We start from the raw sequence: 72089 nt of genomic DNA on the forward strand, positions 1-72089 counted from the left end.
AATCTAAACACCTAGATCCCTCTGTATATTGATGTTAGATCTATTACTTAGTTCCAGTCTGAATGAAAATAGAAGCTGTAATTTGGTAATGCACCATATGCATGCTTTGTTTGCAAGTTTGTTATAAATTGTCAATTGAGCAACAATGTAAAATATATTAATCACAACAACATATTTATGAGAAAAAGGATGATACTCATTTGTGCAGAATAATAATGCCTAAGATTTTAACCATACTGTACAAAACTGCTCAGTTTATTCTTCCCAGTTCAACTTTCTCCAACTCATCCCTCCCATTCCAACCCACACACAAAATTTACACATTGTTACAACCAGTGCCTGGTAAAGTTCACGTGGACATTTCCCTCGACTCCATCAATAAAACCTTTTCAGTTCCAACCAAGTCTCTTTAAATTCTTGACAGGGCAATCATATTTAATTTTCTGTCAATGTGAGTTATTTTTAAGTGACATAGCATCATTGAGTCATAGAGAACACAGCACACAAACAGACCCTTCGGTCTAACACGTCCATGCCGATTTCACAACCTAATCTAGTCCCACCTGTCAGCACCTTGCCATATCTCTCCAGACCCTTCCTATTCATGTACCTATCCAGATGCCTTCTAAATGTGGCAATTGTACCAGCCTCCAACACTTCTCTGGTAGGTCATTCCATACATGTACCACACTCTGAGTGAAAAGGTTGCCCCTTAGGTCTCTTTTACATCTTTCCCCTCTCACCCTAAATCTATGCCCACTAGTTCTGGACTCCACCAACCCAGGGAAAAAAAACTTTGTCTGTTTCTCCTATCCATGCCTCTCATGATTTTTTCAACCTCTATAAGGTCACCCCTCAGCCTCTGACACTCCAGGGAAAACAGCCCCAGCCTATTCAACCTCTCCCTATAGCTCAAATCCTCCAACCCTGGAAACATCCTTGTAATTCTTTTCTGAACCCTTTCAAGTTTCACAACATCCTTCCGATAGGAAAGAGACCAGAATTGCATGCAATACTTCAAAAGTGTCTGAACCAATGTCCTGTACAGCTGCAACATGACCTCTCAACCCCTGTACTCAATACTCTAACCAATAAAGGAAAGCATACCAAACTCCTTCTTCATTATCCTATCTACCTGCGACTCCACTTTCAAGGAGCTATGAACCTGCACACCAAGGTCTCTTTGTTCAGCAACACTCCCTATGACCTGACCATTAAGTGTATAAGTCCTGCTCTGATTTGCTTTCCCAAAATGCAGCACCTCACGTTTATCTAAATTAAACTCCATCTGCCACTCCTCAGCCCATTGGCCCATTTGATCAAGATCCCGTTGTAATCTGAGGTAACCTTCTTTGCTGTCCACTACACCTCCAATTTTGGTGTCATCTGCAAACTTATTAACTATACCGTTTATGCTCAAACCCAAATCATTTATATAAATACAAAAAGTAGTAGACCCAGCATCGATCTTTCTGGCACTCCATTGGGCACAGGTCTCCAGTCTGAAAAACTACCCTTCACCACCACCCTCTGTCTTCTACCTTCGAAACAGTACCATATCCAAATGGCTAGTTCTCCCTGTATTCCATGCGATCTAACCTTGCTAACCAGTTTCCCATGGGGAACCTTGTTGAACGCCTTACTGAAGTCCATATCGATCAAGTCTACCACTTTGCCCTCATCAATCCTCTTTGTTACTTCTTCAAAAAACTCAATCATGAGACATGATTTCCCACACACAAAGCCATATTAACTATCTCTAATCAGTCCTTGCCTTTCCAAATACATGCATCTCCTGTCCCTCAGGATTCCCTCCAACAACTTGCCCACCACTGACATCAGGGTCACTGGTCTATCGTTCCCTGGTTTGTCCTTAACACCTTTCTTAAAAAGTGGCACCACGTTAGCCAACCTCCAGTCTTCCAGTACCTCATCTGTGACTATCGACAACCAAATATCTCAGTAAGAGGCCCAGCAATCACTTCCCTAGCTTCCCATGGAGTTCGAGGGTAAACCTGATCAGGCCCTGGGGATTTATCCACTTTTATGCATTTCAAAATATCCACTCCCTCTTCTGTAATATGGACATTTTTCAAGATGTCACCTACATTCTCTACCTTCCATGTCCTTCTCCACAGTAAACACTGATGCAAAATGCTCGTTTAGTATCTCCCTCATCTTCTGCGGTTCCACACATAGGCTGCCTTGTTGATCTTTAAGGGGCCCTATTCTCTCCCTAGTTACCCTTTTGTCCCTAATGTATTTGTAAAAACTCTTTGGATTCTTCTGAACTTTATTTGCCAAAGTTATCTCATGTCCTTTTTGCTCTCCTGATTTCCCTCTTAAGTATACTCCTACTGCCTTTATACTCTTCTAAGGATTCACTCGATCTATCCTGTCTATATCTGACATAATTTAGAAATGCCGGTGTTGGACTGGGGTGTACAAAGTTGAAAATCACACAACACCAGGTTATAGTCCAACAGGTTTAATTGGAAGCACACAAAGCCTCACAATGCTACACTTGTCCAGCTTCCACCCAAAACATATTAGAACAGCCATTCCCTACGGACAAGCCCTATGCATACACCGGATCTGCTCAGATGAAGAGGAACGTGATGGACACCTGGAAGTACTCAAGGATGCCCTCACAAGAACGGGGTACGATGCTCAACTCATCGACCGCCAGTTCCGACATGCCACAGCAATGAACAGTAATGACCTCCTCAGGAGACAGACAAGTGCTGCAATTGACAGGGTACGCTTCGTTGTTCAGCACTTCCCAGGGGCTGAAAAATTACGCCATGTTCTTTGTGACCTGCGACAAATTATCAATGAGGATGAGCACCTCACCAAGACCTACCCCACAACTCCACTACTTGCCTTTAAACAACCGCCAAACCTCAAATAGATCATTGTTCGTAGCAAGCTGCCCGGCTCTCAGGACAACTCCATACAACCCTGTCACGGTGGACGCTGCAAGATGTGTCAGATTGTGGACATAGATACCACTATTACGCGTGGGAACTGGGTTCCCTACCAGTTGGGGAACACTTCAGTGGTCCAGGACATTCAGCCTCAGACCTTCGGGTGACCGTCCTCCAAGGTGGACTTCGAGACAGGCAGCAGAGGAAAGTGGCCGAGCAGAGGCTGATAGATTAGATTACTTACAGTGAGGAAACAGGCCCTTTGGCCCAACAAGTCCATACCGAGCCGCCGAAGCGCAACCCACCCATACCCCTACATTTACCCCTTACCTAACACTACGGGCAATTTAGCATGGCCAATTCACCTGACCCGCACATCTTTGGACTGTGGGAGGAAACCGGAGCACCCGGAGGAAACCCACGCAGACACGGGGAGAACATGCAAACTCCACACAGTCAGTCGCCTGAGGCGGGAACTGAACCTGGGTCTCTGGCGCTATGAGGCAGCAGTGCTAACCACTGTGCCACCGTGCCGCCATGCTAAGTTTGGTACCCAAAGGGAGGGCCTCAACTGGGACTTTGGGTTCATGTCACATTACAGGTGATCACCGTTGCACTACACACACACACACACAGATATTCTTACACACACACACTCTCACATACACATGGACACAGGTACACACAGACGCCCACACAGCCTTATAGACACACACACTCCCATGCAGACTTAAGACACTCTGCACCCACTACACACACACACACACACACACACACACACACACACACACAGACACAGACAGACAAAGACCCACATGCACACGTATATTTTGTGTGGTGAATTTGTATTGCAGAATTACACTGCACTTTGCTCAAAAACTGCATACATTCATGTAGAACTCTGAGCTCAAAAACTGCAGGAATTTATGTAAAACACTGTTATCTCACTTATTACATTAGAATCAATCTAAACATCAGGTCATAGACAGAGAACACAGGGGGCTAACACCTTCAACATATCGTCTAGCTATCACCATTGTTAACAGCTAACCCGAGAATGCAACTTTAAAAAGAAGGGTTTTGTGATTTACACGTGAAAGAAGTGAAACTATCACTGTATTCCAACAGATGAAAGGCTTAACAGACAATCCATTTTTCAATGTATAATTTCAGTTACATTACATTACTTACAGTGTGGAAACAGGCCCTTCGGCCCAACAAGTTCACACCGACCCGCTGAAGCGCAACCCACCCATACTCCTACATTAACCCCAGTTCACCTGACCCGCTCATCTTTGTGACTGTGGGAGGAAACCGGAGCACCCGGAGGAAACCCACGCAGACACGGGGAGAACATGCAAACTCCACACAGTCAGTCGCCTGAGGCGGGAATTGCACCCGGGTCTCTGGCGCTGTGAGGCAGCAGTGCTAACCACTGTGCCACCGTGCCGCCCACATCACACTGCAAATTTTTGCTATAAATTCTGTGTTACGATCGAGCCCTCCACAATCACCTGATGAAGGAGCGTCGCTCCAAAAGCTAAGTGTGCTTCCAATTAAACCTGTTGGACTATAACCTGGTGTTGTGTGATTTTTAACTTTGTATACCTGACATATGCTTCTGTCTTTTTCGTAACCAAACCCTCAATTTCTTCAGTCACCCAGCATTCCCTACACCTACCAGCCTTTACTCTCATCCTAACAGGAATATACTGTCTCTGGACTCTATTCATCTAACTTCTGAGGGATTCCCATTTTCCAGCCGTCCCTTTACCTGCGAACATCTGCCCCCAGTCAAGCTTTTGAAAGTTCTTGCCTAATACCATCAAAATTAGCCTTTCTCCAATTTTGAACTTCAACTTTTAGGTCTGGTCTATCTTTTGCCACCACTATTTTAAAACTAATAGAATTATGGTCATTGGCTCCAAGCCTCCTTCCCCCGCCCCCTACCCCCAACGACTGTGTTTGTAGGAAATGTAGAGTAACCCAATATTCTGAGTCTTTAGTTTTATCACAAAAGTTAGCATGTTGCGGTCATTATGAACTGTGGTCTGTCTATACATATATCTTTCAGTATCTGAGAGTCAATAATAAACAAAGGGAATCATTCTCTACCATAGAGTACTATTAGTACTATTTTGGATAGTTGTTCGGTTTTTCAGAAATACCCTGTTACACTCTCTATTCGGGATTTGTCATCTGGAGGAAGACAGGCACCTACCCCGACATCATTCTCATCAATGCCTCCTTTAAAGACCTCGTCAACATTTGCAGCTGCAAGCACATACTCACTGATTTAAGTCGCCTTAAGCATTTCAAAAGCAATTTGACATTTCTCAGTCTATCCTAGCTTTGTTTTATTTTCTGTCATAAGTCTGTCAGAACTGTAATGAATGTACTAATGATTAGGATGAACTTAATATTCCCAAGAACCTTGTGAATTCCCATTTTGTTGTGGAATAGGGAGCTGTGCTCTTGCTTCTACCTTTGTGACCCATGGAAATATTCATTCTTGACCCATTCTATTTCTGTGATAGATCACTTTGGTCTCAGCGAAACTCACTCTTTGAGAGAATAACTACGAGCTTAGCTGACTGTGTTTCCAGAGGGTGGTTTCCAGGTGCCTGGTAGGTAAATTTTCGGATGGGTAAGTTTATTGTGCCAAGTAAGTCAAGTGTGAGGTGGATAAGGTGCAAAATGGGAATATAGGTTGGAGGATGCTAGGAGTTAGGGTGACAAATGGGAATGGTGCCAGGCTGCAAGTTGGCAAAGTGGTCAGCTCAGTGTTGGAGTGTTTAAGTACATGGGAGTAGGTATAAAATATTGGGTTGGGGATGTGCTCTGGCAATGTTGGTTCCAGAGTGCAACAAGGAGGGAACAGTCTGGTTTTGGGCAACGGGTGAGGTCAGGCATTGGGAAAGGAAATGTTTGGAAATTGGATATGTAAGGAGTCTTGGAGAGGTATACTGTGTGGCATGTTGGGATGGTACAAAGTCTACTTCATAGCTACTCATTAATTAGACTAGTCATTTAATAGTCTAAATTTTCCTAAGTATGTATTTACTCCATAGCTCTATAATTCAACTATAACTGCAGCAGAATCCCCCAAATTCTCCAATTTAATTGGAGTTTTGCAGGGGGTACCAGGTATAGGGGCAATTGCTTGAAACAATCTTCAATTTCCCAAACAATTGTCTTACAGTCTGCTCGAAGGGAGATACCACAAGGTTGCCATGTGCTTTGATCTGTGCTTCAGAAAAAAGTATCTGGCCATCAAATATCAGGACCATTTTCTCTATGTCTACTCTAGCAAACCCCCTTGCATTCAAATGGAGACAATGTTGGGAGATGGTGGTGTTAGTGCAGTGATGACTACTAAAAGAATGTGGCACCGATAAAGGCCAGAACATGCTGGGGGAGGGGAATTGATATCATTCTATTCAGTTGTAACCAGGCATCTTCAGGATGTTTATTTACCTGCTCAGTGTCAGGTCTCTTAACATCTAATCATAACTGGAAATAAACTTGGAGTGGAAGGTAAAATGATCCTTTTTTATGTCTGTGGAGGAACCAATAACATAGGCAGCTAGGGACTAAGTTTAAATGCAGTACTTCAAAGATGGTTGCCACAAAATAACAGACTGAACTAATTACTAATTGGCACAGGAATATGGTGTGGGAAGGAAAGGTTTTGATTCATGATGCATTAGTACTGGTACCATACTTGGGAAAGAAAATGTTAGAGTTAACTCCAGTTAAATTCAGCATCCTGGATTTTCAAGTCAAAAGTAAGGATAGGGAGCAAAAGAGGTCAAGTGAAAGTCAGTTTCCAATCTACAAGTTGATTGAACTATGCAACAATTTGGGTGGAGATAATTAAACAGAGTGAGACCCCAAAGGACAGAGGGTTTAATACTGAAAATACACCAGCAAATAAAGTCCATGCAGTGAAAAATGGTTTAAATATTAAGGAGTTTAATGGATGCAGGAGGCATTCAAGATAGACAAATTAGCAGAGCAAATAGAAATAAGTGAGTTTGATTTAATTGCCTTTAGAAATGTAACAGCCTGAATCCTATCACAGTCAGATTATCATTCTATTCCTACATTTTAGCATTAGCACTGAACTCCACGTTTCTCACCAGCAATTCCAATCAAGTTCAGAAATGTGAGGTGTGCCTGAACCTAAACAATTTGCCTGCAGTGTCGGAAAGTCAGGGAAATCAAACCATGTCCTCTTTTTATTGGCAGTGGGTGCTGTGTTGTGTGATTAAATGTTTAACAACACAGCCACCCACCTTAGCAGCTCCTGAGAAGGGGTAAATCCCTGGCTAAGTGTGAAGGGGCCCTCTTGCGATTGTGTCCCTACCCTGGACCAAGAGGCACAGATTGAAGTCCTACCTGCTCCAGAGGTGTCTATTAGCATCTCTGAACAGGGTGATTAGGAAAATAGGTATAGCTAAGTGTGAAGCTAGGGTGGCAGCTGGTTAATGGATTAAGGCACCTGGTAGATAGAGTGCTTAGTGATGGAGCGTTTACGCTAGTTTGAGGAAGGGCTGTCAGGTTTGGTATGGGGGGAGGGGTGTTATGTATGTTTTTATGGGTCTAACAGTGTGGGAGTTGGTTCGGGGGTTGATGGTCAGTTCTGGCCAGTCAGTAAGGATGTTGTTGTCCATGATTTGTTAATTGTATCAAGCTGATGAATTAGTTGGATGGTGTGGTCGGATTCAACAGCAGGAATTGTCATCTGTGGTTCCATAATGGTGCCAGGGTGGAGAGTTGGGTTGCGGGGGGGAGGGGGTGGAGCTGATGGAGAATTGTGCTGGGCTTGAGGACGTTAGTTTGCTGACTGGTATGTGGAAGGCTGAGTGATGGGTTGAGGATTTGGTTTAATAGTTACCCAAGAGGTAAACAAGGTTTTTATTCTTCTGATGTTTCATGGGTTGCTATTAGCTGAAGTGAATTGGAACCCTTTGAATTCTCTAACTTTAATGGATTTTTCTGGAGGATTTGGGAAGCAGAAAATTACTCACTAGAATATTTAATTACTGAGTAGTTCTCATAAAGAATGCAACATCTAGGATTTTGCATGGTTCCGACACACAACCTAGAATTCCCTCCCTAAGGGCATTATGGACAGGTGGTTCAAAAAATGTGGCTCACTACCAGCTTCTCAAGGGCAACTAGGGATGGGCATTAAATGCTGGCCAACCAGTGATATCCCCATTGTACACATAAAAAAGTTGCTCCAAGTACATTTTCCAAGTGTCAGTGTACACTAGGATGTTGTTTATGTACGTTGCAAAATTAGATAAGCCTGTCTGATTCATTAGGCTTTGAGAGGTGGCTAGAGAATTTTGGAGTCTAAGTGGCATGATTTGACACTGGTTAAACCTGCCTGGAGTTACAAAGGCATTGAGTGGGCAGTCAACGGTAGTTATCAGTACTTCTTGAGCAAATCTATTTTGATGATATAGGCTGCTTTACGGACTTCATCTATGCAATCTTCGAGCCAGGGACATACTTAATAAAATGAAACAAAGAACTAGAGATATGAAACAAACAGAAACAGAAATTGTTAACCTTTAGAAGGGTCATCGGACATATTAACCCTGTTTTCTCTCCATAGATGCTGCCAAACCTGCTGAGTTTCTCCAGCAATTTCTGTTTTTGCTTATGTCTTTGTTAGAAATTGGCTCTGGTCAATGCATTAATGTTTCTCTGGCCAATGCAGAGCCAGAAGACTTGGACACAAGCACAACCGGGGAGCTCCAGCTACTGCTGCTAGGCTTCTGCATGGGAGGATTGATATTGGGAGCCAAACCATTTCCTGAGGGTATAGGATTTCACTATGTCTTGTCTGAGAAAAGTGTTATTGATTGCAAGTCAGCAGAAAAGGCTATCTTAAGTTCATACCTATTCGTGCTGAAGGCATTCCTTGTGGGCTTTTTGTGAGAGTTTACTCTGCAACAATAAGGACTGATGTTGGACTGGCCATTTTAATTGCCAATACTACTGAGTAAAGAAAGCTTCTATCTCTGTGCAATCAAATTGGGAATTAAATTATGAAATGGAGTGGTCTCCACTATTAAGTCTGAGCCAGCGGTCTTTTCATCAGAAAAAGTAGGTTGCATTGACATTGATTGAACAGTTGAATAGTTGATTTCAAGATTCTTGGCTTTGTAGATTGTTTACAGCACTTGTCCTGCACTTGGAATGATCAGATATCTCTTTCACTTTACTTTCACCTCCAGTGTAGGGGTGTTTAAATTGTTGTTCTCAAAGCCTTGGCCTTCTCAACATATTAGTCCACACATTGGGACATCAGATCACTAACACACACAGATTAGGGCTGGAAACCCTAACTAAGGGTAAGGCCAAAACGTACAAATCATGCAAGAAATGGCTTTCAGTTGAGAGAAAGGGAGACAGTCAGCCCCTGAGTTATGTTTCCTATTCTGTTTCTCTCCCTGTTTTGAACATAGAACATAGGAAATTACAGCGCAGTACAGGCCCTTTGGCCCTTGATGTTGCACCGACCTGTCATACCAATCTGAAACCCATCTAACCTACACTATTCCATGTGCGTCCATATGCTTGTCCAATGACGACTTAAATGTACTTAAGTTGGCGACTCTACTACTGTTGCTGGCAAAACATTCCATACCCTTACTACTCTCTGAGTAAAGAAACTACCTCTGACGTCTGTCCTATATCTATCACCCCTCAATTTAAAGCCATGCCCCCTTGTGCTCGCCATCACCATTCTTGGAAAAAGGGTCTCCCTGTCCATCCCATCTAACCCTCTGATTATCTTGTATGTCTCTATTAAGTCACCTCTCAACCTTATTCTCTCTAACAAAAACAACCTCAAGTCCCTCAGCCTTTCCTCGCATGACCTTCCCTCCATATCAGACAACATCCTAGTAAATTCCTCTGCACCCTTTCCAAAGCTTCCACATCCTTCTTATAATGCGGTGACCAGAACTGTACACAATACTCCAAGTGCAGCCGCACCAGAGTTTTGTACAGCTGCAGCATAATCTCATGGTTCTGGAACTCGATCCCTCTGTTAATAAAAGCTAAAACACTGTTTGCCTTCTTAACAACCCTGTCAACCTGGGTGGCAACTTTCAAGGATCTGTGTACCTGGACACTGAGATCTCTCTGCTCATCTATACTACCAAAAATCTTACCATTAGCCCAGTACTTTGCATTCCGGTTACTCCGACCAAAGAGAATCACCTCACACTTGTCCACATTCAACTCCATTTGCCACCTCTCAGCCCAGCTCTGCAGCTTATCTGTGTCTCTCTGTAACCTACTACATCCTTCATCACTATCCACAACTCCACTGATCTTAGTGTTGTCTGCAAATTTACTAACCCATCCTTCTACACCCTAATCCAGCTCATTTATAAGAATGACCAACAGCAGTGGACCCAACACCGACCCTTATGGTACACCACTAGTAACTGGATTCCAGGATGAACCACCCTCTGTCTTCTTTCAGCAAGCCAATTACGGATACAAACTGCTATACCTCCCACAATCCCGTTCCTCCGCATTTTGTACAATATCCTACTGTGGGGAAACTTATTGAACGTTTTGCTGAAATCCATATACACCATATCAACCAGTTTACTCTCATTTACCTGTTTGGTCACCTTCTCAAAGAACTCAATAAGGTTTGTGAGGCACGACCTTCACAAAACCATGCTGACTATCCCAAATCAAATTATTCTTTTTTAGATGACTATAAATCCTATCTCTTATAACCTTTTCCAACACTTTACCAACAACTGAAGTAAGGCTCACTGGTCTATAATTACCAGGATTGTCTCTACCCCCTTCTTGAATAGGGGAACCACATTTGCTCTCCTCCAGTCTTCTGGCACTATTCCTGTAGACAATGACGATTTAAAGATCAATGCCAAAGGCTCGGCAATCTTTTCCCTGGCTTCCCAGAGGATCCAAGGATAAATCCCATCCGGCCCAGGGGACTTATCTATTTAAACACTCTGCAGGATTTCTAATATCTCTTCTTGTGAACCTTAATCCCACCTAGTCTAGTAGCCTGTATCTCAGTATTCTCCTCGACAACATTGTCGTTTTCTAGAATGAAACTGCATTCATTTAGTGCTTCCCTATCTCCTCTGACTCCACACACAACTTCCTACTACTCAACTTGATTGGCCCTAATCTTACTCTCAGCATTCTTTTATTGCTTAAATATCTATAGAAAGCCTTAGGGTTTACCCTGATCCTATCCGCCAACAACTTTGCATGTCTCCTCCTGGCTCTTCTGACCTCTCTCTTTAGGTCTTTCCTGGCTATTTTGTAATCCTCAAGTGCCCTAACTGAGCCTTTACATCTCATCCTAACATAAGCCTTCTTCTTCCTCTTGACCAGATATTCTACTTCCTTCGTAAACCACGGCTCCCGCGCTCTACAGCTTCCTCCCTGCCTGACAGGTACATACTTATCTAGGACACACAGTAGCTTTTCCTTGAATAAGCTCCACATTTCTAATGTGCCTATCCCCTGCAGTTTCCTTCCCCATCCTATGCTTCCTAAATCTTGCCTAATCGCATCGTCATTGCCTTTCCCCCAGCTATAACTCTTGCCTGGTGATATACACCTATCCCTTTCTATCACTAAAGTAAACATAGCAGAATTGTGATCGCTATCATCAAAATGCTCACCTATTTCCAAGTCTAACACCTGGCCGGGCTCATTATCCAGTACCAAATCCAATGAGGCCTCGCCCCTTGTTTGCCTGTCTACATACTGTGTCAGGAAGCCCTCCTGCACACACACTGGACAAAAACTGACCCATCTATAGTACTATAATGTTCCCAGTCAATATTTCAAAAGTTGAAGTGCCCCATGACAACTACCCCGTCTCTCTCACTCCTATTGAGAATCATCTTTGCTTTCATTTCCTCTACATCTCTGGAACTATTCGGAGGCCTGTAGAAAACCCCCAAAAGGGTGACCTCTCCTCTCCTGTTTCTAACTTCAGCCCATACTACCTCAGTTGACAAGTCCCCAAACATCCTTTCTGCAACTGTAATACTGTCCTTGACCAACAATGCCACACCTCCCCCTCTTTTACCAACTTCTCTGACATTTGAAGTTTCCTTGACATTCCACATATGTGATATTCCATGGGTTCAATGTGGAACTTTGTCACTCACTGGCTGAATTTACATCTACATTCATGTTTTGGTTGCAACAATGTCCATGACAAGCTGTCAAATAATTTACCTGTCTATTGACATGTTGACATCCTTCAGTAGTCAATTAATGACCGCTATGGGGTTCATCCCACAAGTGGCCATAATATACATGTAACAGATGAGGCCCACACCATTCTAAGAGCCTTTAGATGCATACCAGCTGGTGTTGGACAGGAGGCTGGATCCACTTGATCCATTATGGGCAAACCTCTCAATATCTTCCTGCTCTTTAATCCTGCCCCGGACTCTTGAACCAGACCTCAAGCTCCTCCAACCTCATCACTGAGACTCCTGATCCAAACGTACCTAGACTCCTTGTGTGTTGGGACTGCCTGTAATCCAGCATAGCCACTATTCCAGGAGGATCTGGAGCTATAAACCAGCTGATAGGCTGTTAGCTGTCTAAGGTGGGACTTGCTCCTGACAAAAGTGCAGAGGTCTCCCTTTAAAGCAATTAACATTTCCATAGAATCATAGAATCAGTACAGTGTAGAAGTGGACTATTTGATCTATTAAGTCCACACCAACCCCCTGAAGAACATCCCATCCAGATCCAACCCTTGCCCTATCCCTGAAACTTTGCACTTCTCATGGCTAATCTACCTAGACTGTACATCCCTGGACACTATGGGCAATTTAGCATAGCCAATCCACCTAATCTTCCTCCAGAGTTATGTTCCAACAGGAAAGCAACTGGGATCATGGATGGACCCTCCACCCAACTTTACAGCTAGAAGGGACTGCAACACTTTGTAAAATCTAGCCCATTTGTGATGGACTTATCATTTGTCCCGTAAAGTTAGTAGACATTGCAAATGTTACTCACAGCAGCTCTTGCAACACTTATTGGAAGAAACTCTTGACATTTGTTAGAACAGCCCACAATTTATCTCCAAATTTGCATCACTCTTACATTCACAGGAAGCCTGCAATGTAATTATCAGTTGAGATGCCAAGCTCATTAGCTGGTAGTTCCTATGCACTGCCAACTCACTCACTCAGGGTACTTCCCACCTGCACAAAAAAATAATAGTCATACAATTCATCTTCTGTAAAAGCAGTCTCAGTGGCATTGAGGGGTGAAAACAGCCCCAGCGATGAAACTCAGGACGGGATGGTGGGAATTACAACTATGGTAAGCAAGGTGTTGGAAGGGATTCTGAGAGATAGGATTTATGACAATTTGGACAAGCATAGTTTGATTAAAGTTAGTCAGCATGGCTTTGTATGGGGCAGGGTCATGCCTCACAAGCCTTATTGAGTTTTTTGAGGGTATGATGAAGCAAGTTAATGAATGTTGAGCAGTGAATGTGGTGTATATGGATTTCAGTAAGGCATTTGATAAGGCTCCACATAGTAGGCTCACTCAGAAAGTTAGGAGGTATGGGATATAGGGAAATTTGGTTGTCTGAATACAGGATTAAGTAGCTGAAAGAAGACAATGAGTGTGAGTGGATAGAAAGTATTCCACCTGGAGATTGGTGACCAGTGGTGTCCTGAAAATGTGTTGCTGGTTAAAGCACAGCAGGTCAGGCAGCATCCAAGGAACAGGAAATTCGATGTTTCGGGCCAGAGCTCTTCATCAGGAATCAGTGGTGTCCTGCAGGGATCTGTTCTTGGGCCTCTGCTCTTTTTTATAAATTACTTGGATGAAGAACGGAAGGGTGGGTTAGTAGGTTTGCCGATGACACAAAGATCGGTGATGTTGTAGATCGTGTCGAGGGCTGTTGCAGGCTACAAGACATTGACAGTATGCAGAGCTGGGCTGAGAAGTGGCAGATGGAATTCAATCTGTCTGAATGCGAAGTGAATAATTTTGGAAGGTTGAAGTTGAATGCTGAATACAGGGTTAAAGACAGGATTCTTGGCAGTGTGGAGGAACAGTGGGATCTTGGAGTCCACATACATAGATGCCTCAAAGTTGCCACCCAAGTTGATAGGGTTGTTAAGAAGGTGCATAGTGCTTTGCCTTTATTAACAGGGGGATTGAGTTTAAGAGCCATGAGGTGTTGCTGCACGTTATAAAACCCTGGTGAGACCACACTCGGAATATTGTGTCCAGTTCAGGTTGCCTTATTGTAGAAAGGATATAGATGCTTGAGAGACAGTGCAGAGGAGATTTACCAGGATGCTTCTTCAATTGGAAAGCTTGTCTTAGGAAGAGAAGCCAATTGAGCTAGGGTTTTTCACACTGGAGAGACAAAGGAACAGAGGTGATTTGATAGAAGTGTACATGGCAATGAGAGGCATAGATGGAGTATATTGCCAGAGACTTTTCCTCAGGGCAGAAATGGCTGTCATGGCAGGTCATAATTTTAAAGTGTTTGGAGAAAGGGAGATGTCAGAGGTAGGTTCTTTATGCAGATAGTAGTGAGTGTGTGGAATGCACTGCTAGTGATGGCAGTAGACTCAGAGACATTAGGGACATTTAAATGTCAGCTGGACAAGCACATGAATGGCAGTAAAATAAGAGGTGTGTAGGTTGGATTGATTTTAGATTAAAATAAATGCTCAGTACTGCATTGTGGGCCGAAGGGCCTGTACTGTGCTGTAATGTTCTGTGTTCTATGTTCTAAGCCCCTGACTGGTATTGGAGGCTGCCCTTGTCTTACTGAGCCATGATCCCTCAAGCAAAGACCATCTCCCTTGACTTGACTGAGGATTGCTGACAACCATGACAAGCTTCCAGTTTTTGTGCTAGACAAAAGTAACTTGATCTTCATTTCGCTGGCTGAAGGGACAAAGAGCAAAAATGAAAAGCAAGGCAATCTGAGGCAGGGATGCTTTGAGTTGCCAGGTAGACTCAGAATGAGTGAGTACTATGACAGCTAGCAAGGAGTCTGGAGATGCAACCTGGTCCAGTCCATTAGCTGGTGGATGTCCCTATGTGCGCAGAGTCCTGCAAGATTGTCATGATAACTGTCATTGCAGAAGCATCCTTTAAGTGGATTACCTTGCTGTGAAGATTTTTGGAGACTGGCACTTTGTGGTTGCCAACGTCAGTGGCGAAGTAGTACATGTGGCCAGCAGTGAGGTGTTGCCACCCAGTAATCAGAGCAAGCAGTAGTTCCAGCTGAACTCACCAGTTACTCTCTCTGACTACCAGAATAAATAATCCCTCATTACTTGCACCTCACTGCTGCTTTGCAAGGAACTCGTCATACCACTTGTGGAAATCATAAAAGATGGAGCGAGATGTTCCTGATATGAGATGGGCCTCCTTAAATGTCTTGTCCAATTCTGCCATAAATCTCACCATAGCCCACTTTGCTCAGACCCATGTAAGATTATGTTAGATTCTCAGTACTGTAAGTGTAAAGAAACCATTATTAACCAATTAATTCAATTCAATGTACATATTTGCTTACAGTACCAGGTTAAAAATCACACACCAGGTTATAGTCCAACAGGTTTATTTGGAAACTCTAGCTTTCAGGGTGCTGCTCCGTCATCAGGTGGTTGTGGAGTACAAGATTGGAGGACACAGAATTGATAGCAAAAGTTTGCAGTGAGATGTAATTGAAATTATATATTGAAAAAGACCTGGATTGTTTGTTAAGTCTCTCATCTTTTAAAATAGGCATGTTGGTTTCAGTTCTTTCATATGTAAATTCCAGAAAGTTTATATTCTCAAGTGAACTTTAACAATAAGTGTCATGTTAGCCCAGATAATGCATTGAAGGTGTGAGGTGCCCTATGTCTGTGCCCCAATGATCAGACTGATTCTAACCTAAAAAAGGGATTTTGAAAATCTTACATGAATTCATGCAGTTTTTGAGCATAACAAAATGTAATTCTGCAAGTACAAATTCACCCCACAAACTTGTGTGTGTGTGTGTGTGTGTGTGTGTGTGTGTGTGTGTGTGTGTGTGTGTGTGTGTGTGTATGGTGCAATCGGGTCACCTGTAATGTGACATGGACCCAAGGTCCTGGTTGAGGCCATCTCTATGGGTACTGAACTTGGTTATCAGCCTCTGCTCAACCACTTTGTGTTGTTACCTGTCCCAAAGTCCGCCTTGGAGGATGGTCACCCAAAGGTCTGAGGCTGAATGACCTGGAATGCTGAAGTGTTCTCTGAATGGGAGGGAACACTTCTGTCTGTTGATTGTTGTGCAGTGTCCATTCATCCATTGCCGTAGCCTCTGCTCGGACTCACCAATGTACCATGCCTCAGGGTTTCCTTGCCTACAGCATATGAGATAGACAATGTTGGCTGAGTTACATGAATACCTGCCTTGAACATGGTGGGAGGTGTCCCCACGTGTAATGCTGGTATCCGTGTCGACATTCTGACATGTCTTGCTGCGTCTACCATGACAAGATTGTATGGTGTTGTCCTGAAAGCTGGGCAGTTTGCTGCAAAAAATGATCTGTTTGAGGTTTGGTGGTTGTTTAAAGGTGAGCAGTGGAGTGTGAGGAAGGTCTTGGTGAGGTGCTCATCCTCATTGATTATGTGTTGCAGGTCACGAAGATCATGGCGTAGTTTCTCAGCTCCTGGGAAGTACTGAACAAAGAAGGGTATCCTGTTGGTTTGCAGCACGTGTCTGTATCCTGAGGAGGTTGTTACGATTTCCTCCAAATCATGCTTCCAGTACCGATTGACAAAAATTACAATGTAATCATCAGCCAGTGTTTAAAGATTGTCATTTTAAAATGTTGGTTAGCATTGAACTCTGATCTCTTCGAAATCTGGTTCAGTTTACAAGAGGTATTTCAATGCACAATTCATTCCATCAACTGCTTTCAATGAGCTCTCTAAAGAACAAACACATTTTTTTCTCTCTAGATATATATTATCTTTTCTCATATAGGCTCTCTCATGTGTAAGTCTTTGATCAACTAGTAATTTTACTCAAAACCTTGTAGTCTCCTGCTGGTGACCAGTTCTTTATTTAGACTACATTTCCGACTGAATTAAAGAGATAGGACAGAAAATAATTAATAAAAAAGTGAGAAGTTCATCAGAATTTGACAGGAGAGGACAGAAGGAAGTATAAGTTAGATTGGAGTTGTGAAAGAAAATACTGAATCTAAACGAGAGAAGGGAAGAGATTATCTAAGCTAATACAGAATGATTAAAATGAAACAAACAATCAAAATTCAGTCAGGTTACAATGTAAGTCTCATTTTGGAAATTAAGTTGGCTGGAGTAGACTCAAAATAAATCAGATCTAACAGCAAAGAAAGAATGAATAAATTAAAGCAGTTCTTCAAAAAGTACTTTATTGTATAGAATAAATCAAAGCATTGACTAATTAGAGTTTTTTGAAAGGAAGGAAACTAATTTCAAGCCTTTCTGTTTGAATTATAGTTCTTAATAAGCAATGCTGCAGCAGACTGACTGACTCATTCAATCAGTACAAAACTGGTTCACTTTGAGACTCATTGTGACCTAGTCTCTTAGTCAGAACAACACTCCTGTCATGGAGAAGTGGGCAAGAGATGGGAATGTCCTCCACTCAGACTGTCCTGAAACACCTCAGCAGAGCTTCTTCAATGTCTTGATAAGCAGCCATTCTCATTTTCTTCCTTGCCTGAGTTAAAGCTTGCTTGCCAACTGTTTCAAGATGTTCGCCTTGCTGTTTCAGAATGGTTGACAAACCTGATGGTATAAACCCCAACTCCTTTGTGATGCCTGCTTGCTTCACACCATAGATTTCTCTGCTTATTGGATCAACTTTATCTTCTCTTCAGTCAACAACACTTCCAGCTTTCTCACAGGTGTAGCCACACTCTCAGGCTTTGTACCTCCATTCACAGGAAGATTTCAATGCCAAAATGTGGCTTACCATGGCTATTGGTTGATTGATTTTGTTATTTCACTGGTTGGAATGGCTGATGATTTTGACCTGGATTTGGCTCACCATGATTTCACATTATGTCTGCATTTTCTCAGATGGAACATTTGACTTTTCCTCTGGATTCCTTCCTATTATTTTTCTTCTCTCTATTCCTTGTTTACATCCATGATATATATAGGTATGCTCACAGTTTGCTCACATTGCCTGGTCTATATAACTTCGGTTTTCCCCATGTCCATTCAGGTAAGCATTTTGACTGCTGATCCAGCTCCACATCCATCACTGCTACTGCCACATTTTCCTCCACCTTTCTTGCTTCTTTTCCCTTTACATTTCCCAAAACTACTTCTTCTATCATCACGAGTCATTTCATTTCTCCCCCTCAGCCACTCTGGTATTCTAAATCCTAGCACTCATTTTCAGCACACCTTACAGTTCTGACTTGTCCGCCATCAGGTTTGACTTCCTGCTTGATAAGTCTGCAAATTTCCTTTGTCTGGAGGCAAAAACCCAATATCCTCATCCTAAACTCTCACTGAGCTTCCCGCCCACCATGCCTGCTGTGAACCTACCTTTCCTACCTCATTCCCGTTATTTGCTACATTTGGTCTTGACTATCCCATTGCACTTCTATCACCTTTGTATATTTTACCCCTCCTAAACCTGAGACCGTTCACCACACTATTGCCCATTTCCTGACTCGTACTGAGCCCCATAGTTCTATCACACCAATATGCAAGGGTCTCCATTGGATTTTGATAAAGCAACCATTTCATCTTACACTTTTTGTATTTCCTTCCAAATCCCTACCTAAACTCACCTCTCCCTTTCTGTATAGTCTCTTTCACTCCAACAATCCTTCATTATATCTGTGCTCCTATATTTCTAAAGTTTGAATTTCCTCACAACAATACCCCAATTTTAAATGTTCCTCCAACGGTGACTGTGCCTTCAGTTGACCTGAACCAAGCCTCGAGAATTCCTTTCTAAAAACCTCTGCCTCCTTAAAGTCACAACGTAAAATTTAGTACTTTGAGAGATCTGTGGTTTTAACTCTACCTGGAAGGATGACTTGCTTGAAACTCTGGTAGGATTGAATTTGAGGACACATTGTCCACAGATACAGGACTTCAACTTGTGTAGCCACACTAGCCTAATTTGGTGGTACATTACTGTTTCTTCACTGGGTCAATACTTGCAAGTGTATCTGCACCACAAGGACTGTATTAGTTCAAGATAGCATCTCACCATCATCTTCTGAAATGCAGGTAATAAATACTGGGCTCATCAGTGACAACTATATCCAATTAGTGAATTTTTAAAAAAGTGCTGTTCATCTGGCGAAACTTGGTGAAGATATTTTGGGAAGTTAAAGATACTACAAGTTACTGTTATTTTGGGTCTAGTTTTGGAATTCTGTTTATGATATATTCGAATTAAGCACTACAGAAGTATGTTTAAGAGGTGCTGCATGATGTTAAGTGAAATAAATATATTGGATTTAATGTAATTAAGGTGATGTAGATATTACCAAGAGGACTTTAATGTCAGTTCTCTTGCATTATACCCATTGATGGTTCTAAAATATATTTTGTAATCAAAGATTTAAAGAAGCCTTATAGCAAGGACACAATTGTATTTAGTTTGGAAGGCTATATGAGGCAATTGTTATACTTTCTGACTTCAGCTTAGATAGTCAAGTAGCATTATACCTTTTTCATTACCAACAGTGTGTTTATCCATATTATCTCTCATCTTGTTTCTTGTTTGAGATAATCTGTTGCAGAAACACTGATTTATGTTCTTATCATCTCCAAGCTTATGTTCCAATGCTTTGCTGGCTGGCCACACATCTTTCACTTGAACAAAATTTTAAACTCGTCCAAAATTCCATTGCCCAAATCCTGACTTGCACCAATTCCATTCATTTACATCTTTATTGGCTGATGCTGGCTCCTGTTTCATTAACACCAACGTTTTCAACTTCTTATCTTCTTGTTGAAATCCATCTGTCAACAGCCCTCCAACAGCAGATTTTCACAAAGTTTGGCTAACTTCAGAGGCCTTCAGAAATGATGACTGGCATCCAAACGCTGATAAGGGGAAATCCAAATGTGGTTTACTTGGATTTTCAAAAGGTTTTTGATAAGATCTGACATAAGGAATTAGAATGTAAAATTAAACTGTGTGTAGTTGGATGGAGTGTAAGGATATAGATAGTGAATTGGTTGGCAGACAGGAAACATAGGAATAACTAGGCCTTTTTCCAAGCGGCACAGGGCTCAATGCTAGGACCCCAGCTGTTCACAATATATCATGGAATTTACAGTACAGAAGGAGGCCATTGGACCAATTGTATCTGTACCAGCTGTTAAGAGAGCTGCCCAGATAGCGCAGGGGAATGAGACTATCTCTGAAGTCCTCTATATTCATCACTTTCAAATGTATATCCAGTTTTCTTTTGAAACCTCCTATGGAATCCACCTCCATCAGTCTCCCAGGAAGCACTTCCAAAACCTAACAGCTCTCTGAATAAACATCTCCTCAGCTTTCTTGCTGACAATCTTGAAATTGTGGGCCCGAGTTACTGACATACTAATTCATGGAAACAGAATATCTTTCTCTACTCTGTCAAAATTCTTCATGTACATAGCATGGAAACAGACCCTTTGGTCCAACTCATCCATGCTGACCAGATATGTTAACTTAGTTTAATCCCATTTGCCAGCAGTTGGCCCATATCCTTCTAAACCTTTCCTATTCATACACTCATCCAGATGCCTTTTAAACCTCTCCCTATTGCTCAGATCCTCCAACCTGGCAACATCCTTGTAAATCTTTTCTGAACCCTTTGAAATTCCACAAATCTTTCCTATAGCAGGGCGACCAGAATTGCACGCAATATTCCAAAAGTGGCCGAACCAATGTCCTGTACAGCCACAACATGACCTCCCACTTCTTTGCTTCTATATTCTATGCCTCTATTTATAAACTCCAGGATCTTGTAAACTTTCCTAACAACTGCTTCAACATATCTGGCCACCTTCAGAGAATCATGCACATGAATCCCAAGGGCCATCTGCTCCTGTAGTCCCCATTGAGCCTGTGTTATCACTCCACGTTTTTTCCATCAAAGTGCATAGCTTCACATTTCTCTACATTGAAATTCATCTGCCAGGTGTCTGCCCATTTAGCCAATGTATCATTGTCTCTCTGAAGTCTCTCAGCATCATTCTTACAATTCGTTATTCTCCTTAGCTTAGTATCATCTGCAAATTTAGAGATTTTGCCCTCAACGCCCATCTCTAAATTGTTTATATAAATCAGAAAAAGCAAGGTCCCAACACCAATCCCTGGGGAACATCACTTTCAAATTATCTTCAATCTAAGATATGGCCATCTATACCTAGCCTGTGTTTCCTATCTCTTAACTAAATTCTAATCCACGCTAGGAGAAAGTGAGGACTGCAGATGCTGGAGATCAGAGTTGAGAATGTATTACTGGAAAAGAACAGCAAGTCAGACAGCATCTGATGAACAGGAGAATCGATGTTTTGGGATAAGCCCTTCGTCAGGAAAGTCAGATTCGTAGACTGGTACTGAGGAAGGAGATGGAGCTGTCATAGCAAGTCTGCTTCAGGACATGGCCAAGAAGCTTCAGGGTGGAGGAGATGACCTGTGGGGAGGATTGGGGGAGGGGGGAGCTGGTGGTGGTGCAGTGAGAGAGAGACTCATTGAGATCCTTGTAGAGAGAGGAGGAGAACCTCTTCAAGGTAGACATCCTTGGAAGACGCTTCGCATTAGACTTAAAATCAACTAGGAGAAAGTGAGAACTGTAGATGCTGGAGGTCAGAGTGTGGTGCTGGAAAAGCACAGCAGGTCAGGTAGCATCCAAGGAGCAGGAGAATCAATATTTTGGGCATAAGTCCTTCATCAGGAAGCCCTTCTAATCCATGCTGCCAAGGACCCTTCAGTCCAAAGCATTCCTGATGTGCTATCCAACCTGCCATATGGCATCATATCAAATGCTTTATGAAAGTCCCAATGTACAGCATCCACAGCACTATTCATATCCACTGATTGTGCTGCCTTGTCGAAGAACTAAATTAAAATGGTCAGACATGACCTACCCTTGACAAAGCGATGTTGACTGTTTAGTGCTAAATACATATTTACCTTATCCTATATTATGGTCTTCATCAGTTTTCCCCTTATTGGTATCAAGCTGACAGATCTGTAATTTCCTGGGTTATCTTTTGCCTCTTTCTTAAAAAGAAATGTCACATTTGCAAACATCTAGTTCCCCAAGACTAATCTTCTGTTTGGAGTTACCTGGAAAATTTGTGCTGCTAGTTTTGCAGTTTGCTCCTTTGCCTCTCTCAGCAAGTTGGGATGTATTTATCCAGCCCTAGTGACTTCTCTGTTTGGAGTGCTGCCATGTTTGTAGCTGGGCCATTGGCACCATTTTCTAAATTGGTAAAGGTAGAAGCAAAACACTCATTTAGGACCTCTGCCATATCCTGTGCTTCAGTGAGCAGCTCACCTTGCTTATTCCTTATCAGCTCCACTCAATCCTCCAGTGACCATTATATTAATATGTTTGAAGAACATTTTGCTATTTATTTTAGCACAGCTTGCCATCCTTTCCTCAAACTTCTTCCTAGCCATCCTTATTCTAGCTTTAGCCTCTCTCCTGCATTTGAGCCACCTTTCCTGATTTTGATTGCTATTATTATTGCTATGTGCTTCATTTTTCTTCCTTCTTTCTTATGAATATTCTCAGTCATCCAGAGAATTCTAGCTTTGAATGCCTCATATATATAAATATATATTTCTCATAGATATATATCTAGCTTACACCTGATTCATATATTAATATATATATTAACAATTTAGATAACAGAACTAAACGCCGTATCTCCATGTTTGCAGATGACACAAAGCTGGGTGGGAAGACAATCTGTGAGGAGAATGCAATGATATTTCAGTGTGATTTGGAAAAGTTGACTGAGTGGGCAAGTGCATGGCAAATGAAATATAATGTGGATAAATGGGAAGTCATCCATTTTGGTAACAAAAACAGGAATACATTATTATCTGATTGGTAATAGATTCGGAAAGGGGGAAAGTGCAATGAGACCTGAGTGTCCTCATACTTCAGTCATAGAATCATAGAATCCCTACAGCACAAAAACAGGCCCTTCAGCCCAACAAGTCCATACCAACCCTCTGAAGAGTAACCCACATAGACCCATTCCCCTAGCCTACCCTCCTATCCTACATTTACCCCTGACTAAAGCACCTAATCTATGCATCCCTGAACATTATGGGCAATCTAGCATGGCCAATTCTCCTGACCTGCACATATTTGGACTGTGGGAGGAAACCAGAGCACCCAGAAGAAACCCACACAGACACAAGGAGAATGTAAAAATTCCACACAGACTGTCACCCGAGGCTGGAATTGAACCTGGATCCCTAGTACGATGCGGCAGCAGTGCTAACCCTTGAACCACTGTGCTGCCCCACTGTCATTGAAGGTAAATGTTCAGTTGCAGCAGGAACTGAAGAAGGCAAATGATATGTTGGCCTCCACAGTGAAATGCTTTGAGTACAAGGGCAGCACTGTCACTGCATTTGTACAAGGCCTTGGTGAGACCACACCTGGATTATTGTGTACAGATTTGGACTCCTCATCTGAGGAAGGATGTTTTGGGTATGTAGGGAGAGCAACAAAGGTTACCAGATGGATTCATGGCATGGCATGACTGAAGTATGATGAGAGCTCCATTGGTTAGGACTATATTCACCAGAGTTTAGAACAATTAATGGGGGCGGGGAGGAATCTCTTAAAATCTATAAAATTCTAACATGACTAAGCAAGGTAAACATGCAGCCATGACTGTGGAGTGAGAACCTGGGATACAGCTTAAGGATATGGAGTAGGCCATTGAGAACTGAGATGAGGAGAAATTCCTTCACCCAGAGAGTGGTGAGACCAAACACTGAAAGTTTTCAAGAAGGAGTTACATTTGGTTCTTAGAGCTAAGGGGATCGAAGAAAATTGGAACAGGGTACTGAGTTAAATGATCAGCCATGATCATATTGAACCATTCAACAAGCTCAAAGGCTCTAATGGCCTTCCCTATTTTCTATGTTTCTACATTTCTAAATGCAAACTGTTATTGCTGTTGCTGCAATCTGTTACAGTATGTGTTCTTTGAAAGTCAAAAAAAAAAGTTTTCATTTAGAATACAGAAATGGTTTGGACAAATGAACCTGCTTTTAGTGCATATCACGGACCTTTTTATATTGATTGAGTGACTAATTAGTGAAATTGATTAAAGGTGTTGTTCTTGTTTTGTGTGTTGGGTCCTTTCAGACTTTTTCAGGCCTATTTACCACAAAGCCCCAAGGTTTCTTTCCTTCAAATATTATTATTATTATACATGTGTTTATAAATTTACATTTACCACACTCTCCTCTCATACCCCTCCCCCACCAGCCCCCACCCTATACACACCCAAGAATTCAAATAATCTGAATGTTTCACTATATTACCACAATCTACAAACCTTTGGGTTTTGAAGAATGGTATCGTGCCTTTTCTATTTAAATATCTGATCCACACTCCTAGCTTTTTTACAATCTTTGCAAATTTGAGTATTTTTTTTACTGGGGATTAGTTAACACAGTTGGCTGGACAGCTGGTTTGTAATACAGAAAGACACCAACAATATGGGTTAAACTCCTACACCAGTTGAAGTTACTATGATGGAATCTCTTTCTCAACTTCTCCCCTCGTCTGAGGTGTGGTGACCTTCAGATTAAACTAGCACCTGTAGTTTCTTTCTAATGAGAGAGATGCCCTATAATCTAGAAAGGCTATGGTAACTTTTTGCCTTTCCCCTTTGCTTTGTTCAGTAGAAGTAGTTGATTTGAGTTGTCTTCCTGATACTCTGCAGTATGCGGTTCTCCTCTGTTCTCTATTTGCTATTTGGTTCATCTCCGTAAATAATCTGTGAATAGCTCAACCGTAATGGGATGAAGTTCCTGTGGTTCCCTCCTCTGGCCCCTTCAGTAGTATGGATGTTTAAGCTCCATTGGTTCATGTTTCCATGGATGATCGTGCCATTTCTACTTAAGTATCTGATCCACACCGGTAGACAAATACATAACTCCAGTACAATCCTTGCAAATATGAGTGTATTGTAATGTGTGGCCTGCTGCATGCATTATGATTGCTTGTTATCTTGTCCTGTTTTGTAATCATGGAGGTATAAATGTGGAACCAACTTTTCAGACCGGCTATAAAGCTGAATCTTCAGTTCCAGCACATCACTCCAGCCCATCAGTAGCTCTAATTGTGCTAGACTATGTTAGAGTTGGTGGACCCATTGTCTCGAAGTTGGAATCCTTCTACAGGAATGACCTACGCATTCTGCCTCCACATTTGATCTCCCTGTAGGTTTATGAGCTTCTGACATGCTCAAGTCCAAAAGTAGCAGTGAAATGGCTGAAGCAATCTTTCAGAAACTGTTGTCCATTGTCCAAAATGATTATGTCAGGGATGTTGTGTATGGCAAAAATTTCATGGAAAACTCAGATAACAGCATCCATGGTCATTGCATGTAACTCCTTAACCGCAATCCATTAGTTTGCTGAGATAGTGTTTTCATTATGTTGTTGAACTAGTAATCCAGAATTCCAGGCGAATATTCTTAGAACATGGCAGGTGGTGAAATTTGAATTCAATAAAAATCTGGAATTGAAAACTGGCTTAATGGGAACTATGTTGATTGTCATAAAACCCCATCTAGTTCACTAATGACAATTAAGGAAGGAGATTTGCAGCTCTTACTCAGTCTGGTCTACATATGACTCCAAATCAAACAAAAAGTGGTCAACGTCGTATTGCTCTCTAGGCAATAAATGTGAACCTAACCTTTGCCACTCATATCCATGAATCATAGAACCTGTAGAGTGTGGAAGGAGACCATTCACCACATTGAGTCCATACTGATCTTCCGAAGAGTTTCCCACCCCCCTGTCCTATTGCAGTAACCCTGCATTTCCCATGGTAATCCACTTAAGTTGCACATCCCTAGACACTAATGGTAATTTAGATGGCCAGTTCACCTAACCTGACTGTGGGAGTCACTTTATCTGACAAAACTGTAATATTTACGACAGTGTCTAACTTGAAACTTGTGAGATGTCCATGTCACTAAGTGATTGATCTGAGTCTCTGAATTCACCTGGGATAGCTTTGGTTTATCTTCTACTAGAGACTATTTCATTTAATTTATAACTTTGTGTGAGTAGTTCTTTAGTCTTTTGCTTTTTTTGCGGTTGTGTCCTGCTTTAGCAGATTGTCTGAAAGTGACCTCCTTCTTTAAATTAAAGGCATTTAGTTTCTAAAGCTGGGTACTCTTTGCATCTATGTGGTTTATTTGCTCCACACTGTCGACAAAACCTTGTAATGCTTTGTTTCTGTCCTATCCATTGCATTGGATCTTCAGGTGTGTCTTTTATGGTTCTGTGGCAGACATTTTTATTTCCAGTGACATCCTTTGCCAAGTTTCATCCTCTCACCTTAGTGCTGGTCTCAGTTAGTTTACTCATCCTCTGAATGTCTTTCACTAGATTCAAGTCTTCATTTGAATATAATAAATCTGATATAGAGTCATCAGTAGTGTCTACAATAATCTGATTTCTTATGAATTCTGACCTTCCATTATCAATTGTTGCATCTGTCCACTCAACTGTAGAGGCCATCAATGAAATTATCTGTGGATTCACATGGATGTGAAACCTTTCCTTTCAAGAATTTTATTGACTCTTCTACTTAAACAACAGGAGGTTTATTGTTTTAGTGAAACTATTTATGGGTGGTATGGTGGCTCAGTGGTTAGCACTACTGCCTCAAAGAGCCAGGGATCTGGGTTTGATTCGATCTTTAGGTGACTGTATGTGAGGAGTGTGCTTATTCTCCCTGTGTTTGCTTGGGCTTCCTTCGGGTGCTCTGATTTCCACCAACAGTCTAAAGATGTGCCAGTTAAAAGGATTGGCCAGGCTGAAATTTTCTGTAGTATCCAGGGATGTGTAGGCTAGGTGGATTAGCCATGGGCAATGCATGGTGATAGGGTAAGGGATGGGTCTGGGTGAGATGCTTTTCAGAGGGACGGTGTGGACTCAATGGGCCAAATGGTCTGCTTCCACACTGTAGGAATTCTATGATTTACAGATTACATAATATGACATACATTACTACTGAGACACCATAGGAATACATTAGCCTCAGATTTGTTTCCTATTAGGTCCTTTTTCACTCTGACTGAGTCCTCCGGAATAATCGCAAGAGGATGTGCTTACTAAACTCAATCAAGTATTAAACCTTCAGACTCATATACAACAGTTTCTCTGAAAATGAATCCTGACAGATTGATCTATTTTAGTTGACATATTGTAACCACTTGAAAGGCTCTTTGGGCAACACATTGCTCAAATATTTTGATCTCAAAATACTTCATAATGTAGTTCCCTCAATCTATTGCTGTTTGATCTGATTGGAGATGTCATTCTCAGAGTTCAAAATATTTATACCTGGACTGAAAATAATGAGCCAAAGATGAACACTGAAGCTGAGGAATTAATAAAGTTTTCTTCCATTTTGATAAGATTCAGTGAACAAATGGGACCTGTATTATTTTGTAACACTTCCACAGTTGGTACAAATATGCTATTATAATTCACAAATAGTTTGCATGTTTTCGTTTGTTTCTCCTGCAATAATTGTCTAAAAGCATGATTTATGCATATGTCTAACTGTAGACCATGGGAATAGCTGGATGGTGATTTAACTGTCTGTATAAAGTAAACACTTCACAGGTACTGTTCCATCATCATTTGAGTTGATTAACTTGGGTGGCATTTGTGCTTATTTAGGTGAAGAAATTAAATGCTGGGGATAGGAACTTTTCTTCCCTGAAGTGTTGACACTCACAGGTTAGATCAAGCAGATGTGTGCTGAATAAATTTCCTCAATTTTAAACATCGATACCATCACTGGCAGTTATACCTTCAGCTACCTACATCCATAGCTCTGAAAATATTTTCCAGCATCTCTCCAGTGCTGCAACTTTCTCTCTCTTCCATGAAAATGTACCTTAATTCTAAATCTTTGACCAAGGTTTTAATTATCTGCCCTACTATCTCCTTATGTGGTTTGGTGTTGAATTTGCTTTATAATATTCCTGTATCCCCCATTCCCACACTGGGTGTTTCATCACATCAAAGGTGTCTTATAAATGCATCATAATTGTAGATGTTGATGAGGCGTCTCCTAAACTATTTGATACAAGTTCAGCCAAAACCTCATTAGGTTTATTTCCAGCATTTTCAGAGTGGAGCAGAGTGGAGAAGGTGTGAAAGAATTCCTCAGAAACAACATAATGTTGAGAGCTGAAATCACGAAACAACACCTCCTTCCATGCACAAATGTGATATATTCATTGCCAACCACAAGTAACCAACTCTGAGGCAGATTGCCAATCGGTCTTTTTTCATGGTGTGACATTGTAATTAATACGAAGTAGGTTACAGTTAGTGTCATAGAGATGTGCAACATGGAAATTTTAATGTATGAGGGAACAAAGGGTATGGATTGGCATGAATGGAGTTTGAGGTCTGTGCGTGACAAGTACTGGATAAATTAGAGTGGTATATACAAGGAAAAATGGTAGATGTTAAGAGCATGGGATTGACCTGGAAAGTATGGAAGACCAAGGATACAGATTGGTATGGAAGGTATGGGAACCATGGTGGTGGTATTGGGGCATGATGGGTTAACATAGAATGCATGAAGCCTGTAATGGGTAGATAGAGAGGCATAGGTTGGCATGGCTGGGAAAAGGAAAAAAATGGTGAGCTTGTGAGATGCATGAAGGCTCTCTCTTTTTCTCAGGTTTTTGAGTGTTGGTGATCTGGGGCCAGACTTCATCTAGACTGCCTCCTCAGCCACAACCTGCAAACACATTCAGGGTAATTTAAGTTTATTATCATTCTCAGTTACTGCCCACCCCAAATCCCCAAAGTGAGAATGAAAATCTCAACTTTTGGGGCACTTTTATCAAGTAGCGTTTGTGGAGTTAGCAATTGTTCTACGTATGAACTCACCAACCCAGGAATGAAAATTCAGGCCATCACCTCAATATCCATCATAGAGAAGGAGTTTTAATGTTGATCAGTCAAGGTTTGAATCAAAATATGTTCTGGAAGAATGGACATTATTCAAAAGGTTCTTTTCTCTTTTCTGTATTGTGCTGTTCTATTCTTGAGGATCTTCTTTTCATTCTCACCATGCTGGCACACACCGAAATGCATAAAATATTTCACCATACATTTGTAACTTGTAACTTATGTTTTTTTAAATTTCTTTTTGATTGATGAAGTCTGTTATTTTATGTATTACTAGCAGAATTTTATCAGCAATTGCATAGGTGTCAGTTTTTGGGAGTTTCATGGACAATTTCACTCCATGAGTTCTGGCAAGTTATCTCATGCCTTTTTACACTGCTAACCTCAGTATCCATCACAGTTCTGTCATTGAGAATCTAATTTTTTCAATCTCACCACATTTTTCCAACTGACTCACTGTTGACTTTCCCTACATTATTCAGGATCTGGAAAGTTTCTGTCTTAGATGTTTCAAAATCTGCAGCATGAGAACAATTAGGTCATGACTGATATTTAAGTCTTGACTGACATTTGAGTTGAGCTTGTTTGAGAAATACAACTCAACTGAGCTGAGAAACAGAGAGGAAGCTTTCCACAGACCTTCCCTTTCCATTCAGTTTTAAGTGAGTCCATTACTTCCAAAGAGATTTCTCCTGTTGTCATAAATAAATCCCTCTTATTGTTACAAAAAGAGCGCCCCCTACTTTCATGTAAAGGCCCCCCCCCCCATTATAGCACAAGATCTTTCCTAATTTTGTGTTAACTCTCCCCTATTTTCTCCTGTAGATCTGTGAATAGATCTCTCCTACTTTAACACATGAAACTCTTTTAGTTTCATATGTAAATCTCTCTTACTTTCACATATAGGTGGCTTCTACTTCTACATGTATCCCTCTTCAATTTGTAGTTGTGATTCACCTTTCGTTCACTTGTAGATCCTCTCAACATTCAGATGGAAATCTCTCCAATTTTAATGCAAAGATTATTCTTATTTACAAACATAGGTTTTTCTTTCTTTCATGCGTAAGTGTCCCTTATTTTCACATATAGATCTCCCCTGCATGTTTATGTACATCTCCTCCTTTCAATCACCACCATTTTCAGGTGCAGTTATCTGCCGCTTTCACATGTAGATCTCTCCAGTGTTCAACCTCCCCTACTTTTATGTTTAGAGTTTCCCTAATCTCATCTACTTTCCCTACTGATCCCCAATACTTATGCTTGTAGATCTCCCATTGGTGACATTTTCTAGAGCATATTCCAAATTTTACAAGCAGATTTCCCATACTTTAATTGCTATCACGGCTTCGATGTGAATTTCAGATTCAGTGTGTATAAGCCCACTTCCAGCATCAAAGTTCATTGCATTTTCTGTAACCCACAGAAGATTGGAAAACTGAGACAGAACGAGGAGTCAACTTTCTGAAACTGGCATCCCTGACGTCCAGTGAACTAAATACAAGGCAATCAAATTTTGTTTCCAGGTTGTCTGTACTATGCAGTTACTGGTCATAGTCCTGTTGCATTAGCTACTTTGTTTCACGGACATTTTGACTCTTCTCATATCAGCTCTGCTCCTTCTTCATCAAAGGAAAGGGTCTACAGCCATAATGGCAAAATGTAATAATGATCCAAATTCAGAGAAGATGTTATCGGATTTTGAGCTAAGTTGTATGTATTCTGTTAAGTACTCTGGATTACCCCATCTTTTCTTTCCTTCTGAAATCTTTCAATTTTAGTTCCTCATCGACACCTCACCATTTCCACTATCTTCATTTTTTAATAATCTCAGGTCCTGGGCAAAGGGCCATGGAGGACATTCAGTCACACTGTTAACTCCTAGCTCATTATCTTAGTCACTTCCACTGAACTATTGAAAAATAACAGATAGATAGCCGGTTCCTTGTTTAATTGAATAAATGCTCATCTTTGAACAACCGATTTTTCATCATCAGAACTAGGAGAAATTATTGTGCAGGTTATACAATTACATAATTAATTCAATGATAATTAACTAAATAATAATTATGGTCTTATCAGAAAATTCATCTGAACGCCTTGAGTTAATGAGTTTTTGTAAAGTTTTTGTCACCATTGTTTAATAAGTTGCCAAGCACTGATTTAAATGCCCCATTTCCTACACACATAAATTTATTTGCTCATGTTACTTTAAACTAGGAGACATCAGTGGAGAGAGAGGGTATAAGCCAAGTCATCACATAAACAAATTCCAAAAAAAAAACTAGAATCAATCAGATTCTGCTGCAGTACTATTTGTGATTCTGCTCACTCAGTGATAATAAGGATGTCACTTTCAATGAGAAAATACAGAGTCGGACCACAAAGATGATGTTACGTGTCAGGAAGTTAAGAAATAGATTAATATAGACTATGTTTATTTTTTCATAAAGGGAAATGTTTTGAGGTGATGTACATTAAATTTTAAAGATTACTTTGAGAATTTACAAAATCAGACCTGGAAAATTGTTCACTGTGGTGGAACTCTGAAATATTAAAGAGCAAAAAATAAAGTGTATGAAGTCAGAATTTAAAAAAAAACAGCCAGACAAAGCTTCTTTATATGAAAGGTAACAAATCCATATCTGGCACAGTGTCACAAACATTTTGAATAAATTACCAGAGTAAGTCATTGCAATGGATTTGAGAGTGGAATAACCATTTAGAAAGAGGATAAACTCAGGGCCTTAATAAAAAGGTTGGTATTTGGGGAACTAGTATGTTGCCTTTTTTTCCTATTTCTAAAACGTTTTATGATCTCCAAATAGGCTATGTATGTGATTTAATTTCCTCTGGTAATTCACTGACAGACATGCTTTTAAAACAACTGTTAACTTTTCTTTAAGTAACTTAATGACTGTCTTTAAATTATGCACACAATGAACTTTAACTGACAATGAACGAGTATTCTACCAAAGAAAATTAAACACCACTTCGGTTAACTTGACAGTAGCAAAATAAAGTGCACCACAATCCACACTGAAGACTATTTTTCCCCATGAATATAAAAAATTGAATCACTCCTCCATCATTCAAGAGTCAGTTTTTTAAATTGTGTTTACCAATGGGAGATGTCCCATCCAGAATCAGTATACTTCGGTCTGCTATTGCCCTTTAAAAAGTAAACAACCAATATCTTAAGTAGTTTGACAATATTTGTTGGGCAAATATTCTAAGTTAATTACTGGAAAGTTTCCAACATGAATATATATTAATGTTCGCAGTACTGGATCATATTTTAATAAATGGCCAAAATGAATTTGTGTTATTTCATTATATTGAATAGTCTTGTGAGATTTATTAGCTGTCCTATACAAATGGATGCTTAAAATTGTATCAATTTCTCAGAATCACTTGGTTGCTGAATAGTAAACCACTCACTGCATGCCACACAGCTAAGACTAACTGAAATAGTCCAATATCTAGCCTGTAAATCACAGGAAGCACAAATCTGGATATCATAATAACCCCTCTTGGACCTTTAAAAGTGTGTGCTATAAATATGTAAAGTTACAGTTGATTCAGAAACTTAATATTAATGTCAAGGTGCTGATATGTTTACTCATTGTAATATATTCAATTCATGTCATGCTTAGCATTTTTGTTCATTGTGAGAGATTTGGACTGTCACTCGTTTTTTTGCACAATGTATTCTAATCCTTTCTGTTCCTCCATTAATGTCAATGTAGTGAATGAATGACTGATTTCCCTGCAAAGTACAACATGTACAACAAATGCTATTCACTTGAAAAACAAAGCCTAAAACATACCTCCTAATTAGAAACTGGGTGTTGTGGAGGCTTTTTTTGATATGTAGGTATTTTGAGATATTTTGTTGTTACCAACAATTTTGTAAACAGCATTGCTGCCATTTATGACTCAATTTTGTCTTGCTGCCACAGAGCATTCGTTTGTCCTATTGCTGGCCTTGTGAGAATGGGAAACTTGTATTGTGAGTGGGAGGAATGTGTCAAAACACAAATATGTTTGGCAGGAAAATAAAAATAGAACTTTTGCTTGCAGTTTGTGCGTTTCTTCTTTTGATATAAACATATTGATAAAAACAAGATCAACAAGAATTTCATGTATTATGATATCAATGTTTTAGAATTAGGATACTCTTCAGTTAAGCAAAACCAATTCATTAAAAATACTGGTCCATATTGTTTCAGCTAAGTTTGAAGGAGAACTCAGGATTGGAGGCCTGAATTGACTCTGATGTGGAGTAAGGTTCCTCCAATGTTCCAATTTGTTTTTATTATGTTATGCCTTCACATTGAAACCAGGATACATCTGCACTTGAGAAACATCAATTGATTGAGGATGATCAGCCATGATCATAATGAATGGTGGTGCAGGCTCGAAGGGCAGAATGGCCTACTGCTGCACCTAATTTCTATTGTCTATTCTCTATCATGAAGTGAGAATCAAGGGCAGGACATTAATATGGAGATGTATGTGTGGAATAAAAATAATAACAAAAAATAAACAGGCACATCAGAAGATCAGGATACATTGGGAGAGCACCCAAGACAGTAGCTAAGAAGAGATTTTTTTTGTTTTTCTGTAATGTGGAGAGCTAACATGAGGTGACAATAAATCTGATATGGAATTCCCAGGAAGAAGGAGACAGAAACATTATGACCAAATAGAGAGATGCGGTGGTGAGAGATTTAAATGCAATGAGGTTGGAAGAGGAATGGGTGACAGAAACAATAGAAAAAGGGCAATCATTGAGCATTGTGGGGCCACCAAGAAAATTACAGAATCCAAAAAAAAAGCAGAATTGAATAAAGCTTATTAAGGAGCTTCCTAAAGTCAGCAGGTCCTAATATTTTAGTTAGTTACAACATTTCTAAGGAGTGAGTTTAGGCATCACAAGCAGGTGTTGATGATCCTCTTAGGTGTTCAAGATGGAATCACGAGTAGAAAAACAAACAGAAATTGCTGGACAAACTCAGCAGGTCCAGCAGCATCTGCAGACAGAAATCACTGCTGATGTTTTGTGTTCGGTGACTCTTTGGAACAGCTTTTGCTTAATACCTGAAAGGAAGAGAAAATGTTTCCTGTTAAAACATTGAACGAGTTGGAGAATGAAGTGGAACTGGGGGACAGGGCAGCTCTGAGATAGTGTGAGGTGGTGCTGATGGGCAGAGAGGGAGTTCAAGAGTGTGCACAGTATATTGTGCTGCATGGTATTGAGTGTGGATCTCAGGATGTGGAGGGAATAGCCATCTCAGGAATGTTGAACATCACAGAGATACTTGTGATCCTGGGTTTGGTTTTGTTTTAGATTCCAGCATCACGAGATGAAATGCTTGCTCAATTCTTGTTTAACACAAAGCAACATCTTAGGAAAGGAGTTAAAAAAAATACGATCTTCAGGCTAAGTCAAATTAAATCCGGGAGCATTTACGGCCAAAAGTATACATTTAACACCAGATTGTCAAACAGGCATGTCTCATTAGCATTACATCCACTTAGCACCCTTTGGACAAAATAACCTCTTATCTCTTGTTATTGACCCAAGATCTTTGTTGTACATTAAAGTTTATGGCATGTATAAGTTGTATATTGATATTCTGTCCCTTACTTTCTAACCTCAATTTTTTTCACTGAAGCAAAACACAACTTGTGATGCTGCTGGGAAGTTTTTTTTTAACCTGACTTTTCCTTCATATCATAATAAAAGTTCAAATTGTCCCTGGAGCATTCTTTCTTGCATGAACAGTAAAGCCTGAACTGTAAGCCATAGGTGGTGATGTATCAAATCACCACTCATATTGAATAATATTAATTTTCTGTCTTGTATTAACGCGTGCAGCAATAAAAAGTAACAAATTCCAATGTCGTGTTGCTGGCGCTGCATGTGTTTGCATGTTGGTGTAACAGTGCTGCTTTATACATTCTCTTTTGTTCAGCATCTCTGGTCCCACCTAGGAGCAGGTCGCCCCTCAGATATTGTTCTTTGCTTGCAAGATAGAGCCTGGTATAGGTCCCATGACTACAGCAGACCAACAAAGATTTGTATGTGATTGAATTGCAATTCAAACATCACCTCTTTTGCAAAAGAGAGTTTTTAAAAAAAGAAATTTTCATGCACTATTTGTAACAGTGAGTTTCCCAGTATAGGACAGCCTGGTCCCTCAGTGATTAGCATTCTGCCCTACAGTGTCAGGGACCCGGATTCAATTCCACCCTCGGGTGACTGCCTGCGTGGAGTTTGCACATTCTCCCCTTGTCTGTGTGAGTTTCCTCTGGGTGCTTCAGTTTCTTCCCACAGTCCATAGATGTGCAGGTAGGTGGATTGGCCAGGCTAAGTGGTCCGTACTGTCCAGAGATTTGGATTGGCCATTGGAAATGCAGTGTTATAGGAATGGATTGTGGGGTAGCAAAGTATCTGGGTGGCATGCTCTTCAGAGGGTCAGTATGGACTTGATGGGCTGAATAACCTGCTCAAATACTGTAGGGATTCTTTGTTTCTATTACACACGTACTGTTCTTATGCATTTGCAACTCATTATTATCATCATACTCAGCATATGGGTTACACACACGTCTTTAAAACATGCTGGTCTCTGAATTTTATTCATGCATATAGCTTTGGCTGTTCATTAGGGTGATGTTCCTTCTCCAGGGAATGCCCCTTCTTGTTGCCATGGTAGCTGTTGTTGGGTTGCAGTGGGTGTCAGAGTCTGATGTCAGGGTCTTAAAGTAAGGCAACACCTACGAGGCAGGCAATTGTAATATGTTAGAGTTCAGTCTGCAGTTCGAAAGAGAGAAGACAAAATCAGATGTAATGGTGTAATAGTGAAATAAAGGTAATTACAGGGACATGAGAGACGAACTGACGAAAATCGACTGGAAGCAGAGCCTTGTGGGAAAGACAGTAAAGCAATAATGTCAGAGTTTCTGGGTGTAATTGAGGACACAGTACAGACGTTCATCACAAAAAAGAAAGATTATTCCGGTGGGGGAGGGGGATTAGAGAGCAGGAAGATGGGAGATAAGGAAATAGCTGAAGAACTTAACAAGTACTTTGCATCAGTCTTCACAGTGGAAGACATGAGTAATATCCCAACAATTAAGGAGAGTCAGGGGGCAGAGAGTATGGTAGCCATTACAAAACAGGAAGTGCTAGAAAAGCTAAAAGGTCTTAAATCAATAAATCTACTGGCCCTAATGGGCTACATCCTAAAGCTCTGAGAGATGTGGCTGAGGAAATAGCAGAGACACTGATTGTGATCTTTCAAAAATCACTGGAATCAGGGAAAATCTGAGATGATTGGAAGATGGCTGTTGTAAACCCCTTGTTCAAGAAAGGATCGAGACAAAAGTTGGAAAATTATAGACTGATTAGCCCAACCTCAGTTGTAGGTAAAATTCTAGAATCCATTGTTAAGGATGGGATTTCTAAATTCTTGGAAGTGCAGGGTCGGATTAGAACAAGTCAGCATGGATTTAGCAAAGTTAAAAATCACACAACACTAGGTTGTAGTCCAACAGGTTTAATTGGAAGCACTAGCTTTCGGAACGACCCTCCTTCATTAGGTGATAGTCAAGGAATGACGGTCCGAAAGCCAGTGCTTCCAATTAAACCTGTTGGACTATAACCTGGTGTTGTGTGATTTTTAACTTTGTACACCCCAGTCAAACACTGGATTGAGCAAGGGGAGGTCATGCCTGACGAAGCTGTTAGAATTCTTTGAAGTGGTAGTAAGTATGTTAGACCAGGGAAAGCCAGTGGATGTTATCTACCTAGACTTCCAAAAGGCCTTTGATAAGGTGCCTCACGGGAGGCTGCTGAGTAAGGTGAGGGCCTTGGTGTTCGAGGTGAGCTACTGGCATGGATTGAGGATTGGCTGTCTGACAGAAGGCAGAGAGTCGGGATAAAAGGTTCTTTTTCAGAATGGCAGCTGGTGACAAGTAGCGTCCCGCAGGGTTCAGTGTTGGGGCCGTAGCTGTTCACTTTGTATATTATGATCTGGCGAAGTTTGCCATTAATACGAAGTTAGGCAGCCAGGCAGGTAGTACTGAGGAGGTGGGGAGGCTGCAGAAAGAATTAGACAGTTTAGGGGTATGGTCCAGGAAATGGCTGATGAAATTCAATGTGAGCAACTGTGAGATCTTGCACTTCGGAAAAAAAAATACAGGCATGGATTATTTTTTAAAATGGTGAGAAAATTCATAAAGCCAAAGTATAAAGGGATCTGGGAGTACTTGTCCAGGATTCTCTAAAGGTTGATTTGCAGATTGAGTCTGTGATTAAGAAAGCAAATATAACGTTGTCATATCAAAAGGATTGGAATATAAAAGCAGCAGCATACTTCTGAGACTTTATAAAACTCTAGTTAGGCCCCATCTAGAATACTGTGTCCAATTCTGAGCCGCTCACCTCAGGAAGGATATACTGGTACTGGAGCGCGTTCCAGCAGGGATTCACACGGATGATTCCTGGAATGGTAGGCCTAACATATGATGATCATCTGAGGATCCTGGGATTGTATTTATTAGAGTTTAGAAGGTTGAGGGGAGATCTAATAGAAACTTACAAGTTAATGCATGGCTTAGAAAGGGTGGACCCTAGGAAGTTGTTTTCATTAGGTGGGGAGACTAGGACCAGTGGGCACAGCCTTAAAATTAGAGGTGTCAATTTAGAATGGACATGAGGAGACATTTCTTCAACCAGGGAGTGGTGGGTCTATAGAATTCATTGCCACGGAATGGAGTGGAGGCCGGGATATTGGGTGTCTTCAAAATAGAGATCAATAAATTCCTGATCTCGCAAGAATTTAAGGGCTATGGGGAGAGCGTGGGTTAATGGAATTAAAACACCCATCAACCATAATTAAATGGCAGAGTGGACTCGATGGGCTTCACTTCTGCCGTGTATGATTGAGGTGACAATGGCTCTACACACTACTTGGGTTGGCACTTGCATTTGTCCCCTGCCTGGCTCTCTAATACTCAACTCTGGCAAAGATTTGGCTCTCTTGTCAAAATGAGGTTTGACTTTCTGCTGATCACTTTGCTTTGGTGACTCACACATTTTATGACTCTGCCTTTAATCGTGGTTTTGCTATTGAAAGAACAGCTTGAGTACAGTGTGACATTAGACTTATTACCAGGCTATTACTGATGTCTTCAATACGGTTGTTTCTCAACTCAACAATTGCCTTGGACATCTGCACTGGATAGTCTTGATTTATTGATGATTCTCTTGGTGATTTTCATCATTGTCAGGAATATCACAATGGCTGAAGTGTGTGGTTAGACATTGGATAGCTTTCGCAGCAGTCATTGAAGTCAAGTGGACCATTACAAAGCAGTCAGAATGCTATGTACTGTGACAAGATATTCAATTCCTGTGAGTGTGAAGTGGTCTATTCTCACCATTATCCATGGTCTGTCTGAGATGGTGTGTGTAGTCAGTGTCTCTCTAGCTCATTTAGCTGAGTACACATTATATGTACTGCACTGGCTGATGTGATCCTTAATGTCACTAATTCATGTTTCACCAGTTGGACACATCTCTCATTTTTCTCAGACTTGACCCAATTACTTGATGGCCTGCATAGATACTCTTTAGCACCTCTCTTCTCCACTCCATGAGATAGTGACTCCATTTCCTTTGTAAAATGTGCCATTTTGGGTTGGCGCATTCATCTCGATTTGCCCAAAATGCACTTGTGACCACAGATGTGTCCTTGATGCTTTAGGGCCATCTTTTCATCACTGCTTCTCGAATCACTTGGAGTGTTGAACTTTGGGGGTCCTTTGTTTGCATTAACTCACTGGAAACAAATGTTACGCCGGGTCCTGTCAGCATTAGGGTTGCTATGAGTCCTATCTTACTGGTGTGACACTGCAGGGTGACTTCATTATTTACATGATAGTATTTGAGCACTTGCATTAACAACACCCACCCTTGCTGAAATAATGACTGTCTGGCCATTGGGAAACCCTGACCTTTATACTCACCTGATATTCTCCTTTTGAAGTCCTCATTTCCAACAGTCACAAAGCATGCCTCGCCTATTACTGAACCAACTTATTGTGCGGTGTAAATGATTTGTGAGAATCTGCTATCTCTCCAGTGGCTATCTGTACCTGCTAGTTGTGCTTCATTTTAGCTGTGCACTGGTGAGCAAAAGGATTCACCTCCTTGCAATGAGAACACAGCTAGCTCATGTTGGAGATACCATCTTCTCCTTTTACATAATGCCCTCCACATCTTGCCCTTTGACCATGATCATTCCATCTTTTTGACCCCTCTTGAGGAAAGTGACCATAAATGTTGCATTTCCAGTTGATAAGCTAAGCTGAGAAAGCTTCCAACAGTGAGTAAATACAACTTCATCGATTTAAAAAAATAAAAACAACACATTAAGATAATATTTTTGGTACAAACTCAAAAAGGACACACATTGAATGAAAGAGAAAATTACTATTTGAAGTATCAGTGCTGACACTCAAGTTCGTAAAATCTTTATTTCATTGATGATTTGAATGACACATTCAATATTATAATGAGCTAAGACGTTTTATTGTTTTTACTAATGTAAATACAAAAATCAGATAAAGGAAAATGTGAATCTGATCATGTAGTGTTGAACTCAACATGAAAATACTCAGATACAGAAAATACTGATGCCAGTGATAACACAACATATATCTTTGATACTGTCAAAAAAAACATTGACCCTTATTGAGTGAAGCTACCTTGAGAATCTTTCTGTCTACAGATCTTTGAGAGATCATATTTTGGAAAACGAATATCTTCAATTCTTAGAGTCATAGAGTCATAGAGATGTACAGCACAGGAATAGATCCTTCTGCCCAACTTGTCCAGGTCGACCAGATATCCTAAATTAATCTAGTCTTCTCTGTGAAGATGTTATACTGGCAAAAGACAACTGAACATTTACTTTGAAAATAACTTCAGATAACACAATCATTAATAGATTTCAGTTTTAGGATTTCAACAAAAAAAACTTTTATAGTAACAGAGATTCGCAATAACTTTATTAATAATGGGTGCGATGAGGCAACGTGGTGAGTGTAGTATAAGGAGATCAAAAGGATAACAATCATGCAAATTCAGATAATTCCAACACTTCAAGTGCCTATCAACAATCAAACAATGCAACAAAATACACTTATACCATTCTTCCCACAAAAAACATCCAGGTTTTGAGATCCTTTTGATGTATCAGTAAATTGGCAGACATGGAAAACACAACTCCTCAGATTTTTAACAATTTTAGAACATTGAAAGTCAACCCAAGCATAAAACAGATTAAGATACTTCTCTACTATATGTGAACAATATCAGATCATGTCTTACACTGACAACAGCTCAATGAGAGGCAAATTACATTTGGGGATCTCCAAAGAGCTTTTGATCAATATTTCACTTCAAGAACAAATAAGGCAGTGGAAAAATCTCACTTCAACAACAGGTATCAACTTCCACGTGAGTGTGTAAGTGGTTTCATTAACAATAGAGTCATAGTGTTGTACAGCACGGAAACAGTTTCTTTGGTCCAACTCATCCACGCCGACCAGATATCCTAAATTAATCTAGTCTCATTTGCTGGCAAATGACCACTAAACCCTTCCTATTCATATAACCATCCTGTTGCCTTTTAAATGTTGTTATTGTTCCAGCCTCCACCACTTCCTCGTACACGCACTACTCTCCGTGCGAAAAAGTTGCCCCTGAGGCGTCTTTTAAAAATTACACCTTTCACCTTAAACAAATGCTTTTTAGTTCTGGATTTCTCCCAGTACCCTATTTCTCTCATGATCGTATAGACTTCTATAAGGAAATGTCTCAGCCTCCTTTGCTCCAGGGAAAACAACCCCAGTCTATTAAGCTTCTTCCTGTAGCTCAAACACTGCAATGCTGGCATCATCCTTGTAAATCACTTCTGAACCCTTTCAAATTTTGTAACACTTTTCCTACGAAATTGCTGAATCTCTTTAATCAAAAGGAGAACTAACTGTAGGATATGTCATCCAAACAGCAGTGCATTCAGGGTGTAGAAAACAGTTATAAAGTCATAGAGATGTACAGCACGGAAACAGACCCTTCGGTCCAACCCGTCCACGCCGACCAGCTATCCCAACCCAATCTAGTCCCACCTGCCAGCACCCGGCCCATATCCCTCTAAACCCTTCCTATTCATATACCCATCCAAATGCCTCTTAAATGTTGCAATTGCACCAGCCTCCACCACATCTGGCAGCTCATTCCATAAACCCTCTGCGTGAAATTGTTGCCCCTTAGGTCTCTTTTATATCTTTCCCCTCTCACCCTAAACCTATGCCCTCTTTTAAAGTTTAATTTATTGCAAAACATTCTACAGAATATATTGACTATTTGAAGCTCAATAAACTGTCTAGCCAGAAGAGACAGAATTTTAATCTGAACGATATACAGCATGTGGCAACTTCAAAACAAAATCCCAAACAATCTAATGCTCCACTGTATGAGGGAAGAAAAAAATATCCAGCCTTCTGGTGAAAGTACACTCATTGTAGCAAAATAGGTCACTTCTTGTTGATGGGTGCTACAGTCTGAAGGACAAATCAAGTGACAAATTAAATCATTTCCAAACTAACATATATATATTCATACCTAGCAACAAAACCTTGAAGAACATTTAAATATTGCAAGGAAAGAAGCTTCATATGAGGAACAATAGCATTTGGATGGACTATTTCATTTCATCGGGGGGAATTAACAATGATGTCTGATCCTAATAATGGAATCGTGGATATAATATCCACTTTGTACTTCTCATGCATTCCTGCAGTTACATCACCACACGTTTTCATAGGCAGATCGATTGAATTGCTGATCTAATGGAATCCAGCAGAGAAAAAAGCACAAAAATCATTAATTTTACCTGAAATGCTTGAATATCTTCTGAAAGATTTTCCTTTTCCATCTATTGTCACAGATAAATCAAATAAAGACCTCAGGAGGAGTGGGATGGATGAAGGCAAAATGTACAGTAAGTAGGAGTGGATTAAATGGATCTCAAAACTTGAAAGATTCTGGTGTAAAAGGGAGTAATCAATCTGATTAATTTGAGAATGTATGTTACTGTTCACCTACGTTTATAATAAGGGGAAAAAGTATGGGGAAGCATATTTTTAAAGGGCTTAAGGATCGTGGACCAGTCTTGAGATAGTGTCATGGAGCTGCACACCTCTGGGTAAAAAAAAGTGTGGACCCTGAAGAAACAGGCTGGAATTCTACACCAGACAAGGCTTCAGCATGGATATGAACACATAAAGAAGATAGATAACTGCTGACTTACTGTAACCCCCAGTGAGAGCCTGGTACATCAATAATTACCAACGTACAGCAGTAATCGGCACTCATGTATAATAAAAGCCACTACTTTGAATTCTAAGAATGAAGATGTTACCTTCGCCTTGACCAGTCTGTAAATAACCCAAATGTTCCATCAAATCATACATTGAAAGGTGCCTTTTTGAGGTTCTGGGTTCATTTAAATCTGGCAGATGGGAATGTGGCCTCTGCACATTTTTTTAAGACTACAAAATAAGTACAAACTATTTACTTTGGTTTGTATTTGTGGTTTGAGAGGTGGAGGCTGGGTTGGCACTGTCTTAGCTTATTTTTGTAAGCCCCAGGAGAGCAAACCCCAACCAACAAGTCAACAGTTTGCTGTTTTGTGGATCTCCTTTGGTTCAATCACCAACAGAACTGACTGAGCAGCATGCACTGGAAATAAATATGCATCGCCATTAGTTACTGTATGGCATTGCTTGGAACAGGCATTTATTAGGATAACATAAAGATTAGTTGGCTGCCTGTAAATCAGAATGTAGACAGTGGAGACCACAGCTAGGAAATAAATTTAGGATTTACTATATCAGATCTCATTAATCATTGATAGACTACACTGTACAGAAATTATGAATTTTAGTAAATATATTGTCATAATTACATGTAAATTGCAAATATGGGTTTAATGATATCTAATTAATAGATGACAGGAAATTGCTAACAACATATTTGCAAATGTATGGGTAACCTCTCCATCATAACATAAAACGTAATTATACAAATGTGAAAGGCTATATTTCTTACTGGTATTTAGAGCAAGTAAATAAATAATATTGACACTGGGACTACACATGTTTGTTCTTCTACCCTGCCAGAAAAAAAATGCAATTAAAAGCACCCTGGCATATTTTGAATTCCCATAGGCAATCTCCAGTTTCTGGAACTAGTTAAACAAAGCCCTAAAGCTCGTACATCATTTTGTGGCCAACAAAGTAACCATGGATGTTGGTTATTCCAGTAAATGCTAATGTAAGTGGTACATAACCTAATTTGAATATGAATGTATGTAATAAAAACCTGGATCAAGATTAGTTTAAAGAAGCTGTAATGAGCCAAATTAACAAATGAAAAGAAATAACCTTTAGAGCATCTAATTGAAAATTCACTCTAACTTGTAATGTTACTGACAATTAATCCAGAAGTTGAAACAGTAATCTGGGGGAAATCTAAATTCATAAACCATCAAAGCAGATTGAAAAGTAAAGAACCCAGAACTAAAAGAAACTAACAGTAAGAATGAGCATGAAGTTGCTGGAATATCGCAAAAACTCGGAAGATTATTTAATATCATTTTGGGAAGGAAACCTGCCATTCTAGCATGGGCTGGTCTGGATGAATCTCCAGTTATATCAAAAGCATAGACATAACCAGTGGTTCTCATGAACGCTGTCATCCACAATATTTATCAATAATTTCTCAAAGTTATAAGCTGCAGAAAGTCTAATGCTGTTGCAATAACTGCAGAGAGGCCAGAATCTCTTTACCAAGTGACCCTTTATTTACTTGAGCACAGTATACTGACTGTAGCCAGTCAGTTCCGAAAACTGTGGAGAGTCTAATTTCTTGTTTATATTGGTCAGCCAAGGCTTTTCTGACTGGCCCAGTTTAACAGTCCCAATCAAAGATCTCATAGTTAATGAGGTTCACCTGGTTCCAATCACTACTGCAATATGATGCAAACTTATACAAAGTGATAGTTCTTATAATAGATACACTGCCAAATTGAACACCAACAAGTGACTTTTTAAAAATTCCCTTTTGTGTGTCTGTGGCTGAACCAATATTTATTGTCCACCCCTAGTTGCCCTTAAGAAGGTGGTGATGAGCTTCCTTCCTTAGCCACTGCAGTCTGCTTGGTTTAAGTACACTTACAATGCAATCCGAGAGTGAGTTCCAGGATTTTGTACTCAAGGAACAATTCAGGATGGTGAGTGGCTTGGAGGGAAGTGGTGTTATTGCAAACAATGATGTTTCTGTTGCCCTTATCCTTTTGGACGGACGTGCTTATGAATTTGGAAGATGCTATCGAAGGAGTCTTAGTGCGCTTCTGCTATGCGTCTTGCAAACCCTGCACATTGCTGCTGCTGTTGAAAAATATGGTGCTGGAAAAACACAGCAGGCCAGGCAGCATACAAGGAGCAGGAGAATTGATGTTTCAGGCATAAGCCCTTCTTCAGGAATTCCAGCACCACATTTTTCAACTCTAGTACTCCAGCATCTGCAGTCCTCACTTTCTCCACATTGCTGCTGCTATTGAGCTTCGATGATGTGACACCAGTCAAGAGGGTTGCTTTGTCCTGGATGGTATCAAGCTTCTTGAGTATTGTTGGAGCTGCACCCATCCAGGCAAGTGAGGAGTACTCCATCACACTCCTGACTTGTGCCTCATAGATGTTGGACAGGCTTTGAGGAGTCAGGAGATGAGTTTCTCATTGCAAGAGTCTTAACCTCTGACCTAGCTTTTGTAGCCACAATAGTTATGACTAATTCTGTTCACTTTATGAGCACTTAATATGTAAGCATGCAAAGTAAAGTAGTGATGAATTTCGCCACCACAAACATTAAAGCTGTTTCTCTCACCACTGATGCCTTCAGACCTGCAAAGTACTTCCAGCATTTTCTGATGTTTATTTAGGATTTAGGTATGAGAGCTGAGCAAGCATTGAAGGTAGTTGGCACAGTGGGTGCCAAGAGTAAATATATCATCATTACTTGGGTTGCTTTCAGCATATCCTATCCTTTCTCTCTGACTCTTAGCTCTTCTTACTTATTCAGCTTCTCTTCTGTCCAAGCTTACAATCATCAAATCTTCCTGTCTGCCTACCTTTTGCATAACTCTTTCTCTCTGGGCTCTGTCTCTATCTATTTGCTCAGCTGTCTTCCATCTGCACCCCTCCACCTTCAGTATAAATGCCAGTTTGAACTAGCTGCTATCAGTTCCAATAAAGAGTCACCAGACTCAAAACACGAACTCTGCTTTCTCCCCACAAATGCTGAGAGACCTGCTGAGTTTCTCCAGCAATTTCAGATTTTATTTCAGATCTCTAGCAATTCTTTGTTTTGTTTTAAGATAAATGCTATGTTAGTCAGCATGGTTAGACCAAGGACAGAATTTTTGCAATTTTCTCCAGTAGGAGGTCCCTATGAACTGGTGATACTACTGTAGACGAAACCCAAACTTAAATTGAAAATCACGGAAATTTGGGCAATTATAAGGAATTTATAACAGTGACCTCTTATACTTCTCATGTAAATAACAAACCACTTAAGTTAATATACATCTTGGTACAGCAGCAGCACTTTCCTGTCTAAATCAGAATGGCTTACTTTTAACCCCTATACTGCAGACCTGAGCACGTTATCCGGGTTGATGCTTCTGTGCAGTATTGAGGAATGATCTTTGAGACATGACAACCAGGAACTGGGCCTGTGATAGAGTTAGGGTTAGACTTGGGATTTGGATTTAGTGTTAGGGTTAATGTTAGGGTTTGGATGGGGTCAGGAGTTATGTTGGAGTTAGGGGTTAGGGTTGGGCTTGGGGTGGGCTGCGGGATTAAGTGTTGGAGTTAGGGGTCACGGGTTAGGGGTTAGGATTAGGGGTTAGGAGTTGATGCTACTTCTCCTGTTATCCTCAACCTGTTGCTCAGCCTTGTCACTTCATTATCCACATTCCAGGCACAGAAAAACATCTGGACTTGGATCTGCAGCTCGAGGAAAGCCCTCCCTTGACCAGAGAAAACCAATGGCTAGATGGCAGGAGAAGAATGATGAAGGAAGAGCAGCAGAGCTGTGGAAGCTCCTCTTTGTCAGCCCCAGCCTCCACCTTTGTCTTGCCCCCAGACTTCCTGGCCGTCACAGGTACAGCCTCTGACCCCTCTTCATTCTAGCAGCTTTCCCCAACTCCTTCCTCTCCCACAGTCAGGGGAAAGGTAGAACACCTTCCCAGGGGAAGTCACATTGAAAATAAAACACTGACTGCAAGTTTTTTTGAAAGAAAGGAGGTGTACGTACAGTTGTGATGGTCTAGATGTGGGCGATCTGTGTATATGTCACTGCTGGCATCATTTAGTTCGAAATGCAGTGACATCAATGGTGCACCCTGGCACATTGATGTTACCTGTGCATAGACAGACATGGCTACAGTCTATTGGGACCAGCTGACATCACAACCCACACCTGTGATGCCCATTTTACTTTACAGGTAATCACTCGGCGCTGTCTGTCTTCAGGGGTTTATCCAATTCTCTTTCACCAGCTACAGTCAAATTTGCTTCAAGCACCATGTCAGATCCTTCCCACTCACTGCTCAAAGAAAGCGTTTTCTCAAATAGTCTTTGGTTCTTTCGCCTGCTGGATCTTGACCCCTCTGCGAAAGGACAGTGTCTTCTGATTTACTCCGGGTCTATTGCTCATGATTTCGAACATTTTCATCAAACCTCTATCAAGCTCCCTTCTTAAAGGAGGACAATTCTGGCTTCTCAATACAGCCTAATTACTGAAGTTACAAAAGGATCTTAATCAGATGGGCCAAAGGGCAGAGAAGTGGCAGATTGAGTTTAATTCAGATAAATGCGAGGTGCTGCATTTTGGCAAAGCAAATCTTAGCAGGACTTATACACTTAATGGTAAGGTCCTAGGGAGTGTTACTGAACAAAGAGGCCTTGGAGTGAACGTTCATAGCTCCTTGAAGGTGGAGTCGCAGGTAGATAGGATAGTGAAGAAGGTGTTTGGTATTCTATCCTTTATTGGTCAGAGTATTGAGTACAGGAGTTGAGAGGTCATGTTGTGGCTGTACAGGACATTGGTTAGGCCACTGTTGGAATATTGCATGCAATTCTGATTTCCTTCCTATCGGAAATATGTCGTGAAACTTGAAAGGATTCAGAAAAGATTACAAGGATGTTGTCAGGGTTGGAGGATTTGAGCTATAGGGAGAGGCTGAACAGGCTGGGGCTGTTTTCACTGGAGCGTCGGAGGCTGAGGGGTGACCTTATAGAGATTTACAAAAGTATGAGGGACATGAATAGGGTAAATAGGCAGAGTCTTTTCCCTGGGGATAGGGAGTCCAGAACTAGAGGTCATAGGTTTGGGTGAGACGGGAAAGATATAAAATAGACCTAAGGGGCAACTTGTTCACACAGAGGGTGTTATGGAATGAACTGCCAGAGGAAGTGGTGGAGGCTGGTACAATTGCAACATTTAAGAGGCATTTGGATGGATATATGAATAGGAAGGGTTTGGAGGGATATGGGCCAGGTGCTGGCAAGTGGGACTAGATTGGGTTGGGATATGTGGTCAGCATGGACAGGTCGGACCGAAGGGTCTGTATCCATGCTGTACACCTCTATGACTGTGACTAAGTCTGTCATGTCTCAAAAAATCTGCCTAAATCTTCTTTGGACCCTCTCTCAAGGATTCCCATCCTTCCTAAAGTGCCAAATTGGACAAATTTTCTCATTGATGGTGAACTATCCAACATAACCTCCTTGCTTTGTATCCGTACCTCACTTTATCAAGTTGAGGATTCCATATGTCTTCTACACATTTTCTAAACCTTTTTAGAGATAACAATTTTTAGACATATAAATCCTGATCTCCCTATTGAACTGTATCCTTAATTTATATCGTAGTTTAAAGTCTGGTTGAAGATTTGTAGCTCGGGTGTCCGTTGTTGTGGTTCTGTTAGCCGAGCTGGAAGTTTTTGCTGCAAACGTTTCGTTCCCTGGCTAGGGAACATCATCAGTGCTATTGGAGCCTCCTGTGAAGCGCTGCTTTGATGTTTCTTCCGGTATTTATAGTGATTTGTTCTTGCCGCTTCCGGGTGTCAGTTTCAGCTGTAGTAGTTTGTATGTGGGGTCCAGGTCGATGTGTCTGTTGATGGATGTTCTTGCCGCTTCCAGGTGTCAGTTTCAGCTGTAGTGGTTTGTATCGTAGAATCACTCCCTATAGTGCAGGTAGAGGCCATTCAGCCCATCAAGTCTACACCGAATATCTGAAGATAGGATGTTGTCTTCACGAAGAAGAGTCTGTGATCACTTCTAACCATACAGTCATGGACAGATGCATCTGCAATAGATATGTTGGAGAGCACAAGGACTCTGTAGCTGGTTCTCTCATTACTATCACTGGCAGAGCCTTGCAGTTATGTTCTTCAGGACTCGGCCAGCTCAGTCAGTAACAGTGCTGCTGAGCTATTGGATATTGCTCTTTCTTTCATTGTTCAAGATCAAATCTAATCAGATTTTCACAGTTCTTCATAGTATAAACGTTGATCTTTTGGTAAATTAACTACATGATTTTTGTTTGAAAGGTCAATGAAGAATAGAGGAGAGAAAGGTTAAAAACCACCTGTCTTTACCTTTCTGACCTAGAAAACGTTGAACTTGAGCTTAATTTTAGTTGCTGATGTTGGAGTAATACTTATTTTGTTGTTAGTCATGGTTGTAAATTATTTTATAAACTACTTGATCTTTGTATCAGCTAAAATACAGTCAACTATCCAGAATCTTTCACAACATTAGCCTGAAAAATCAGACCTGCATTGTTATTTGTGGTAAGATGTACATTTACATTATAGAATGTAGTGTATTTTGTTATCTTACTTTGCAGTTGTCTTTCTTAGTCCTTTGTGGCTAGTTTCAGTTTGTCCAAGGTGACATTCCGCCAGGCTAATCCCATTCTCCTCAGGGAATACAACAAAGTAAGTCTGCATACACTTGTATCCATCACTCTTATCTGTTCCAATGAACCACATGAGAGTAATATGACACTTCTACAAAATAACTGTAAAAGAAAAGTGACTATGCATGATGGTGATACACAATTCCCCTGTGACTGGGTTACCTTGTTTTGTCACATCACCTTGGCTATCCAACTGTACTCTGCATCTGTCAATGTTGTCCTCTGACAGGTAAAAGAAAATTGCAGTCTGTTGACTGCTCCACAGTAAGCCAAACATATTTTTGCAAAATTTCTGGAGGTGTGCAATGATTTTACCTGTGAAATCACCACAAAAAAAACTAAATTTTATTTTAAAAATGGCAGGCTTGCTTTTTGCTTAGCAATATGCGTGCACTCTCGTCTTCTCCGTCCTTAAGCCCTAACATCTATCACCTCATTTAGAAAAACTGCACCTGAGTGTCAAAAACACAGTGACACAAGTGTAAGAGACTGTCAGGTTGCTTGCTCACCAACCATCTTGCATTAATTTCGTAAGCAGTTATCTGTTCCCTACTTTAAATTGCTATCTGACATGTGAGTATCACCAGGAAAATTAGTATTGACATCTGTGCTGATGTTCCTGGAAACAAATCTTTATAACAACAGCAGCCTTTCCTGTTAAGCTGAAGCAGTGAATTGTTAGCAGGTGGAATGGATTTTTAACTGCAGAGATTGAATCCAAGATAATGAGAGATGATGTGGTAGCGTTAATCCAAATCCCCTTTTAACTCTTTACACATTGAATCAGATTGCATATTGACCTAATTCTTTCAAAACAGGCAATAAGAATCCTAGAAAATGGGGTTTTCCACAATGCTGTTACTGCTGAATGAAACAATCTGTACCACTGTTCATCACGCTGCGTAACCTCTCTACACTACTGTTCAGTATGAGGTAGATTTGTTGCCTCTATCCTTTGTCAGGATAAAGATCTACATAGCTTGTTTGGTCAGTGTTGTTAAGGAAAATAATTTGGTTATCTAAGGGGAACACGTTCTCGTCTTAGACAAGGTGCAGTTTATGCAAGATAGTAACTTAGTATAAGTTGCATTGATGTGACCATAAGAGAGCAGAACAGAAGTAGGCCATTCAGTCTGTCTGATCTGATTCATGGCTGATCTGATAATCCTCAACTCTACTGCTTTTTCCCTGTAACCCCAGATTCCTTTACAGATTAAAAATCTGTCTATCTCAGACATTGATGTGTTTAATAACCCAGCTTCAAGAGCCTGCCACGATTAAAGAATTCCACAGAATCACAACACCTTTAGAGAAGAAATTCCTCCATATCTCTCTGTTACACTTGTGACCCTTTACTCTTGAGATTATGCCCTCTGGTACTGGACTCTCCCATAAGGGGAAACAACCTTTCCATATCTAGTCTGTCAAATCCTTTAAGAATTTTATATGTTTCAGTGAGGTTGCCTCTCATGTTCTAAATTCCAATGAGAACAGGCCCAATCTTCTCAATATTTGTTCCTAATTCAATTCCTCCATACCTGGTATCAGTCCAAAGACTGAGAAGGTACAGACTGTAAGTCTTAATTATTTGAGATCTTAAGCTATTCCACCACCAGGCTGATATAACATCATCATAGTGGATGGTGCTTAATGCACTCTTCAGCATTAACCCTTTCAAACCCTAACAATTGTAGACACAGTCATCAGAATACTTTCTATTTCACTAAGTAGGTGGATGAAATGAAAGAAAAACATTTTGGGAACAATGTAAAACCAGCTATAGAATGTAACATTCACGTAGAAATGTCAAAATGGTTCACTAACACAGATGCACAGAGGTTGCTTTTAATATATTTCCTGCTACACAATGCCAGTACAGTGTAATGATGTGAGACTCTCTTATCTATTCCAGTAACATAAACAAAATTAATATTAGGGTCACTAGAGATAGACCATCCCTCATCGAGGACATGAATGAAAATTCTCCATCATGGCGAATGCAATGAGTTGAGGAGTAAAGAGTCAAGTATGACAGTTGGAACAATACAATGAAAACTCGCAGGTGGAAAGGGAACCCTAAACTAACACGGCGTTGAGAGATATTCAGTAGTTCATTCAGTCTGTGCATTAAGATGAATGCCAGTCACCTCTTGTGCCATAAGAGTTAGGTAGTAATAGTGAGTTCCTTCAGGGTAGGTCCACTGCTTATTTCCCCATCCCTCATGATTTTTATTTTACTACAAATGCTGGTAGGAGCTTCCCATTTACAATTTCAAGCTGTCAAGTGTTTTCATTTTCTTTCTCCCTCTTTCCTTATGTCCCTTTAATCTTCCTTCAGGCACCTACGTGAATAATTATCGTCCTTTACAATATAGCTAAGAGAAACATTGTTGTCGTTTCTTGTTGACATTCACTAATTATCATTCCTCCTCTGTCAGCTTTAGAATCTTTTGACTGTTCTTGTGTTCTCTCCAACAGATCCCTTCCATCTTTTGCAAGGATCGCATTTGTCAAACTTATATTTTTGATGCCTACTTTTCTTATGAAGTGAATGGTGTACACTTGGTAAACTGGTGATGGATGGAAGAGAAGTCTCATCACTAAAGTGTTAGTATTAGTGTATCTATCATTGTTAAACACGAAGAGCCAGTTGAAGTTCAAAGTGTCATCCTATTATCTTCCTACTAAGAAATTAGACTGGAATGCAAGTTCAATCTTCTTGTCATATTTATTTGAATGTTTTGTCTTTTTCCTTAGGAGAATTTGAAAATTGATTTAATATTAACATAGAATTGTCATATTATGAGTGTTTCTGATTGATATTCGATGGCATAATATTCATTACTACAATATAATCCAGAATTGAATTTTATGAAACTAATATCCATAAATAAATGTAAAAGCTCGCTATCTCATCCTTCAGTCCACAAACAGATAACAAGATCTTAAAATCCTGAAGATAAGAGTCTCAGTGCTGGCAGTGTCTCACTCAGACATGTTATTGCTGATATTATTTACCTGTTAATACATTATATGCCGAGATTATTTTGCTGTACTGAAAACTGTCGGTGGGAACAACTTTTCATTTTAGGACTTAACCTAGAGGAGAAAGTGAGGACTGCAGATGCTGGAGATCAGAGCTGAAAATTGTTGCTGGAAAAGCACAGCAGGTCAGGCAGCATCCAAGGAGCAGGAGAATCGACGTTTCAGGCACGAGCCCTTCTTCAGGAATGAGGATAGTGTGTCCAGCAGGCTAAGATAAAAGGTAGGGAGGAGGGACTTGGGGGAGGGGCGTTGGAAATGCGATAGATAGAAGGAGGTCAAGGTGAGGGTGATAGGCTGGAGTGGGGGTGGGGGTGGAGAGGTCAGGAAGAAGATTGCAGGTTAGAAAGGCGGTGCTGAGTTCGAGGAATTTGACTGAGACAAGGTGGGGGGAGGGGAAATGAGGAAACTAGAGAAATCTGAGTTCATCCCTTGTGGTTGGAGGGTTCCTAGGCAGAAGATGAGGCGCTCTTCCTCCAGCCATCGTGTTGCTATGGTCTGGCGATGGAGGAGTCCAAGGACCTGCATGGAGTGGGAGGGGGAGTTGAAGTGTTGAGCCACGTGGTGGTTGGGTTGGTTGGTCCAGGTGTGCCAGAGGTGTTCTCTGAAACGTTCCGCAAGTAGGCGACCTGTCTCCCCAATATAGAGGAGGCCACATCAGGTGCAGCGGATGCAGTAAATGATGTGTGTGGAGGTACAGGTGAATTTGTGGTGGATATGGAAGGATCCGTTGGGGCCTTGGAGGGAAGTGAGGGGGGAGGTGTGGGAGCAAGTTTTGCATTTCTTGTGGTTGCAGGGGAAGGTGCAGGGACTGGAGGTTGAGTTGGTGGGTGTGTCTGGTGGTGGAGTCCGTTTGGAGGTGGCGGAAATGACGACAAATGATACGATGCATATGGAGGTTGGTGGGGTGGTAGATGAGGACCAGTGGAGGTCTGTCCTGGTGGTGATTGGAGGGGCGGGGCTCAAAGGCGGAGGAGTGGGAAGTGGACCTCCCCTCCCCTATCAGCATTCCGAAAAGACCATTCCCTCCGTGATTCCCTCGTCAGGTCCACACCCCCCACCAACCCAACCTCCGCTCCCGGCACCTTCCCCTGCAACCGCAGGAAATGCAAAACTTGCGCCCACACCTCCCCCCCTTACTTCCCTCCAAAGACCCAAGGGATCCTTCCATATCTGCCATAAATTCACCTGCACTTCCACGCACATCATTTACTGCATCCGCTGCACCCGATGTGGCCTCCTCTATATTGGGGAGACAGGCTGCCTACTTGCGGAACGTTTCAGAGAACACCTCTGGGACACCCGGACCAACCAACCCAACCACCCCGTGGCTCAACACTTCAACTCCCCCTCCCACTCCACCAAGGACGTGCAGGTGCTTGGACTCCTCCATCGCCAGACCATAGCAACACAATGGCTGGAGGAAGAGCGCCTCATCTTCTGCATAGGAACCCTCCAACCACAAGGGATGAACTCAGATTTCTCTAGTTTCCTCATTTCCCCTCCCCCCCACCTTGTCTCAGTCAAATCCCTTGAACACAGCACCACTTTCCTAACCTGCAATCTTCTTCCTGACCTCTCCGTCCCCATCCCCACTCCGGCCTATCACCCTCACCTTGACCTCTTTCCGCCTATTGCATTCCCAACGCCCCTCCCCCAAGACCCTCCTCCCTACCTTTTATCTTAGCCTCTGGACACACTTTCCTCATTCCTGAAGAAGGGCTCATGCCCGAAATGTCGATTCTCCTGCTCCTTGGATACTGCCTGACCTGCTGGCTTTTCCAGCAACATATTTTCAACAGGACTTAACCTAGACTCAGTAATGCTATTTAGTTTCTTTGATGATCCGAAATTTCTCTTAGTTGATTTTTAGGCCAGCAGTAAGTTCAACTGATCATGTTTAGATTAGATTACTTACAGTGTGGAAACAGGCCCTTCAGCCCAACAAGTCCACACCGACCCTCCAAAGAGCGATCCACCCAAACCCATTTGCCTACATTTACCCCCTTCATCGAACTCTATGGCAATTTAGCATGGCCAGTTCACCTAACCTGCTCATTTTTGGACTGTGGGAGGTAACCGGAGCACACGGAGGAAACCCACGCAGACAAGGGGAGAGTGTGCAAACTCCACACAGACAGTTGCCTAAGGCGGGAATTGAACCCCAGTTTCTGGCACTGTGAGGCAGCTGTGTTAACCACTGTGCCACCGATGTGATAATAGGAGAACCATTAACAAGCAAACAAATATTTGACACACATCAAATGTCATTTCCTCTTCAACTGGCAATTATACACAAGTTGTAGCTCCAAATTTAGACAGATGTTGAAGGATATGATGCAGAGAACGAATCAAAATTTTGTATAAGCCCTCGCCTAAAAATGAGATGCAATTGCATAACAGGCATTAATGGCAGTCATGATTTAGAGATGCTGATGTTGGACTGGGTTGTACAAAGTTAAAAATCACACAACACCAGGTTATAATCCAACAGGTTTATTTGGAAACACACTAGCTTTTGGATCGCCACTCCTTCATCAGGAAGGATCACCTGATGAAGGAGTGTTGCTCCGAAAGCTAGTGTGTTTCCAATTAAACCTGTTGGGCTATAACCTGGTGATGTGTGATTTTTAACTAATGGCGATGTTATTGCTGGTGCGAATGGAAAGGAAAGGTGAGAAGCTGTAATTGGTGTCAGTCCTTATGGCATTCCAAAAGTAATGGCACCCAGAGAATAAAGTGCCAGTGCCCACATTGAAATATTGCATGTCACTGGTGTTTTGCGGGTTGTGCCTTGCTCTGCAGTTTGGCCATGGGCAACATGGCAGCTGTTTGGAGCTAGCAGAGAGCTGAACCTGCCAGGTACCCACTCTGATTTCCACTTCAAGTTTTCCTGATGGCTAGTTTATTTCAGTGCATTTGATAAGGTTGTAAACCTGTGGTGAGTTGGGCTGTTAACAAGTCATTCAAGAAGCAATAAAGAGCATCATTTGGAAGCTTGCAGCTCCTAAGTGAGAATCTCACCACACCACTTGAGCAAAGGGGTGAAATTGCAATGAGATGACCTTGACCTCAACCATCTCGCCCAACTCTGCGAGGCATCATGCCACAGCCTAGGTCATTCAGTTGCTCATACGATCTTGCCCTTAGTCTTCATGAGATGTATTACATTTAGGAAGTCACATCATCTCAGGAAGTATTCAGTTTGAATGGTTCAAGATGTTACTTCAGTAGGGAGTATTGAGGAACAAAGTGACCTTGGTGTATAATTCTTTGATACCTGAAGGTGGAAATACAGGTAGACAGTGCTTTGAAGAAGGCATACAGGATGCTTATCATCATTAGCTGGGACATACAACATAGGAGCAGGGAACTCTTGTTACAACTTTATAAAACATTGGTTAGACCACAGATGGAATAGAGAAGGTTTGCCTTCTCTGGAGCAGTAGAGACTGGGGAGTCTGATTGAGGGATACAAAAGTATGAGAGGCATAGATAGAGTAGATCATGAGAATCATTTCCCCAAAGCAGATGTGTCCAAACCCACAGGGCATACATTTAAGGCAAAAAGCAAGTGGCTTACAGGAGATCTGAGAAAAATATTTTTCACCCAGAGAGTGATAGAAATATGGAACATGCTGTCCGAGAGTGTGAGGGAGTCAGATACTCTCACAACATTTAGGAAGTACCTGGATGAGAACTTAAAATGCCAGGGCACAGTGGGCTACCGACCAAGTACAGGTAAATGGGATAGTATAGTTTGGTGTTTGTTAGCTGGCACAGACATGGTGGGCTGAAGGGTCCATTTCACTGCTGCATGACTCTATGATTCTATGTTACTGTCTCTGTCTAGGCTTGAAAATTCATTATCCCCAGTCCAGTCAACTCATTCACTAGGTTGTCCTAAAGTGGCCACATTTACCTGTTTCCAGGATTTGTGCTGCTTACTTTATGTTTGCAGTTCCAGTAGTGCTCACTGCTGATTTCTGGTGTTACTAGAATTGTGGTAGTTCTCAAGGGCAGCACTTGCTCCCACTGAGATGTGGAAATGACACTATCAGTTGGCTGCATGCACCAACATGGGGCAGCCATTTTTAATTAAATCGGTTCACTAATATTTTTTGTGACAGGTTGGAGATGGAGCATGGGGATGCAAGTATAAGCCCCCACCCTCAATAAAATTTAGCTCTTGAGATCAAATATATATCCCCAGGACAGACTGATGCCTTTGTTCGAAAGAAAATGCTTTTCAAAGCCGCCAAAATGTAATTAATGAAATAACAAGTTCATTTTGCTTCATTATACTGCTGAAATTGGGAATCTATGAGAAATTTGATTTGATCACAATTTAAATGTTAAATTGAATCTTTTTTTTCATTCTGGATTATTTTGAATAGCTTCAGAAAGCTTTTGATTCATAAATATGGTGGAACTGATTACCTGTAAGTATTAAGCAGGGAGAAGCAGGTGGTGAAAAGCGTGACCAAGCAGGATATAGCCTCAGGAGAAGTTGTCTTTTATATCACTATCCATTTAATGTAGGTTTGACCTTTTGTAGTTTATAGCCAATAGAAAATTTTATTCAAAGGACATGGAATTATAAGTCCCCAGGTCAAGTTAACTTGATCAAGATCCCATCAGCACAGTAGTCACAGCTATAAAAAGCAAACAACCTTGGTCAAACACATTGGAAATGTAATAAGGTGCAGTTATGGTTTAATTACATGTGTGGTACACATTTGTGTGGATATGTGTGAATGTGGGTGTCTACACATATGGTGGGATGGCTACATAGGATGTGCAGTGAGCATGAGTGTGGAGTTTGAGGTTTATATGGGCATGTGCACGGTTTGTGTGGGTCATGTTTGTGGGATGCACGTGTAAGTACGTGAGACACATGCAAGGATGTATAAAGTTACGTATGTGCAAGGTGCATGTATGTGGTGAGTGTGTGGAGTGTATGAGTGTGTGGGAAATATGCAGTAAGTGTGTGAGGGGAGGGTGAAGGGGTTTGCATACAGGATGTATGTATAGACAGGTCAGTGCTTATCTGCATTGGCAGAATGCATATGTGGATGTGTGGACTGTCTTGTGTATACACATGAGTGTGCATGTATAGGTTGTAGGGTGTTTAAGTGAAGTTTGTGTGTGATGTGTGTGTGTGCGTGTGTGTTGTGCAGGTAAGTGATGGATGTTTGCTGAGGATTTGTGTTTCTATTGATGCTGGTCTGCCAGAGTATTTTCTTTCCTTCAGATATGCTGAGTGAACTGTTAGTTTCCATTGGAAAAGAATACATCTGAGTTGAATACGAAAAAAACATTATTATTAGGATAAATTATTAGTAGGTTCAAGACATTTCTATAGATACATTAATTTCAGGATATTAACTTATGATATAAACAGGTTGCTCGGGATCAAAATACCCATAAACATGTTTCTATTTTAAGTATTACATCTAATATTCAGTTAATCAACTAAAATTTATCAGTGACATTTATCCTGAATTTAATTTAGAATAAGCTTAATCTATCTATTCATAACAGTTGTGAAATCTAAGCATATTTAGTGTCGTTGGTGCATATTAACTATATTGCATGTTAAGTATAATTGCACATAATTACAACACTATCAAATGACCAAATTGTAGGCATGTGTGGAATGAGTAATATGATAATTTATTGAGGTTCATTGATCACTTGAAGAATGCACTCATTATTTTCTAATCAAATAATCCTTAGCCATTTATTTAACCCTCACAAGCTGTTTAGCTGCTCCACATTTTTGCTTTATTTAAATCATGGTTTGTATTAGTATTATCAACCTTACAAGAGAGCCCTGTGCCATTATCTTATCAACTGCAGACAAATCTGATATTTCGTAATTTATGTAAGGAAACATTTCCATAGGTACTGAAGGAAGCTATTGCAAAATAGTAATCAAGAACGTAGTTTGGATATTGCTACCTTCAAAGTCATCTGCACTCGAGCAATTATTCATCAATGTTTGCTAATATCTCATCCTTGTACATTTCTTCAGTTTTTTTTAGCAGAATAATATCATATATGATATCAAGGTGATCTTCTTTTGATAAAGTGGATGATTTTGGAAAGCTACCACAAAAACACCCAGAAGCTGGCAATTGGCATGGCTCAAAAGAAAGGCAAAGAAGTTGCCTCCCCAGGTTATAAAAAATTAAGAACATATTTGTCTTTAGACCAAGTTGCCTGTCAAAAAAATATGACCTCAACATAAGGAGCTCTCTGCTAAAGTATTTACTGGTCCATAAAAATCTCAGGTCATGGCCAATGCTGTTGGTCTCATACTAAATTTATGGGCGTCCCTCCAGTGCATCAGTGTTAATACTGCACCCTGCACTCATATAGAACAAGTTACACCCCTGTAGAACAAATTACACTCCTTTAGATCAAGTTACACTCCTTTAGAACAAGCTACACTCCTTTAGAACAAGTTACAAATTATGAAACAGAAAAGGCTGGAAAAGATCAGTGGGTCAGACAGAATCTGCAGTGGAAGAAACAGATTTAATATTTCAGGTCAGGGATCTTTAGCTTAGAGATGTAACAGTTTTAAGCAAGTAAAGAGACAGGTAAAAGGAGGAGGAGAGAACACAAAGGAAATTTGTGATCAGTCAGAAAGCAAATGAAATGACAAATTGGAAGATGATGGTGTAAGGCAAAAGGGGACAGTATTTGGGTAATTAGAGGCAAAAAAAAAGAGTCCAGTGTAAGTATAATGTGACCAATGACAATAACTTTTAATTGTTGATTTAATGTTGAGTCTGAAAGGATGTAAAGGTAAAACACTGTTCCTTAAGGTTTCATTGCACTTTGGTTAAACACTGTAGAACATTTTCAGTAATTTGATGACATTTTCACATGAAGAGCAGAGGGGTCAGAGTGAGAGTGGGTGGAGAATTTAAAACAAAAGGCAAGCAGAAACTCAGAGTGCTGCTTACAGACTGAATGCAAAGCAATCACTTAATCTACCTCTGTCTCTCCAACATAGAGAAAACCTGCGTTTTGAGTTACATAGAGAGTTTACAACATTGAAAGATGTCAATTATTGACAATTCAATTTCAGGGTGAGCAGTGAGCAACACTGATATAGTCATCAATGTAGAAGGAAAAGAAGTGGGTTAAGGACACTGTGTAAAACCAGAAAAAGGAATGCTTCATATATCCCACACATAACTGGGAACCTTGAGTGTTCCCACAGCGACAGCTTTAACTTGGAAGAAGTGACGGGAATCAAAGGAGGAGTGTTTAATGTGGGAACAAGTTCAGGCAGATGGAAAACTGTTTGCCTTTAATTCAAGGAAGAAGCGAATTCAGGGCTAAGAAGCTTAAATATCCAAAGTGAAATGGAGATGGTTAGGGCTAGGTAACAAGAAACTGTTAAATGAAAGGAGGATAGCAATTGAGATATTACTGTAGATCAGAAGAGACTGGGCAAGGTGAGAAAATGAGTTCAAATGATCCCTGGCGTAGATCTTAGGATGACGTAAATATGTGTGTCTGAAGATCTGAAGGACAATCAAGGTGGTGGCTGAGGGGGGAAAGTCTTCAGAGGAAACAAAATCAATCTTCATCATCATCAGTTAGCTTCTCAATTTGAGGATACTCTACTTAGAGTCACAAGTTTGCACATAGGTCTTCACTTGAGTGAACAGCCAATTTTTGACTTGCTTGTCCTTTGGCATATGAACAAGATCTTTCGCAACTTAGTGGGATGCAGAGAACAGAACTTTTATCTTTTCATTTCCTTCTCTAACTCTGCCCTTCCTTGGTTTTAAGACATTGTGATTCATAGAATAATATGGCTTGACAGACAAGTTGTTGCCGTTTTGAGCAACCATGAATTCTTTCCAATCATGGATGTCAATGTTGCTATTCATCAAGACAGCTTCAAGAGTGTCTTTGGAGCATTTTCTTCACCCTCTCTTGAACTGTTGACCATTTTAGAAAAGAAGACCTGAGCTACCTTTTGGCCATCCGGACACAATTTCTAATCTATTGGTATTGATATTACATAGGTTTCACCTCAATGATTGTGGAGTTAGCTTTAAGAAGGACACTTACAGGGCGGCACGGTGGCACAGTGGTTAGCACTGCTGCCTCACAGCGCCTGTAGACCCGGGTTCAATTCCCGACTCAGGCGACTGACTGTGTGGAGTTTGCACGTTCTCCCCGTGTCTGCGTGGGTTTCCTCCGGGTGCTCCGGTTTCCTCCCACTGTCACAAAGATGTGCGGGTCAGGTGAATTGGCCAAGCTAAATTGCCCGTAGTGTTAGGTAAGGGGTAAAATGTAGGGGTATGGGTGGGTTGCGCTTCGGCGGGTCGGTGTGGACTTGTTGGGCCGAAGGGCCTGTTTCCACACTGTAAGTCTAATCTAAATAAAAAAAAAATGATGCAGCAAAGGTGTTGCTGTTGGAATTTCTCTTGTGTTCTAATACATCATTATTATAGTTCTCACTGCAGTATTGAGTATGATGACATTAATTACTTCATACTGTGGAATTTCCACAGACTTACAGAAGTCTTTGGCTGTTAAGCATTCATTGGCATTGATTGTAGTAGGGTGAACTGGCACAACTGATCTGGTGCTGGATCTCCTCATCGTGAATTACATTTTGGGAGAAGTAACTGCAAAGCTACAGGAAGTGTTCAACATATTCCAAAGCATCTTCTTCAAATGTATGGGAGATGGGATGTTTGGCTGTCCAGGTGTGGACTGATATATTAGCTGTGATTTGACAGCATGCAAGGATGGGTCAAGGTTCTTGTTTGTCAAATCAGTGATATGGAGAAAGAATGGTGAAACTGGTGCCCTGCATCTGCAAACCATAAATAATCCATGTGTATGGTGATTGGTTTAGTTTAGACATATAGACAACTGAGATCCAAGAGCTTTCCCTCAACGTAGTATTTGGTGTTGATATCAGAGAGCAGCTGAGTTTTGATGAGGTAATGAAGCCTCTGTTAAACGAGGCCACTTATGGTGTGAGAAATGTTGGGTTGATGTTAAGTGAACCTAAGAACATATGAACATATAAGCAGGAAACACGAGAAGACCACTTTGCCCTTCAAGCTTGCTTTGTCTTACAATAAGATCATGGCTGATCCTATTTTTAACTGATTACTCCATTTGCCCAATAATCTCTCATACACCTGACAATAAAGATACAAACTTAGGAGGTGGGGTAATGGTCCATTGGAAAGTAAGAGGAAGTGTCAACCAGTTGGTATTCAACATCCATTAGTTCGAGGTGTGCAAACAACAATGGCAGCAAAAATGATTTTGTTCCCATTCTGAGATGACTGGCAGGTTTGCTGAGTGAATGCAGGGGAGGAAACCCCAGGGCAGCAACCCAGAGAAGGCCTTGAATGGGCTGACAATGGCCTTACTTCTCCTGATTCACAACAATCAAAACTGACAATTTCCTGGGTTGTTTCTGAGGGCATCTGCAATCTCTTTAAGGTAAATTGTGTCCACTTGTATCATGGTTTGGACAGTTAATAGCCACCAGATCCAGTCCAGCATACTTCCAGCATAGTTTACATGGAGCAAGTAGAAGTCTGACTGTAATTTTATAGCAAAAATACAGGTAGCCATGAATTGATTTTATCTTCGATAGAATTTTTTGAGTTGAATAAGTTTTAATAAAGCTAAAAACCTGAATTATTTGCAATACTTTCCATTAAAATTAAAGTTTAAATCATACATTTCTTATGATTAAATGAAACTACTGTGGCTATCATTGTGATGATGCATTTGTGTTGTTATCATTTCACTCTCTGTATGTATATACTGTACGGACTGTGATTTTACAGCATGAACAACAGCAAATGGATAATTAGCACAAATGAACATTTTTCAAACTGTACCTTTGTCAGAAAATTATCTATATTCAGAGGAAAAGACTGCTGTCTGTCCTTATTGCCAATAGATGTGATTGAATTAAACAAAAACCTTAATCATATGAAAACTATAAACAGAGAGCACATGTTCATTTGGTTCATCAGGAAGCTGGCTAAAATTGGGGTAAGGCCATCCAATCTGGTCCATCCATTCTAAATAACCATCACATTATTTAACAAAGTATCAAATTATTTAAAATTGATTGTAAGTCTGCAGACATTCAAGAGAAACCCTTACCAACAGCCATCCCCTCATCCTATGCTAAAGCGGTATACAATCATTTCAGCTGTAACTTTGTCTTCACTGTGACCTGGAAGCTGTGATTCTTTGATAAGAATGCCATTGTCATCGACTCTCTGTACTTTCCATTGCAAAACATTGATTTTGTACTGATAACGTTGTCATCAATCTTTCCAAAGAGGATATAAACGACAGGCTGCATCCATTCTCACTTCTCCCTCTGTATTATGACTAAGCTCCTTGCAGCAGCAGTGGGCATAGGCAATTCCAGTGTTTGTGTGATTGTGGTGCATTGGCAAGTAAACACTGGCATTATGTTCTTCTTGATCACTTTAACTGATTACTGTTCTACACAGATACAGAGTCTTTCCTTGTTTTCTCTACAGCAAAACTGACAATAAGTGGGAGACATTTCCTCTGAACGTTATAGTTAGAAACATATAAAATTGATTCTAACAAGGCTTCCACACTTTGTAGATAGATGAAGACTTTAAACAAGATAGATACTCAACTGAATGGAGTTTGGAATTAAATTATTCTGTTAGCAATTCTGAACACTTAAGGCTTAGCGAATCTTCCATACATATTATTCTTCATTATTCCACTGAAACATTAAATGACACTCAAATGTTAAAATTGTCATTTCTATTTGGAGTCAAAATTTGTGAATATTTCACCATACTTATAGGTAGCCGCAAGATTTGGAATTGTACTGTCAGAATTGTAAGATCACATTTTCACACTTCAACATAAACAAGGGATTCAACAAACTGAGGTCAGAATTTAATAGGCAAGATGGTCCCATCCAATTCCAGGTATCAGGAACACTGCCCTGCATTTAATGGGGTGGGGGCAGGGGCGCATGGCAACATGAAAATCTTACCCACTGACTGTGGGGCATTAATAGAATCATTAACAAGCCACTTGAGAGCAATGAAACATCTTTCCGCTGGGATTCACTGGGGCCTCAGGGATTCAAGAAGATTCCTATGGGTCTCAAATGGCTCCCAAAGGCTGCTCAATTTGACAGCAATAACTGTGAAAGTGCTGCATTGATGGGAACTCAGTGCATGATTGAGAGACATTTATTGGGAAGGAGAAGGGGTAGTTTTCTTCATAAAGCCACACTTTTCCCCTTGTATTGGGGCGCCACCTCTCATTGTCTGTGACCCCAATCCCCATAACATCCATCCCACCTAACCTGGTTATTGGAGCTCCACCTCTCATTGCCTGTGACCCCAATCCCTGTAACGTCCACCCCACCCGACCTGGTTACCTTCAGGCATCCAGCAATGAACTCTGGTGAAGACCTTGGAGCCACAGCTCCTGGTGGTGGGACCAGTAATAGAGGGCTGCCAACCTCTGATTGGCAGGCAGGATTTCTGCCCAGCTGAGGGCTTGATTGACTAAGAGGCCAGATGTTATCCAGGTAAATTTAATTTGCAATTAAATTGCATTGCACCTTCCATTGCAAGGTGGGGACAATACAAGATTATGACTTGTTCTTGAACCAGTATCCAGAAATTCCAACACTAACCAGATTTCCTGCTGAACGTACTTACTGGGTATAGAACATTACAGTGCAGTACAGGCCCTCGATGTTGTATCAACCTGTGAATCCAATCTGAAGCCTATCTATCCGATTCTATTCCATTTCCATTCACATGTTTATCCAACGACCATTTAAATGCCCTTAAAGTTAGCAAGCAATTTATGATCCAAACCACTAAATCGCCCTCAATCCCATGTCTCCTTATTTTGTGCAATAGCCTATCATGGGGAACCTTATCAAATGCCTTACTGAAATCCATATACACCACAACAACTGCTTTACCCTCATCCACCTATTCGGTCACCTTCTCAAAGAACTCAGTAAATTTTGTGAGACACAACCTACTCTTCATAAAACTGTATTGGCTGTCCCTGATCAATTTATTCCTCTCTAGATGATTATAAATCTTATCTCTTATAACCTTTTCCAACACTTTACTCACAACCAAACTCAGGCTCACTGGTCTATAATTACCAGGGTTGTCTCTGCTCCCCTTCTTAAACAAGGGGACGACATTTGCTATCCTCCAGTTTTCTGGCATTATTCCTATAGACAATAATGACATAAAGATCAAAGCCAAAGGATCTGCAATCTCCTCTCTGGCATCCCAGAGAATCCTAGGATAAATCCCATCAGGCCCAATGGTCTTGTTTATTTTCACACTTTCAAAATTGCTAATGCCTCCTCCTTGTGAACCTCAATCCCATCTAGTCTAGTAGCCTTTATCTCAATACTTACCTCAACAACATTGTCTTTTTCCAGCATGAATACTGATCAAAAGCATTTATTTAACACTTCCCCTATTTCTTGATCCTATCTGCCAACAAATTCTCATATCCCCTCTTGGTTCTCCTTAGCTCTCTCTTAGTTCTTTCCTGGCTAACTTGTAACTCTCAAGTGCCCTAACTGAGCCATCACATCTCATCCTAACATAAGCCTTCTTCTTCCTCAGGGTGACCTCTCCTTCCCTGTTTCTAACCTCAGCCCATATTACCTCAGTATACGAGTCCTCAAACAACCTTTCTGCCATTGCAATACTGTCCTTGACTAACACTGCATCTTCCCTCCCGGCTCTTTTACCATCTTCTCTGTTTTACTGAAACATCTAAATCCCAGAACCTGCAACAACCATTCCTGTCCCTGTTCTATCCATGTCTCTGAAAAGGCCACAACATTGAAGTCCCAGGTACGAACCCATGCTGCAAGTTCACCCACCTTATTCCGGATGCTCCTGGAGTTGAAGTAGGCTCTGCAAACCCACTTCCTGCTTGCTGGAGAACTCTTGCAACCTTGGAAACCGTATTTCTGACCTCACTGCTCTCAAACTCCTGGACACTAGAATTACAACTTAGGATCTGATCCCCCTGCTGAATTAGTTTAAACCCTGCCGAAGAATAATAGCAAATTTCCCCTCCAGGATATTGGTACTCCTCTGCTTCAGGTGAAGACCACCCTGTTTGTAGAGGTTCCACCTACCCCAGAATAAGTCCCAAATATCCAGGAATCCAAAACCCTCCCTCCTGCACCATCTCAGTAGCCACGTGTTCAGCTCCTCTCTCACCTGATTCCTCGCCTCGCTAGCACATGGCATGGGCAACAAACCAGAGATAAGAACTCTGTTTGTTCTATCACTAAGCTTCCACCCTAGGTCCCTAAATTTCTGCCTTAAATCCCTAACCCTTCAGCTACCTATGTCATTGGTGCCTATGTGGACAATGATTTGGGGCTGCTCCCCCTCCCCCTCAAGGATCCCGAGAATGAAAATTGCTTGGCATGTGCAATGGACGAGTCCTCTTACTGGCATCCACCCCAACCACATAATCATCTTCAATGCTGAAATTATAGGGTTGTTTGACATTATTGTAAAATCAGAATATGGCAGGTGGAAGTTCCCCTCCCCCCCAGCCCTGTCCTGAACCATCTAACATCGTCATAACTCCATATATTTTTGATCAGGCAACATAAGGAAAATATGAGGAGACATGTTGGATGAATGCAAAAGACTGCACATTTTTCCCTTTTCATTTGAGGTTTCACAAGGTTTAAAATTACTATGGAGCACACCTAAAAGTCAAGTCTGAAAGATTGAGCTTTTATATGAAAAGCTGCTGACAGGTTTTTTTTTATTTATTCACTCATGGGATGTGGATGTTGCATGCTGGGCCAGCATTTTAACCCACCCTTAATTGGCCTTGAGAAGGTGGCAGTGAGCTGTCTTCTCAAATTGGTGCAGTCCATTTCATAAACTCACAATACCATGAGAGAGTGAGTTTCATGGCTATGAACAAGGGCCATGCATATATAAGGTAAAGTACACATGTATGATAAAGTTTGTATGTATGGGAAGATATAAATGTAAGGTAAAGCCACCATAGTCCTACCAGAACATAGGGCTGCTCTCTGCTTAGAGAGAGAGAGATGACTGGTGGTGCTTTCAGGCGAGGAAGCGATTCAGAAGGAAAGTCAATAGATGTAAAGGTGGAAGAGCACAGCAAGTCAGACAGCATCTGAGGGGCAGGAAGGTCAACATTTTGGTCCAAAAGCCTTTGTCGGAACTGGGGAGGGGGAGAGAGCCCAGAGGTATATAGAGGGATGTGGGGTGTGGCTGGGGATGAGTAGGTGGGATGGTGATAGGTAGATGCAGGTAGGGGGTTATCATGATTGGTCAGTGGGAAAGGTGGAGCAGATAGGTGAGTAGGAAGATATACAGGTTAGGTCAGGCCAGGCAGGTGGGGTGGAGGGGTGGGGCTAGACATGGGGTGAGGCTGGGGAAGTAGGGGCTTTGAAGCTGGTGACATTGATGTTGAGGTCATTGCTCTGTAAGCTTCCCAGATGAAATATAAGGTGTTGTTCCTCCGGTGTCCATTTGGCCTCACACTGACAGTGGAGGAGGCCAAGGGCGGACATGTGACTGGGGAAGTGGGGGGGGAAATTAAAATGTCTGGCAGCTTGAAGATTGGGTTGGTTAAAGCGTGCAGAGCACAGATGCTCCACAAACTGATTCCCAAGTCTGTGTTTGGTCTCCCCGATGTCGAGGAGAGTGCAATGGATGTAAGAGATGAGGTTGGATGCTGTGCAGGTGAATTTCTGTCTGATCTGGAAGGACTGTTTAGGGCCTTGGATGGAGATGAGTGGGGAGGTATAGGAGCAGGTGTTGCACCTCTTGCAGTTACAGGGAAAGCTACCGGGTGTGGTGGAAAAGTTGGTGGGGAGTTAGATTTGACGAGGGTGTCGCAGGGTGAACAGTCTCTGCGGAAAGCAGACAGAGGTGGGGAAAGAAATATCCTGTTGGTGGTGGAGTCTGATTGTAGGTGGCAGAATTGTCAGAGGATGATCCATTGGATTTGGATTTTGGTGAGGTGAGTTATGTGAGGACTAAGGGAACTCTATCCTTATTGTTGTTGGGAAGTGGGGGTTTTGAGGGTAGAAGTGCGGGAGATGGTGGAGTTGCAGTTGAGGGCATTCTTAATTACTGAGGAGGAGAAACCACAGTCCCTAGAGAAGGAGAGTCCTTCACAGTAACATTAGCTGCTGCAGGAATTGAACACACATTGATGGCATTACTCAATGTTGCAAACATTGTATACATGTACTTACAAACATGCACAGATATATACATATAAATAGACATGCAAATGTACAACTATACATACACTCTCAAAAGTGTGCAATGATATATCTCTTATCACTAGTTGTTGAATAATTTGACTTTTATTCCACTTTAACTTTGTCTAGAGTCTTTTCCTTAGCGTTATTATTTTCTACTTACTTATAGCCACAAATATATTTTCGAACATAAGGTTCGAAAATATTCTTGAAATATGCCTCCAAAATAAAATTATCGCTGAAAAGAATGATCAACTCTCAAGATTCCAATGTCTCAGTAACAGATGGTGCTCACAAGAACATTTAACACGTAGACTTCGTTCGCAGATCCCTATACATCAAAAAAAAATAATTTTCTGACAACCGTAGAACGCTACATATATCATCATCTTCATAGAAATGGCACATAGCTAATAGTTATAATACACATCCTAAGTGAGATAAAAGATGCACATTAATCAATCTGAAAAACTAGAGTTTCATGCAATTCAGGAAGAAGGGGATGTCAACCTCAGAACTGCTTTTTTTTTCAAACATTATTACCTTCCTCAAATGCAGTTCATGATGTTATAAAATATATATCTCAGCTTGATACCTCAATATGTTTTCTGGGACATATTAATCCAGCAGATCTCTTCAGTTAGGAATAGTTAGAAATAGATGTATAGCTAGTGATAGATGTGTGCCTCAGATTAATCCTGTTTTGAAGGCTATACCAGTACAAATTCTGGAATGATGAAGATTCATACTTATTCAGGTTTCAATGAGACAAGAAAAACTTTAATTCATTCTGTTGTACGGGAAAGAAGCAGCGCTAGTGTGCTGCATTCACCACTTCAACCATGCTCTAATCCTGCCTATCACTTTGTCCACAGTACTTACAAAGATAATTCCTGTTTTAAAATTCAAAGTCGGTCCTATGAAGTATATAAGAATTGAATGTGCTTCCAAAATACAAATGGCCAAAGTCTGCATATTCTACCCAGTTTTTCTGGACAGTGAGTCGTCTAATTAGTGGTTGAGGAAGGGACAGGTGGGCACTGCTTCCAAAAAAAACAGCCTAGAATTGATTTTGTGTAACCAAGAATACATATACAGAGCTACAAAATAGCCACACATAATATAAAGATAAATAAATATACAAACACCTACACAATTGATGCATATCATTTTTGTTCTTGTTCACACACCTTCCCTACATCCCAAAACCTATCCACCAATGCTGCTTTGGTGCCAGCAAGCTACAGCAAGTTTGAAACATCTTACGTATCAGCAGAATAGGAATGAGGACCAAACTTGCCATTGAAACCCCATGTAACACAACTTTTAAGAGCTCTTCTAATCAGAAATGAAATTTGAAGAATGGAGCATCATTGGTCTGTACCTTAGAGCTAGGGGCATTCTTGTTTCTTACATTTTCATGATCCTAACCTTAATGTTGCTACCTTAAAATTTATCCATAACCTTGGGCCCTTTCATTGTGAAATAAACGAATGTTACATTGCCAGAATAAGGAAACAAAAGATACAAAGCTCTGAAGATGTAACAAACCCAATAATTAGACTTTTCAGTAAGGTATTCGACAAGGTTCCTCATGGTAGACTGGTTGGCAAGGTTATATCTCTTGGAACACAGAGAGAACTAACCATTTGCATACAAAACTGGCTCAAAGGTAGAAGGCAGAGGTGTTGGTGGAGGGTTGCCTTTCAGGCTGGAGGCCTGTGGCCAGTAGAGTGCCACATGGATCGGTGCTGGGTCCTGTGCTTTTCATCATTTATACAAATGATTTGGATGTGGACATAGGAGGTATAGTTAGTAACTTTGCAGATGACACCAAAATTGGAGGTTTAATTGACAGTGAAAAAGGTATTCTCAGATTACAATGGGATTTTGATCAAATGGATCATGAGCTGTAAAGTGGCAGATGGAGTTTAATTTAGATAAATGTGAGGTACTGCATTTTTGAAAGGCAAATCAGAGCACTACTTATAAAGTTAATGGGAACGTCCTGGGGAGTGTTGCTGAACAAAGAGACCGTGGAGTGCAGGTTCATAGCTCCTTGGAAGTAGAGTTGCAGGTAGATAGGACAGTGAAGAAGGTGTTTGGTATGCTTTCCTTTATTGGTCAGAGTATTGAGTATAGGAGTTGGGAGGTCATGTTGCAGTTGTACAGGACATTGATTAGACCACTTTTGGAATACTGCGTGCAATTCTGGTCTCTTTCCTATTGGAAGGATGTTGTGAAACTTGAAATAGTTCAGAAAAGATTCACAAGGATGTTGCCAGGATTGGAGGATTTGAGCTATAGGGAGAGGTTGAATAGGCTGGGGCTGTTTATCCTAGAAGGTCAGAGGCTGAGGGATGACCTTGGAGAGGTTTATAAAATCATGAGGAGCATGGATAGAATAAACAGACAAAGTCTTTTCCCTGTTTTGGGAGTGCAGAAGGCATAGATTTGGGTGAGAGGGGAAAATTTAAAAGGGACCTAAGGGACAACATTTTCATACAGAGGGTCGTGCGTGTATGGAATGGCCTGCCAGAGGAAGTGGTGGAGGCTAATACAATTACAACATTTAAAAGGCATCTGAATGGGTACATGAATAGGAAGGGTTTGGAAGGATATTGGTCGAGTGCTGGCAAACAGAACTAGATTAATTTAGGATATCTGGAATGGATTTGGATTGAGGGGTGTGTTTCTGTGCTGGACATCTCTCTGATTCCTTTATTTTCACTAGACAAAGCCAACTATAATTACCAAGCAGCAGGTAAAAGACCATTTCCATAAGACTAAGTACAGCTCTCTTTAGTATATTCAATATGTCCTCATTCTCACATGACATTGTTTTGCCCCTATAACTTAACTACTAGATATGTCAATGTTATACACTGCTTCCAGAAGAGAAAGAGTTGAAGAGGTTAGCCAAGAACCTGTATCTATGTTAATTTTACATTCTTCTGTCAGTTTAACGCATTTTCCATTTCATAGAAATCTGTGAATATGGAAGTTTCAAGTCAGGTTTATATCAAGTCGAGGAAAGATTCAATCTTCATTCATTAGTTTGAATTTGACAGTGTCCTCAGCCTGATCCTTGATTAGATCATCAACTGGTATTTAGTTGACAACTCCAGGCAGTGATCTTTATTTGCCTCAGATCTCTTTTTCTCAGACACAGTTCCCTTTAAAATTCGATCTGACTGATTTGTCTTATCTGTATTTTTGGATACATCATAAATAAAACTGCAGCAACATCGGGCTAAAAGTGAGTTACAGCATGGAAACAGACCCTTTGGTCCAACTAGTCAATGCTAACCATGTTTCCAAGCTAAACTAGTCCGATAATGCCTGCATTTGGCCCATATCCCTCCAATTTTTTCTTACTCATGTACTTATCAAAATGCCTTTTAAATGTTGTAAATGTACCTGCATCCCCCACTTCCTTTGAAAGTTCATTCCACACACAAACTACTCTTTGTGTAAAAAGGTTGCCCCTCATCTCCTTTTAATATCTTTTTCCTCTCACCTTAAAAAAAAGCCCTCTAGTTTTCAACTCCCCTACCTCAGGGAAAAGAACCTTTGCTACATACCTAATCTATGCCCCTCATGATGTTATAAATCTATATAGAATCAAATAATTTCAATACTCCGAAGAAAAGGCTTAAAGCTTGGAGCAGAAAAGGATGAATAGGATGCTTTCAACTTAAATCTAAAAATCAGGAGGCTGTAAGGGACAGTCAGCAACCTTTCAGAAACAATGTTCAAACTGTCAGGAATAACAAAAGGTCTTAAATGAGACAATGTGATGACTTGATGATGACTATGTGATGGATGTATTTACATTTTCATACTGAAAATTTGTGAAAGTAAATAAAAATACATAGAATGAATGATGAATTGGCTAACTGAAATGAAAATTACCTTGACGTTAGAAATTATGAGGGAATGATAGATGTCAGAGGACTGAAGTCAGAGGGTTTGTGGGGGAAGGTCTGCTAGTGTTTATTGTGGGTCATTTGACATTTGTATGGTTTTAATTTATATGGAGATGCTAACTTGATAATGTGCTAAAAACATATTACTGATCCCAAGCTTGTACGTTCAGGTGATTCATCTAAGGGAGATTAATAACAGTCAAACATTAAATTGGGCAAACAAGCTGAAAGTAGCTTTTTACATTTTTGCAGGTAATGGAAAAAACAATACAGAATACTGATAAGAAGTGTGAAATATAGTAACAATGCAGTAATGTCTAATAATGGCCTTACATTGGAAGTACCTAATCAGTAAGGGTCTGCTGGCAAGAAGCGAACCAATTTCTCAGTTACCTCTCCAAGGCAGTTGATGAGAAGCCAAAATAATTCATCTCAGCCTTCTTCAATTCTTACATAACATTATACCTAAAATGTCATGCACAATTTG

Source organism: Hemiscyllium ocellatum, chromosome 7 (assembly GCF_020745735.1).
Source record: "Hemiscyllium ocellatum isolate sHemOce1 chromosome 7, sHemOce1.pat.X.cur, whole genome shotgun sequence".
NCBI classification, from domain to species: domain Eukaryota; kingdom Metazoa; phylum Chordata; class Chondrichthyes; order Orectolobiformes; family Hemiscylliidae; genus Hemiscyllium; species Hemiscyllium ocellatum.